Below are 60,706 nucleotides of genomic sequence, written 5' to 3'. Positions count from 1 at the left end.
GAAAGTTTTATTGATCATTTACTTTTAGGAAGGTAAAAAGGTGTAGTCTAACACATTTTTTAAAAAACAAATCACAATTTTTTTAATTGTTTGAAAAGTTAGACGTTGTAGTTGATTTTTATCTCATGATAACTTTAACATTATTTCATTGTTCTAAATTCTGTTTTCTATGAATTTCTCTAATATTTTTTAATTGTTGCAAACTTCAAATGTATTATTTTCTATTTTTTTATGTCATTATGCTATTTTATTCATTTATATAAATATAAAGATTTATGGGGCTTATCCCCATGTGTCAGGACTTATGTACATCATGTCTTGCTCTACTTTTTTAAAGGGAAAATTTCGCAAATAAACAAATATATATTAATTAATCAGTTAATTTAATTATAGTTTAATTAATTTATAATTCGTCATTAATATTTTACGTTAATTACGGTTCGAGTTTGTATAATTTTTAATTTTTTATAATTCAAAATTTGTATAATATAATTAGTATTATTTTTGTATAATGTAATTTTGTTAATATAATTTGTATAATTGTTTAAAGTTTAGATATTTGTGTTTGTATAAATTCGTTATTTCGAGTTTATACAAAAATAGCAATTATACAAACGTACCCGTGAATATACAAACGAGGCAGTTTAAATTATAGCTACAACTCATAAATATGCAAACTATAGCTAAATAGCATAATTAAATTTAGGAAAAATTACCAAATTACACACCATATATTCCTATATTTTTAATTATTCTCTACCATTTGTAAAAAATTCAAAAATCCCTCTTTTGATACATAAGAATGATGCTGATACATCGCGATTTGATACATAAGTCCTTTTCATGATATATCGCTAATTGATACAAACCAAACACAAAATGTATCAGTAAAACTTTATGTTTTACTGCTATTTTTGTTGTGTTCATGATATATTAGGTATTATAAGTTGGTTCATAAGTTTTATTGATATTACAATGTTTGGTTTGTATCAACTATCGATGTATCATAAAAATGGCTTATGTATCAAATCGCGATGTATCAGCGTCATTCGTATGTATCGGAAATCTGGAAAAAAAAAGAAGAGAAAATTTGGGTAATTACTAAAAAAGTCGGGATAAATTATAATTGGACATTTTCACTATGGGATTTAAGTAAAATACCCTTAAATTTATTATAATTTCTCCTTTTTTAAAACACTACACTACATCACAAACAATTGGATATCAAGGATTATTAGTCGAAGTCACTAAAAATGTTGGGCCTTCACGAGATAAGAAGGCCCAATAAGAACAATGAGTATTGTTTGTTAAGCCCATGAACCAGACTGAGGTATTGCTAAGCTAAGATAATTCACTACACTAACCAAATCCAAACAAGGAGGAGGAGGAGAACACGTGCAAAAAAAAAAATCCTAAAATTTGAATCAAAAAAATCTAATATGAACACTTTGTCATGTGTTCAGGTTCAATCGAAACAGATCTTAGTTCAAATGCCTAAATGAACTTGTTGACAAATTTGAGAGGTTGTCAATATATTAACCTTTTATTTTCTTAAAAAACAACATTTCTCATGCTTTCAAAGTACCAATGGAAAATTTTTTACTACAATCTTACTCCCAAAAAAAAATAAAAAGTCCTTGGCACTATTTAGCCCAACAACTAATTAATTGATGCATTTTCTAACTTGTTGCTTAAGACTTAAGTCATGATGGACCTAATATACCTAGCCTGTTTAATGTACCCATTTATTGAAAAAAGGACCATTGGGACTTGCTTTTCGAGCCGTGAAACTAACAAATCTATTAGAAAATTGAATCAGTAACTTTTAAGCAAATCTTTATATCATATCATCATAGATATTTTTTACATCCACAAGCCATTCAAATGATAGGTATACATATAAACATTCTTAAAATGAGAAATTTGAAATCTTCAATAATAAGAAATGTCATCGCTTCAATAAATAATGATAACTTGATAACGTAAAATTTATTTATAGAGACAATATATGTTATGCTGTGATGGATTCTGCCATGTAAAAGCGATGAACTGCTTTTCAGGGTAGGCTAAACTTTAATCTCTTTCAAATAATTTAAAATATTTGACTTTTTGTTTTCCTTGACCATAAAAGAATTTTACCTACTCATCGAGAAAATTATCTCTAAGACACTTACCAACTTTGGTAGAACCAAAAGTCCATGAAGAGTTTTTGCTATTCCTACTTTTTCTCTTTTTTAGATTTGGATGTCCAAAAGAATATTCTTTGTTTGAATAGATTCCCCAATAGATAAAGGAAAAATTTGTGGTCCAATTTAGAAAAATAAAAAGATTTGGTTAATTAGGTCTAATTTAGCTTGTCAAATGAGACAGGTTTGGTGAAATACCAACAATTTATACGAATATCAAGTACTTTTTGAAAATAATAATAATAATTAAACCATTAATATAGGTATAAATTCAATTAATTCTCACTGTCTTTCTTTTCTTTACCAAATTGTCGGTATCTGGCATTCCTGATAAGAATTGCTTATTTTTTTTAAAAGTGCTTTTAAAAAACAATAATTTGTGTTTGACTAATTCATTTGAAAAGTACTTTTGATAAACAGATTGTGTTTGACTAATTTATTTTAAAAAGTACTTCTGAGAGTCAAAATACAAAAAAGGGCAAGTATCAATTCATTTTTAATATTAAGATTATTTTTATAGAAAGAAATTATTTTAAATATCTATTATAAAAATATTATTTAATTCTTATTTTTACATACAATCTTTAGATAATCTTTTGTATGTTATAATCCTTAAAGTTTTAAAAAATTCAAATCAGAATAAAATAATAGTAAACTAGGAACAAGAAAATTTGTTATTTGTTACCTTTTTGGGGGGAGTGGGCGGGGGGCGTAGTTTCTAATCATGCAAAAGTATTGTTGAAAAATATTCAAAAGTAGAATCTTCTTGTTATTTGTTACCTTTTTTTTTTAATACAATCTTTAGCTATTATTTTTTGTTTGTTATAATCCTCTAAAGTTTGGGGAAAAAAACAGAAGGAAATAATACGTAAATTAAGAAAAATACCTAAAATAATATATAGAATATAAAATATAAAGTAAAATAAAATTAAAAATTTATTATATAAAAATACAAACACATTTATTTTTGATATAAAAGCCAAATAATATGAAACTAAGGGGTAATTGAATGAACTACAGATTAAATTGATAGAAGAAGAAACTGAAATTTCTTTAATTAGTTTCTTATCCTATTTTTGTTTTTTTTAAAAAAAATATTAGTAGTAGTAGCAGCAAATTAACAAATATTCTCATAGTAATTTGACAAACTTGAGAGACATTTCCGGCACAAAATGCTTCACATGATTGAACTGCATAAAGTGATTTCACCAACACACATGTTAAACAATTATATGCATATATATACACAGCAGCGGAATCAGAATTTCGAATAAAGATATTCAAAATTTGAAAAGTAGACACAAACTAGTCGAAAGGAGTTCGACATCAACTATTTATACATAAAAAAATTATTTTAACCATATATAAATAGTATAATTTTTTAATCAAAGGAATTCGAATAACAATGCGGCTCCGCCTGTATATATATATATATAATATTCTACTATCTTATAAATGGGAATAACCACCCAGCTGGTCAACATGTCAGCTTAGGGTCTTTAAAAATAATTTTGAGGGCAATATGGTCATTTTTGTTACTTCTTTTTGTCCATTGCCTTGTATGAGCAGGGTGCTTCTTTGCTTTTGGGGGGGTTCAAATGACAAAACTACCCTGAACTTTCACTCAATGCCATGCAAGTCCCACCTTTTTCAATATCAGCCGTATAAGAGATTTTAGTAAATTTGCTAATAATCATAAAATATTATTAGGCAAAACTGAATCTCAGTGTACCTTCCATATAGGTTTCTGCACACTTTGCCCATATCATCATTTATCACTATATTTTTTTAACCATCTGCCAACCAAAAAAAATAAAAAAATTCCAAATGCTAGAATCGTTAGCTTTCCATTCTTGTGTTTTAATTTATATGACACACTTTTCTTTTTAATTAGTCTTTAAAATAATATTATATTTTTATATTCTATAACAATTTAGTTTTAAAATGTTCATTTTATTCATAATTAAATGATTTAAAGTCATACAAATATTTATGACTTATTTTATTCACAAATTTCAGAAATCTTTATTTTTATTTAAATTTTATGTCAAATCAAAATACATCTAATAAATTGAGGTTAGAAGCAAGCACCTATTCGTCGACATATCTGCTTCTAGCCTAGGGTTTTTATGAAATTTTTGTACTTTCTTCATTTAAGTTTGTTTGTCTTAGTTTTCTTTTTAGTTTGTTACATATTTGAAAATTATATTAAAAAAATACTATAAATCACAATAATTAACAATTTAAAATATTTTTAAGCTATATAAAAAATGTTTGACTCTCAAAATTCTATCTGTGCCACTTAAATTGAGACAGAGGGAATATAAGCATATTATTTTTAAAAAAAATTAAATCACAATAGTTAACAACTTAAATAAAAATTTGGATAACTCCAAATTTCATTTCTATCACATAAATTAAAATATCAGAAATAATATATATCTAGTAAAAGATAATTTGGTGCACTAAAGCTTCCGCTATATCTAGTATTACCTTTAAATGGCAGTTGATCATTATGTGAATACCAAACAGGAGAAAGGAATAATAAAAACCAAGAAATCAGAGATCGCCAACTTATTACTGTAAGTATTTTTCAACACAATCACAAAAAAAGAGGACATAACTAACGTAGATTAACAGTTAAAATACCATAGGCCAAATTTATGTAATTAATTAGTACATATAAGTAATCATTTTACATGGATTTACCAAAGTTGAAATTAGGTTTCAATTCGAAGCTTTACATCTTTAATTTCCTTCTAACTACCGACATTATTACTGTGAATTATCATTAAACTTTTGTTGACTTATTACAAAAGATATCAGAAGGAATTGAAGATAGACTATTTATAAGGGATTTGTTTTACCAAACTTTTCTTAATAATGATTATTTTTATTAAATATAGTTATTTAATAATAAAAATAATATTAAAAGAAAATAATAGTCCTATCTTAAATTAGAAAAGATCAATTTTTTTAATACAAGGTGCTAAAATCAAAGAGAACGAACCACGAAGGGAACAAGAATATTTGAGAGAATTTCATGTAGCTTTCTCAATAGCACCATTTATTTATACACCATAAATAAATCTATTACTATTAGGCCTATAATTTCCTTATTTATCATAATCTAAAATTACCAAATATACATATCATGATTTCATATTAAATAAATTATGGATCTAACTTAACACAAAAACTAGCTTAAAAGGTAAAAATTGCTTAAGCCACATAAAGAATTCAAGACAAATCATTCAACGTTGGATATGAGATTTCATTTATCATTTCCTCCCTTCCCCCCCCCCCACATACTTAGACATTATCCGATAGTACTGAATACAAAAATAATTTATTTGGGAGCTCAATATTATCACCCCCACACACTCATCACTATTTGATATTGAATACGTAAATAGTTTATATCTATATTTGATATAAGTTACAAACAATTTAAACAGAGGAATATTTTCTAACGTAGATATATTAATCTTATTTTTTTGTTGAAAAATAAGTTGTTATATGACTTTGAGCACTCATAAAGTGAAAAGACTATTATTATAAGGAATAGAAACATTTTGCATGAATATTTTGTCCACATCTAGATATCATTAATACAGATTTTCACAAAAATAAATAAATAAATAAAAGTTATAAAAAAAAGTGAGATTGTTCTACGTGTCAATTTGGCAGTTGGGGGAAATTGGGATACTATTAAGAAAGCCAAGATATTGACCTACATGTTCACTTCTTAAAGTTAAGCCTCATTTTATCATGCGTTTTATGAGATCTTTTCCTTTTTTCTTTCGAGTTTAGAAAATAAGGAAAGGTGTCTTGTCGATCATTGCTTGCTGATGATAAAACTCGTCGTCAATTAAAAGATTTTCGCATTAAATTTAGTTGAAAATGTAGGTGTTCGATACGTTCCTTGCTTGCGAACTTCTTTAGTAGAATGTATAGATGTGTCGTTCCTCATATTTGTCGTTGTCTCCAGAATTCAAGTAGCTCGTATACTTTCAAAGAGTCAGACATATATACCCTTGTTTCTGTCTCCAATTATGTGATTCATCAACTCACTGAGTGATTTTTTCCCACCATTCGTTGGAGTCCCTATCTCTTAAAGTACGATTAAATTTTTTCCTCATTTGCCAATTAAAAAAAGCGTTATATTAATTATTACAAAATAACTTTATTCTTTGAAAGAACTATTTCATATCAAATCCAACTCCACTTCATTTCTCTCTATTTTTTCCAAGTTCTAGCTTGAATTAAGGATGCATGTCATAGGTTATAATTAATGGCTAAGATTTCATTGACTAAAATAAGGTCCTAACATGATTTAGCTAATTAATATTTCATATATTTGCTTCTAACAATTTTAGTAATCCCAAAATCACAGCGCATGCTCTCGCTCTCTCTATATTACAAACTATTCATCTAATATATTTTATAATATTTTTTTCTTCACATCTAACATATAATAAATATATATAGTCATGGTCCCCTTTCTTTAATTATATGTACCAACATTAATAAGGACTATTAAAAGCTCGAGAGATGTGAAATATAACAACAATAACCATTATCATGCATGACACCACACATTAAGAAAAATTAATAAACAACGGCATGTTACTCGTAGGACCATTCAAAATTTATTAATTTAAGATGATCCTCTAATTAATTAGTTACACTCAAGTGAGGCAATGCGTTTTACTTAATATAGGATGAGGCGCGAGACGTGGGGCATACTTTAAATTTTTAATTTACAATATGATATAATAATATAATAACAAAAAATTATAAAAATACATCAATAGTTTAAAATAATAACAAATATGATTAAGGAAACTCATAGAAAATAAAACTTCTAACATGACTATACAAGTATAAATAATCTAATATCTTAACTTTCTAATAATAAAAGAATCATTATTTTTCAAGATAATATTTTAATCATACTATACAATTTACCCCTTTAAAAGAAAATAATCAATAAAACTTACTAGTATTATAATAAAAATATCACTCCATCATGAATAAAAATAAAATTGCTTTCAAATAGCTAAATAAAATATGATAATTTTGAGACATATGACAAAATCATGAAGACCAATGATAAGTGTAAAAGTAAAATTTTGTTACGTATTTTAAAAAAAAAGTTACTTAATATATAATCACATTCATATTGTTACCAAATAGTAAAGATGTGATACTTCAATTTGTTATTTGAGTTATTCTCAATCTTCTTATCTCTATAGATTAAAAATTATTAAGTACCATTCATTTATTTAAGAATTATGAGGGTCAACAATGTAAACTAAAGATTTTAACACATAGAATAATTTGTGTAAGATCTATTAGGCGAGCCCCGAGCGTTGAGCGTTGGATATGCTTAAGGCGTACAGTCGAACTCTTAGAATGTAAATCTTACAAAACTAAGTCTCACACTTGAATCTTAAAGCGTTTTGTTAGAGCCCCGCCCCATAGTTCGCCTCGCGAATCCATCTTTTAAAACACTGATTACACTTACTATTAAATCAAAATATTATTATACGAAGATAAAGGACCCATTTGACCATCATAATTTTTCACTTCTTCTCGATTTCCCCCCACTTTATTTAAATATCAGTATTTTGCCATAAAAATTCAAAATACAACTTAATTAAGAGGTATATTCCACATGAAAATCCAAAACTACATACCTAAATCACCTTAGGCTTTTCCTCTTTTTCTTTTTCTCATAATTAATTCTGAAAAGGAGCTAATAATTTTTTAAAATAGATTTTCTATCTTCACGAGATAAGAATATAATCTGCATACACTAAGTATCTGTTTGCTTGACTTATTTTAAGCAGCTGATAAATTGTTTTAAGTTTATAAACCGCTTTTGATAATCTAAGTCAAACAAACTCAATTATTTTTTTGGGCTTATTTTAAATACAAAATGACTTTAAATTGGCCAGTTAAATACTTAAAAAAAATTGAAAACAACTTCTAAGCAGCTTATAAGTCAATCCAAATGAACTCTAAATTCTTCTTAAATCTCATCTTACACTGAGTCGATATGTTGTTTTTTAATTAAGAATTTAATAATTTTTATTTACTCAAATTCTTATTATGTTGGGACTTTAGAATTCAACCTTGACCACCATTCAACCTTCAAAGAAAGAATGAAATCAAAGTTTTTTTTTTTGAAAAAATAAAATCTAAATAAGCTGAAATTAAAAGATTATTGAAATAGATTTTTTTTTTTAAAAAACAATATCATAAAATACTCTTCGTTTAGTGGACCACACGTGTCAGGCAGGAATTCAAATTACTAGAGAATTTATATATTTCCAATTTTACTTTAATTATATTTTCTGTCATATATACACTAAAGCCACAGGCAAATTATACACGTGGAAAATCATTTGTAATCCCACTCTCTTATAAGATGCGCGTGTTCATCACGTATCTCCGTTAGTGTCTATTTCATTGTCCCTCTTTCTCTTCTTCTCTTTCGCCGTTTCACTTCAAAGTTCAAAGAACAACTTTTTCTCTCTGGTGAGTGGTGACCAATCACAGCCGTTGATCATATCACCGGTGTAGATGTGTGTGTATATATGGATTTTTTTTATGTATATATATATATATATATATGCACACACATTTAAACATGGATTACTCAAAACCTCTTTGAAAGTTTGCCTCTTTTGTTGGTATGTTTCCAACTTTCATCTTTTTGGATTTTTTTTTTGTTAATGATTTGTTTTTGGGTAACATAGATTTCTGAGGGTTACATTCTTTTTCTGGGGGAAAGATTAAGGTTAGTGATGTGATTGAGCTAGAGAAACGATGGAAAGTTTTGAAATTTATGGCCCCCTTTTTGGATTTGAGATCAAAATTGAAGCTTTCACATGTTAAATTTTTGATCTTTGCTTTTGGTATTAAGAATTTAAGTAAAGATTTTCTTGAAAGTTCACTTGGGAGTGGTTTGGTGGAATGATTTGGGTAGGTAGTGGTGGTGGGTTTAGGGATAAATTGATAATTTGTAAACAGCCTCTCTACCCCATGTAGGGGTTGTGAGCTAAATACGGAGTTTACGAAACTAAAAAGAGTTTTGAATCTCGTGGGGTTAGACTAAAGATACCTAAAATGTATCGAAATGTCCTTTAGTAGTGTTGTTTTACACAGGTCACGTGGAAAGTTAGAATTGTTGTTGTTTTACAGTAAAGTTAGAATTAAAGAGTTCTTAAAAAAAAACGAAAACGAGACATTCTATTTGAAAGGAACTAGAAAGAAATATTAAGACAAACAGATTGTAACTGAGGGAGTAATTGTTTTGTATTTTTGTGAGATTATACGGGCTATGTTGCTGTTATTTTAACTTTTTAATGCTTAAATCCACTGCTTGATTCTTGTCACTAGGAACAGAATTTAATTTGTTAGTAATTATTCTTAATCTCCACTTGTTTCTTTCATTATCTCTCCTTTCGGATTTTGTTTGCCATGTTCTTGAGTGGGTGGTGAATTTTCAGTAGTTACTGATTTTGCTGCTTAAAAAAACAATTTATTGCTAAAACTCGGATCTTTATGAGGTATGCGGAAGAGAGAAAAATATGAGCTTGTATAGCATACAACAATTGTCACAGTTCAGTTACTTCTAATGTAAGAAATTTATGGAATTGATTTCTATTGATTCCTTTTCTATCTTTTGTTGTGGAGAGATAGGTCATATACTCATATTGGATTTACCTGAGTTAGTGTACTAATTGGTTTGTGAATTTAGTTAGTGCAATTTGCAAGGTTAAGATGGTTTTGATGATCTATTGTAGTGAAGCTGGTTTCTAGGCGACTTGTCTAGTCGTGCTTCTTCGACAGTTACCATTGTCCAGTAAATGGGCTGCTTTAATTCTAAGGTGAAAAAGCAGTTTCGTGGACACGAAGATCCTATAGCCCTTGCGTCCCAAACAGCGTGTAAGTTACTAATTGATGCTTTAAGTGTGTACATATTATGTGATACATTTTGAACTTGTCTGTTTTTTTTTTGAAACTGGTAACATCACATTTTGAACTTGTCTCGTGGATAAAGTGTTGTAATGAACAAGCAGAGCATTTCTGAAGAGAAGTCCAAGTAATGATCTTTAATTTCCTCTCTATTTTTAAGGTGCTAAAACCATTTACATTGTTCATGTGATGTTTTGGAGCATCTGTAGTTCCTCCTCGTATTGGAGAGGGGGGGCGGTGGTTATTATAGCTTTCTCCTTTCTTAAAGAGCTGGGGAAATAGCTTGAGGTGTTTATTCCTGTGTAAGGTGTGATTAGTTTGTGAGGTTGATGAGGAGGAACTATATGAAAAGGGGGTAACAGAACCCACCTAGAAAGGTGAAAATTTTGAATTAGATTTTATGCTAAAACATAATGAAACATGTACTTCTTGTGATCTGTGCGGAAGATTTTCAATGTTGTACTGAGAAGAACCAAAAGGTAGTAGGCTTAATTTATCTTCCAGTGGGGGCTCTACCCTCCCTAGACCACACTTTGTGGGACCACACTGGTATGTTGTTGTTGCTGTTGTTGCAGGCTCTATTCTTGGGTTTATTGGTTTTGCCCTTACCATATGCTTTAGATTTTTTTCCCTTGTTGGTTTTGACTACCTACTGTCTGAGAGTTAAAACATTAGACAGTTTTAGTGCTTACGCTTATTTAAAGAAAAGGTTTTAATGCTTATATTTTCTCACACTCTCCAAATTGGGATTCCTTTCTAGTATCCAATCGTCCTTCATTCCTTTATTTTAATTGTTCGCATTTCTCTTGTTTTCTGACTTTGCAGTTAGTGTTAGTGAAGTTGAAGCATTGTTTGAGCTGTTCAAGAGTATTAGTAGTTCGGTAATTGACGATGGGCTAATAAGCAAGGTAAGTCTGCTAGAATGGTGAATCTAGTCTTATTGGTTTTTAGTGTGAGGTTGTGTGCATCCTTCCAGATGAATTTCACAAGTTATTACTTGCATAACTAGGCATGTGATGTCTGTGTCTCTAATAATCAGCTGCTTACTGTTACACTGTTCTCTTTTTTCTTTTCCATCTTTTTAAATTGTACTATTGTAGTTGATCACTTGAAGGGGGTAGGTTGTGGAGAATATTTTGGCTTGGTGAAAAGAAATTTAAAATGCATTTGTTATTTATGGGTATTTTTGAGAAGGCAAACATTGAGAAAGTTTCCTTGGCAATGCCCTAATGGTAGTCCTGTTGCCTCTTATTGTTATTGTTCTTGAGGTGAAAGTTATTACCTCCCTAGATATTTAGTTCATTGTTTCTGTCACATTCCATACTTGAGGTACTTGAAAAGGTATTTGCTAAATAGGGCAGTAGACAGCTGAAGGATCATACTCGGGCTTTGTTGGTCTGTCTTTCCGCTTACTACAAATTCAGCATTACATAATCTCTCACAGTTCTCTTTGGAGGCAATTTAATTGTATAAATAGTGACCATGTTGTAGTATATTGCTTAATTTTTCTTTTTCTTTTTTAATCAAAAAACTAGATATTGAGTTTTGTGTGGTCTGTCATATTATGCACTTAAGGTCCTAGGAAATTGTACCTATTTTGGTGGGAGGTAGCAGGTATCCGATGGATTAGTCGAGTTATGCAAAAGTTGGCTTGAACTCCATTGTAGTTAAAAAAAAAAGAAGGATCCTTGGAAGTTATAAAATACTTGCTTAATCTGCATGGTTATAGTTGACTGAAGCGGCATTTACATTGGCGGTGTTTGGGATATTTTCGCATACCTCGACTAATTAATTGGACATCCTGTCTTGCGCACAAGCACATGTTACTAACATAATTCTGCCCACCAAAGGTTGGAGCAGGTGGGCTGACACATAGTATAGTAGGTGGGATTTGAACCTGGGACCTCCCAAGTTTTTATGCCCATGCCTCAACCACTAGGCTATGCCTTCAGGGTTGGGGACATGGCTGAAGCATCATATTATAGCTTTGTTTGCAAATCTTTTGGCTTACTCAAATTTAGCATTATGTGATCTAGTGCAATTCTCCTTGAAACAATGTAACTGTCGTATTACTGAACATGTGTTGTATATTTACTTTTGATGATTAATTATCAAAATATGAATATACTTTTTCTTAAACATTGAAAAATCACGGTGGATGTGCAGGAAGAATTTCAGTTGGCTTTATTCAAGAACAGAAAGAAAGAAAACCTTTTTGCAAATCGGGTACGATGCTTCATTGATTCTTTGTTTCAGTTCTGTTTGATATAATACTGATTGATTAGATCTCTATGAGACTTTGAGCATCATGAATAACAGTTGCTCAGGTAGACATATATTACGTTTCTAACAACAGCTGTGGTGGTATCAAAGTTCTGGTGATTATAGGACGTGCAGAGTTGTCAGCATATTGAGCTAATGTATATTTTTGCATGAACAACAACTAAATTTTATTAAATTATGGGATTTTGATTTCCCTTTGGAACTCTCTGCTCGTAGATTTTTTATCTCTTTGATGTGAAGCAAAAAGGGCTCATTGATTTTGGTGATTTCGTGAGGGGACTTCATGTCTTCCACCCCAATGCCCCACAAGAAGAGAAAGTCAATTGTAAGTTAAAGAAAAGATTACTATATATTTGCCGGTTTGACTTGTTCAATTTACTGCATTATTAGCATAAAAGTAGTCTTATTGAAACTCAAATTATCTCTGCCATGCAGTTTCATTTAAGCTTTATGATCTAGATGGCACAGGGTTCATTGAAAGGCAAGAGGTATTCTTTCCTTACATACTTCCTCTTAGGTCGTCGATTCAATCTTTCTTGATGGGATTTTTCTAGTAGGTAGCAAGAAGACTTTTCTATGTGGAAAATCAACTAATCTATAAGCATCTCATTGTTGTTTGAATTGTTGAAGAGTTGGAGTTATATCTGTCATGTTGCCTTATTTCTTTGTGAGACTGAATGTAGTGCTGTCCGCTGACACGAATAAGATCTCTTTCATCTTACTCTGTCTAGAGAGCATAATCAATGCTCCCCAAATTTTCCGCAGTCGATAATTAAAAAGCCAAAAATTGGGGAATCTTAGTAGTTCAGTTGGTTGGTTTGTTACCTGAACTTTCACCTTATTGGTGAGGGTTCGATTCCCCGCCTTGTAATCCCCTCCCCCATTTCCCCTTCTCCTACCCCTCAATTTTTTTTAAAGCGAAAATGCTTCTTTTCCTTTTGCATTTTTAATCATGGATAATCACTTTAAGATATTTTATGACCACACATGGGGTTGAATACAAGGAAAAAGGCATAAATTTTCCCCCGAAGTTGTACCGAAAAGTCAGTTACACACTTAAATTATCATGGTGATCTATTACACACCTAAATTACTCAAAAGTGAAATTATTACCCCCCGAGACGTATAACACCACTCTCACAGTATGTGGTGTATTACACTCGGCGCCACGTCAGAAGTTATATTTTTTTCTTTTCTTTTCTTTATTAATTAACTTTTCTTTTATTAACTATATTTTATACTAATTAACTCATAATTAATTATCAAAACTCTCATAACACCACCCATCTGCCCCTCCCCCACCCCGAACCTGAATCGTCTTCTCCACCAAAATCAAATTTACCCTCCTTCCATATCTAAAGTGGAATAAAAAAGAAGTTTGACTTATAAGTTTTTAGCTAAAATTTTTCTTCTTCTTAATGAGTTTTGAAAATAATAATAATCAAGATTCAAAATGTTGATTAAATGGAGGAAAGCAAAGGTGGGGTGTGAAGAAGAGGATAATGGGTGGGGTGTGAAGAAGAAGAGGGTGAGTGGGTGTGATGAAAAATAAAGAATTGTGTTGAAAAATAAAGAATGAAGAAGAAGAGGATAATGGGTGGGTGTGAAGAAGAAGAGGGTAGGTGGGTGTGAAGAAGAAAAGACGGAGGGGGTGGGGTAATTTTGTCTTTTTAATTTTTTTTTACTTTAATTTTGGTCTGACGCTCTATTTTTTTGTTTTTTTTTAATTTTTTTGCCACGTCAGTTTTAGGGGGGTAATAAATTCACTTTTAGATAGTTTAAGTGTGTAATAGGTCATCATGATAGTTTAAGTGTGTAACTGACTTTTTGGTACAACTTTAGGGGATAATTTATGTCTTTTCCCAATACAACTCACTTGACCTTTTCCACCAGAAAATGAGTACGAATTGGTTAAGAGAAATAGACCTTGAGGCTTACTCAATCCAAAGACCTATCTCAAGTGAGGTTGCCCAAGACTATATAAAAGATACGGCAACTTGTGTCCTCAACTAATATGCGAGTCTAATATTCCTACGCTAGCACATAGTTGAACATGGGAGAGCATGGATAACCTAACATAAGTCAAATAATGACTAACCCAACATCATGGATGGCTGTGGCTCTGATACATATTCAACTATGTGTGACCACCTAATCTGAAAGCTCCAGGTATTAGAAAGTCTACGTCTATTTATGTTATTATGTCTTCAAACAACCTCTCATGTACATACTTGATTCTTTTCAAAGGGAAAGCACGTGGAAATTCTTTTTTTTTTTTTTTATAATGGGTGAAAGTGAGACATCTTAGGACCTTTGCCTGTTCTAATTCGGGCCTTAGGGCTAACTGCAGCCACAAACTAGCCCAAGACCTTATAAAGAAACTACAATTGACACCGTTGACTAATATGAGACTTAACTGAAACAGAAGTATCAGAGGGCAACTTGAATTTTTCTTTCTAGGCATAGAATACCATTCAATATTTACTCTCTCCTTCCTGTTCTATTTTTCAGTTGTTTTCTGCCTATATTAAGTTGTAATATCACTCATACGAGATGTACTTATCAAAAAAGGAATTGAAAAACTTTTGTACTATTGGCCTTACCTTGTAATTTTTTTTTATTAAAGACTTTACTGAGGCATTTCCATTCATTTAACACTTGTATTTACTGAGTGGCTTGTTCGCCTAAATACGATCAGTAGCTTTCCCACCCTTCTCTCGAAGTTCTTTGCAGCTATCTAGGGACTCCGGAGCAGTAGGTTTTTGGTCTATTTACATTTGACTTCTAAGGTTGATGAAGGGTTATGCCAAGATCACACGATGCTATAATTAAATTTTTGTTTCTAGTTTGATATGTGTACAGGTTTTTAATTACCTGCAAAAATTTTGGCAGGTTAAACAAATGTTGATCGCACTTTTATGCGAGTCTGAGATGAAGTTGGCTGATGAGACCATAGAGAGTATACTAGATAAGGTAATTTACAAAATGACTCTTTAAACTTCTACTGTCCTAGACACAGCGATAGAAACCTCTATCGTTCTGTCTAAGAAGAGGCTCCGAGGTTAAGAGACCAATTCATGGGGCAGTTTTCATTCACAGAACTGTTTTCTTGCTTTTATCATTCTCATGGAATTTTCAATAACCATAGATTGTTACCTCTATATGTAGACTTTTGTGGAGGCAGACTCAAATCAGGATGGAAAGATTGACAAATCCGAATGGCAGATTTTTGTGAGCCAAAATCCTTCACTACTAAAGATAATGACACTTCCCTATCTAAGGTATCCACAGTTTCTCGACTAATACATCAGGAATACATTGGCTGATGATGTTGTCGTCTGATGAGATTTATGTTTTCCGCAGGGATATTACAACTACTTTTCCTAGTTTTGTGTTCCATTCTGAAGTTGATGAAGTTGCTACATAAAACTAAGAAATGTAGTTCATTTTTTCTTTTTCTTTAGCTAATTAGATGTGTGAAATGTTGTTCGAGTTTTGATCTTATTTTAGAGTACAGGAAAATTTGAGCTGATGATAATGCTAAGTATATCACGTAGCGTAAAGAGGATGCCAGCCTCCTACTGCAAAGTGATTTTATCATTGCCAAGCCTGCGTTTTTACATGATAATTGTAATGCATATGCTGTTAAAGGTCGTCTATTTGGTCACATCTGATAAATTGGAACGATACAAAGAAGATTACGTACAATTCTTGTGCAAGGTTGACACGAACAATCAAACAAATGTCCAAGTTTTGTTGAAATAGTAATGCATGTGTTAGAGGGATTTAGAAGCTAATTGCACATTCAAGTTACTTTAGTCGAAGTATATTTTATCACATGAACGAAAAAAAATTAAAGGATAAATTCTTGAAGCTTGCATAAATATACATATGGAATTACGTGCTTGTGCCTTCTGGGATGACTTATCGTTTTATTCATCATAATCAAGATTCAATGCATGTAAGAGAGGAGAGATATAATTACGTACGTTAATGCAATATAATGTCGGGTTAACATTTTTAAGAAATCACAAACTAAATTTCATAATTAAAAATCATTATTCAAAATATTTGTGGAATTAGCCCTTCTTAGAACCTTAAAGTTGTGTACCAAAACTCTACATAGTTTAAAATACGGCGATGCAATCCCAAAACAAAAGAGCAAGGAGTCTAAGTCCGAACAAATGAACTAAGAATAAAAGATAAATCCACAACAATTCGAAAGAAGTAACTCACCCTTAGATTCAGAAATCACGTAGATCACAACTAACGTCTCGCACTAGACGCCTGAATATGTGTTGTACTCAACAAAGAAAGAGCAAGTGTAGTATCAATACACAAAATCACAGTGTACTGATAGGATGATCGGCCAGCTTCAAATACGAATGTAAACACATAACTAGAACATAGCAAATACAGTGCAATACATGCATAAACCAAGTCATCAATGCAACAAGATTCTCAATCACCAATCTTGACTTAACAATTACATGAAGCAATTCCAACATGATCACAAACAAGCTCGGTTCATTCATGAAATCAACACACATGAGAAAAATCAAACATGTAAACAATCACCCATGTACCAGGCGTGGTACTTGAGCCAATCATATAGTAACATATACCAGCGTGATACCCGAGTCAATCGATAATTGAACATGTACCCAGCGTGGTACCCGAGCCAACCATAGATATTCTATAACAAGCATGGTATCCGAGTCAACTGATGATCATATACATAACACAATTACAATCACAATCACATTGAATACAACTACACTTGCAAAAGCCACAAGCAATTAAGATAAGTTCATTACATGAGATTGACACTAAGATATCATTTCATATTCATCCTTATATATTCCCTAAGTACACATTGTACAAGTAATACTATAGAAACAATTAATATGCACACATTACATAACTTGAAAAATAAATCAATCATAACCTACCTAGAGCCAAGCCTGAATGCTTTATCGAACCTGATGTGATGACCCGCTATGTCATCATACCACATAAGCGTCACGTAGTGCCACATGGCACAAAGTTATTCATATGGAAAGGCTTACATAGGAAGAAGGCTAGTCCTTAGTGGAAGGTTCTAGAGAAATGTGAGAATTTTTCATAGTAGAACTTAGAATATCATATATTTGCATGGAAGGTCCCTAGAATAGTCTAGGCATGTAAAGAGTTTTAGAGAAAAGATCTAAATGTAAATATGTAAGGACTTGTGTGATAATTATTATTTATATTTTATCCCCTTAGTGAGTAGTATAAATAGAGGGACATCCATATGTAAATTCATCAAGCAAAAATCAAAGTTCTCTACAATATAATCTTTCCTAGCAATCCTCTTGTGTTCTCTTTTCCATTCTCTTAGCGATTTCCAAGAGTCTTAGACAGTATTGACATAGCAAGATCGTGAGCAAGTAGTGCAAGAACGTGAGTAAGTTGTCAAGTGTCGCATGTGTGCTTAGTAAAAGACTAAGGACGTGACAATGTGGTATCAGAGCAAGATTACAACTAAGGGAAGGGAAAATGATGGAGAAATCAACGCTGCTAATACCCAAGCCAATGTTATTTAGGAAGCTGCCGACAAGAATGACTGTAAGAAAAAGAGGAATGCCTTCAACAAGAATCAGGAGGTGCCGCTTGAGGTAGAACCAAATAAAGGGCTTACATCCCAAGAACCTTTTACCACTGAGGTGAGCGAGGATGATGTGAAGTTCTACTCGAGGACATCTGGTCGGTAGAGAGTGGGTCACGAAGGTTAATGTGGGGATGGATGTCGTTGAGATATTTAGCCAACACTAGGGGAAAGTAGAGGGCACTCTAAGTGTTTTTCAGGGACATACTCTTGAGGAGATCGAGAGAATCCGAAATGACTTGGATAGGTATATGTAGACTGAGATAGAAATGAGGCAAACCATCGATACCTTAGAGTTCAGACTCATGGAGGCGTTGAGCACTATCGATACTATGAAGGTAAAAATAGAGGCACTCAAAAGGCAAATTGGTGATGGCGTGACTCAGACAACTAGAAACGTTGTCATGATGAGGCAGGCTAAGATCGAGGCTCCCAAGCCACTAGTGTTCAAAGGGGTTCATGATGCACATGAAGTAGAGAACTTTCTTTCGCACCTGAAGAACTATTTCTGATATGGAAATATAAGGGAAGACGATGCCAAGATCAACACCAGAGTGTTGTATTTATTAGAGACTGCCATGCTATGGTGGAAACAAAAATCGACTGATGCTGAGAGAAAGGTTTGTGCACAATTAGCACATGGAATGAGTTCAAGGTCGAGTTTAAGCGACGGTTCTTTCCAAATAATGTCTTGTACGAGGCAAGATACAAACTTCGGGAGTTGAAGCATATAGAGAGCATACACGACAATATCAAGATGTCACCATCCTTAAGCTTTATATCCCCAACCTCAGCCGCGATGACTTATTGTTCTACTTTATGGATGAGTTATAGAATTGGGCTAAGTAGGAATTGGAACACTGACAAGTCACTAATATAGATCAAGCAATAGTGGAAGCCAAGTATTTGATGGATTTCAAGAATGATAAGTATGAGAAAAACAGGCAAAAAGTCAAAGAATGACAGTGCTAAGGGTGACAGAGACTTTAGTAAAAGCAAGAAAGTACATCAACAATACCATAAGCCTCAAGATACCTACAAGTTTGATATTAAGAAGTCAATTGGTCGTCATAGCTACATGAAAAATAAAGAACAGATTGAGAGGAAGGGATGTTACTTATGTAGAAGGCCACATAGCTTCAAGGATTGTCTCGACTTAAAGAGTCTTAGCTCTATAGTGCGTGAACAGAAGGAGCAGGCGCAAGGAAAGAGTTCGGTCACATCTCAATTAGATGTGATTCGACTAGTCATCACAAAGTCAGCTAACTAAGTTAACGAGAATAGAAAATAGTATGTGGACCTTATCATCAGGAACAAGCCTACTCGTGCACTAATGGATACTAGAGAAACTCAAAATATTGTGACCGAGGTTGAAACAAAGAGACTCGAGTTGAAGCTCGCTCCAACTAACTCTCGCGTCAAGACCATGAATGTCGATCCTCAAAATGCTCATGTTGTTTCCAGAACTAGTTGTGTGAAATTGGGAAATGGGAAAGGTACGACAAACTTTACCATTACAAAGATGGATATCTTTGATATTATTCTACGGCAAGAGTTCTTCACACAATGTCATACCTTGATCGACCCCTACCTCCACTATTTCTGGGGCATGGAACAAGAAGGGGCTTGCATGATGCCTATAGTAACTATACCACACAAACAAAATCAAGCACAACTATTGGCTATACAGCTCGTGAAGGGGCTTAAGAAGGAGGGGACGATGTGCTTGAAAACCACTACAAGTTTTGAGGGAGACAAAAATAAAAAGTCATTGTCGTGTTCCATGTTCATTGAAAGGGGAAATCATCGGAGAAAGCTACACGGGAATGATATGAGGACTTGTGTCTATTCAAAGATAAGATTAGAGAGTTTATTTAGCAGCAATGCATCGTGGTCGTCGCAACATGGGGTAGGAGAGAATGTGATGACCTCCCACATAATCACGGCACATAAGTGCCATGTAAGTCACACATGGCACAAAGTTGTTCTTGTGGAAGGTTTACATAGAAAGAAGGCTAGTCCTTGGTGAAAGGCTCTAGAAAAATGTTGGAATTTCTCATGGTAGAACCTAGAATATCATAAATTTGCATGGAAGGTCCCTAGAATATTCTAGGCATGTAGAGGGTTCTAGAGAAGAGATCTAAATGTAAATATGTAAGGACTTGTGTAATAATTATTGTTTATATTTTAGCCCATTGTAAGTAGTATAAATAGAAGGGCATCCATTTTTAAATTTATTAGGCAAAAATCAAAGTTTCTCTACAATGCAATCTTTCCTATCAATCCTCTTGTATTCTCTCTTCCATTTTCTTAGCGATTCCTAAGGTCTTAGGATGACTTGGCATAGTAAGATTGTGAACAAGTGTTACAAGAACGTGGTCAAGTTGTCAAGTGCCACACGTGCGCTTAGTAAAAGATTAAGGACGTGACACTGAGCCTTCCCTTTTCGTGATGCCTTGACTTGATCTTGGTCTAAAATAAAATGCAAATATCAAAATCAATCCCAAATATCCTAAATAAACCCGGATTATATCTTAATCCTAAATCTAGGACAATTTTATGATCTTTTCACTCAATCCAAGGCTTTTTCACTAATAATTCACCCGGAATTACTAATTTTACGGTTACACAAGTGAATTACATTAATAAAATAAAAAACAACTAATTTTTATAATTAATCCAAGGTTTTACAACCCAAAATCCTCATTAGCTCAATTTTTTTCCCACCTTAGGATAAATCTAAACTCTCCCCTAGGCCACAATTATCATCTCTAAGGCCTAGGAATCAAAGTACGTACCAAGTTGAGGAACAAATTACATACCTTTGCAAAGGTTCCTGATGAAAAATTGTTGAAATTTATTCTAGGTTGCTCTTGTTTTTCCACAAAATGTACTTGCAGAATAATGAGCAATTTTGGATTTTCTTCATTAATTGCAACTAACTCCACTATAGTGGCCCAATTCTACTAGAGCGGCGCCACTATAGCGGAACAACCCGCTATAGCAGGAATTTCATCGACCGTTGTAGCGGCGTGTCACCCGCTATAGCGGCTGACACAGGACAAAACCTCAAAATCTTTCCAAAAGTGTCCATTTTGCAACACACTATCAAACCTTGACGTTTCGGATCAACCCCTTCACGTCAAGTTCGAAATCTAGAGTTCAACTCACTCGAATTCAATTTTGAAATGTCCTACGGACTCCTTAACGTCATAGCTAATGGAAAAATCAACTCAAACTTAGACATTTTACCCAATCTTTTTCCGTATTGCCCTAGGCTTCACCTTACTCAGAATTCTTCCAAACCTAGCCTAGCCTGAAATTTCCAACTCCCCAACCCGAAAATTTTCCTACTTAAAATTATTTCACCATTAGTTCACCTATAACAACAGGAAGGATCGTTAGTTCCTCACGGTGGGATTTTAATCTCAAGATATATACATACCATTCAATTTGGACTGAATATTTGAATGTTATATAAATATTGTAAAGGAGTCCATCCAAATTAAGTGGCCATGAAATTTTAGATCTCATGGAAGTTAAAGACCGCCTGACTTTTTAGAAGATAGATTGGCAAAGAGAATTCATTCTGGTCGGATAATTGGATTAAGCTGGGTTGGGCCTTTGCTTCTAGTCAAGATGTTACATATCAATTGTGTGTTTATATATATACACAGAGGAATCAAAACCTATTCGTTTGTAAAATGCAAATCCCAGAATATATTTTCCTCTAGCCAGCTAATTATTTTCTTCGATAGTGCTTAAATTCTTTGCTGAGGATCTATCAAAAACAATCTGCCTCACTACAGAAAAAAATATTTATAGGGGTATGTAAAATCTATTTACATTCTACCCCGCTCGAATTTCACTTGTTGTTGTAGTGCTTTACTAGACTGGCAACTAATCATCATGAGAATCTACGACCTGAGGTACATTATATTGATACTAATTAACATCTTCAAATCCACTTCTTCTGATTGGGATCCTTTCCACATATTATATTATGATCCTCATCAAATATTTAGTTTCATCGTGATCATTAATAAGATCTTTTTACTTATATTATTTTCACCTCTATAAGAATAATCCACATGACTAATTATTCTAATCCTCCTATCAGTATAGAAATACAATTTGGAACTTTCTCCAAGTCCTATAATATCTTATGTGTAGCCTCACTTCTACTCCCACAAGTGTTATTTTGGTATATTTTCGTCATTATTATTTTATTTTTTTCATCTTCGTTCGTTCGTTTGCTCAACTCAAGTTGCTTACGTACCTAGACTAATTCTATGGGGCACTACCTACATATACAACTTTCACTGGCACAAGTATTAACTTTTGTTACATTTTACAAGGGCTCAAGACAGAGGCGGATTCAGGATTTAGAGTCTGTGGGTGCCAAGCAGTGTTTTAAAAAACGTTTTCAAGGCGAGTTTCGGGGCGGACGCGTATCAAAAACACTCCGCGGCGCAAATTGAAGGCGTAGATCCATAGGGCGTAAGCCTCAAGCATAAAAATGTAAGTCTGGGGTAAAAATGTACGCCCTGGAAGTTAATTTTTAATCCATTTTTGCTTTAAATCATATTTTTTAAAATTATTAATGTAATGATATTTATATTTTATGGTATCATGTTTTTTCAGGTTGTAGTGATTTATTCTAAAATGTATAAATAAACTCGTACAGATCAAATGACATTATTATAAATAATTGTTTAGATAATCGTGTCTAAAATTGATAGGATAGATCTTTCATAACATTATGTTTTTGAGACAACTTTATTCATTTTTTGTTATTATTCTTAGACTTTTTATCTTTCTTCCATTAAAATATATAAACAATAATTAGCGCAAATATTAATTGAAGGTGAGAAGAACTAGTAAATGTAAAGATGAATGATAATTTTATCTTAAAGATTATTTTGGCCATTATCATTTTTTTGTGTTGTTAGTTGTTACCTTGCTCAAATAGTAATTATAATTTTTTTTCTATATTATTAATTATGAATAACTTTCTCAAATAATAATTATGATATTTTTTTTATATTATTGGTTATTTATTATGTGGATTTTACTGGGTATGTTGTTGTTGTTTATTTGTAAAATCATTGAAAGTTTTACTTTTACTTATTTTCTAAGTAATAAAATTATAAAACTGAAAATACATGAGAAGTATGCCCGTAAATCCATAGAAGGTTGTGGATGGAAATCAACACTAAGCGGTGTGAGGCTGAGCCGCTGCCGGATTGCTTGAGGGGTGAAGGGCGACGGGGACGGATTGAGGTGCTGAGTAGTGGGCAGTGAAAATTTTTTCTTGGAGAAAAATTTGAAGGAGGAGTTAGGGTTTGAAGAGAAAGAGAAAGAGAAAGAGAAAGAAGACAAAACTCTTTTTATGTTTAGTCAAATAAAAGAAAAGTGAAAGAGTTACTTAGTTGTTCACTTAGTCCTCTATTTTCTTTTAGTGGGCAACTAATATTTTTCCTCCACTTATATATGGCTATAAATAGCCTTTTTCTTCAATGTAAAGAAGATGAAGAGATACTACAATACACAACAAACTTTTAGCTGGTGATTTATTAATAAGTACTGAAATGGTAATTACTGATTCTAAGATCAGGGAAACTAAAGTAAGTGGGAGAATATTCTTTTATAGAGGACCTTTCAACATATATGATTCAATGTCTTTTTGAAATGAAGCTTAATACTAATAAATTTTCCTTTTGAAAGCTTAATCATTCTTTCATACCTGCGTGCAAGAGATAAAGAATTGGTCTCGTGTTTTGAATATTTTACAATTTCTTTTTAGTTATCCACATTATCCCCAAAAGTCAAAGCTTAATTCACTACTTTGGTGGCATATTTAGAATCTAGAGGGATTGGGCTTTAACATTATATAACATCCATCTTTAAAAGACGACTATATATATACTAATAAATTGATATCTTTAAGAAGAAACTGAAAAGCTTAAAAAGAATTAATGGAGTTTGATCTAAGGTACTCGATCTTGTTTATAATTAATATCCTCAAATCCATATTCATTTCTGATAATTGGGATCCTTTCCATATATTTGACAATCCCAGATACCCAACTTTCATGGAATTTATGATCAAGCTCTTCTTCCTTTTATTATTTTCATTCATTTTCTCCGTCATTCGTATAACAATTCACCATCCAATTATGACAATACGCATAAATTCAGGATATTTCAACAAATCCTTTTATATATTGTGCCTAGCCTTACTTCTACTCCCACAAATGTTATTTTGGTACATTTTCTTCATTATTATTACACTTTCTTCATGCTCTTCTTGGATTTTCAATACATGCACTAGCTTTCACGAATGGACTATGCATATCTTCTCTACAATTCCAGGATTTAGCATTTTCATCAATGGAGAGTTTGACAACAACAATAGTGTGAACGAACAAGATCAAAACCCCGAAATTCGAACAACTCCCCTACTTCCGTCTCCAGTGTAATTGTATTAGGCAAGCAGCCTTACTTTTCATATATGTGTTTGCTTCTGTAAAATAAGGTATGTTACCTACTATACAACATGTAAAAAATAATCTGATGATCTAAACCTCTTTCTGTAGATTTCGTATCGTGGTATACTCATATAGCTTCTCAACAATGTATGTATACATAAATAGATATTTGAGCTAGCAGATTTGCCATGTAGATTCATCGTTATAGTCACTTGTAATTTTGTTGTTGTTATTTTAAGCTTGTACTAATAATATGCACTATCTAGTAGGCAGTAGCTACTATAATACTTTACTAATTTCATTTCTCTCCTATTCTTTCTTGTTTATTTATTTTCTTGAAAAAACTCTGCGAAATTCAGAACTCCAAGTGCTTATAAAAAAGAATACATCTCTATTTATCGTTTGACTTCTAAGGTTCGTGGACAAAGTTACTCAGTACATAAAGTAAGAAGTAAAAATAAAATAATCAAAATACACAAGCAAAATCAGAATTGTCTTAGTGCCCAAAATGGCCCATCATATAATTGGCTAATTGGGCCTTAGAAAAACAATTGGACTTGAGAGACACCTTCAGGTTTTTCAAAGCCCATGGATCATAGTTTTCAATATTTGCACTACACCCCTGTACATTCCATAAATTCCAAAAATTCCCGGAAACTTCTCAATTTTGTTACGCTAACACTAGCGAGGATCGAAATCGGAAAACAACCACCCACCCACCAACTCCACCGTTATACCACCAATCAACCGCCTCTACAATGGAGGCGCAGAAGGCAAACCGGTTGAAACGTTTATTTGGAGAAGAAGAAGAAGATGAAGACGAACAACAAGAAGAAGAGAACTATTCAAACCACCACGAAGAAGAAGAACAAAGGCAACGGCAAGAGAGTAATCAATCATCACCATCATCAGCATCACAATCATCATCATCTACTTCTTCAGGCGCTGCCGGCGCCGCCGCATCGTCATCATCTTCATCGGGTTCTTCTTCGCGTTCTTCATCGTCTAATAGGAGTAGAAGTAGTAGTGGTGGTAGTGGAAGTGGAAGTGAAAGAGAAGCAGATGAGGATGATACGGGCGAAGTGATTTCTCATAGTAATAATGATTATAATAATATTAATAGTAGTGGGTATTATCAGAATGAAGAGGATGATGATGATTATAAGGACCTTTTTGGGTCTGATAATGAAGATTATGTTAAAACTCTTTCCAAGAGCCGTTTCCCAGTTCCTGGTAATTTGTTAATTTTGTCCTTTTTATGAACATTTTGCTGCAATGTTAAATTGGTTTGATAGATGAGTTTTTCTTTTGAAGTGTTTTTAAGGGTCAAAGTTTGGAACTTTTCAGTTATTTGAACACTTCATTTCTAGGTTTTGATCGCAACAGTTACAACATATCCCGTGTATCCCGTGTAATTTCATAAGTGATGGTTCGGAGAGGGTAGAGTGTAAGCGGCACTTACCTACTTTCTGGGGTAGGTTTTGAGCTTGTTTGGGATATTTTGGATTGGGTTTTTAGTTGGACTTAGAGATGAGTGTAATTTTGAAATGTTTTTGAGGGTTAAATTTTGGAACTTTGCAGGTTTTGACTGTTTGATTGATTTGAACACTTTGCTTCTAGGATTCCAGCTGATTTTTGGGCATTTAAACTTTCTTTTTGTTTGCTCTGATTGATGGGGTGTATATTTTAGATGAGTTTATCTTTTGAAGTGTTTTGAAGGGTTGAAGTTTGGGACTTTTCGGGTTTTTGATTCAATTGGTCTTATTTGAACACTTTTATTCTAGGTTTTGAGCTCAACAACAACAACATATCCAGTGTAATCGCACAAGTGTGGTTTGGGCAGTGTAGAGTGTACGCTGACCTTACATCTACCTTTGGGGCAGAGGGTAGGTTTTGAGTTTGTTTTGGGATATTTTGGATTGGGTTTTGGTTGGTCTGAGAGATGAGTGTAATTTTAAAATGTTTTTGAGGGTTAAATTTTGGAACTTTGCAGTTTTTGGCTCTGTTTGATTGATTTTTAATTTTCCCCCATATTTCCGTTATTGTTTCTAGTGTGGTTTGGAGTGTATTTGTTTCGTTTTAATTTTGCATTTCTGTCTGGGTTGGTTGTGGATGCTGAAAAACACCTGAATTCTTCTCCTTGTTTTTTGAACCTTTTTTCACAAAGAAACAGACTGGGGCAAGGAATTCTTTTTTAGAATCTTTAAGCCTCCAGTTTTTAATTGAGGAGCAGAAAAGTGAACACGGGGTTTTGTCAGCCCATGTTTTTCAATCCATGCATATCTTCTGTAGAAGAGACGAGCCCTAAGCTGATTCATTTGCATTTGGAATAATTTAGTTTTTGTTGATGAAACTGATTGTTTTTATTGCATAATTCTAATTGCAAAACAGAATACATTCCGACGGAATGGTAGTCCATTGTTGCTGCCAAGCATCGTTTGTTGTCGTGCTTCTGATTGATATGTGGTACTGAAGTAGCTTGCTAATGCTATTGCTATTGCTATAGTGATAGGTATCATCTAGTGAGTTTTTTTGGATTTGGTGATGTGCAGTTCATTGTCTTTAAATTCTTCAGTTTGGAGTCTCACAGAGAACTCAATCTGCTGTTTAAGAGAATTGGCATAGTGAAAAGCTATCAATGAGTTCTAGATATTCATGATTCTAAGCAGAAAGTGTCTTTGCTGTTCAAAACCATAAATTACTCAAATTGCCAACACGAGTCATGCTTGCTGTTTTATGAGAGATCTAAAGTAGAAGTATACAGGAATTTAACTAGCGTCTAGAAGGCCTTGACTTTGCTGCTTTGTGAAAATCTGCTTAATGTCCATATATAATCCACTTTAGTTAATATTCATGGAGATGTGCCTATATTGGCACTCTGTTGTATAAGTTAAAAACAATTGAATAATTAGTGATTGGTTTGGAACTGTGAAAGAAGGATGCCGATCTTAATTGTGTTATTAGAAACAGTGATTTAGCTCTTTGAGAAGCTACAACGGAAAGCCTATGGTTCCATATTCCTAGGAACTTTTTTCTAAAGAAAAGAAATTGTTCATACATAATCAACATTAGCATTAGTTTCAATTTCCACCATTTAGTTTAATATTTCATTAATCCGGTTTCTTGTTGTTGAAGCTCTTCTTTCTCATTTTCTTTTGCAGTTTTACCCCCTATACGTAACACTAACCACCAAACAAGGGGAGGATTTGGCCGGGGTCGCTGGCAAAATGATAGAGGAGCTGGCATCCTTCCGCGACCAGGACCTTATCCTCCAAGGCAGAACTATGGTTATGGTTCCAAGTTTTTCAATGGCCATCGTGATGAACGCTTTGTGTCTGAATTGAAGTTTGCAAAGAGCGAAGAAACATTGGCAAGAAAATGTATAGCTTTTCAAGAGGTAGATTCTTTCCCTGGTTTTCTCCTTTATGTTGCCAAACTACCCTAGCTAAGCACTTGGACTTCTGCTACCTGGGCTGATCGAATGCACAACTTTAACTTTAAATACGCTTTTGTTGGTGTACTGGGGTTTAACTATCGTGTCAAGTGGGTTTATCTGTTCTGTTTAAACAACAACAATTTCACCCGAATCTCAAATTAGTTGGGTCGGCTATGTGAGTCTTCCATATCCAGTCCTGCTCCATTTGGACTCCATTCTGATACTAAGTAGTTTCTCATTTAAACAAATTAAGCTTCTCTAGTACTAGAGGTCATTCATTCTCTATGTACTATATCCTTTTCTCCCCTTTTTTTAAATATAATTTTAATAATTCTCCTCTGAAGGGGCTCAACTCGTCCCTTGCTATAGCCTATAAAACACTACATTCTCCCGCAAAAACTTTGCTTCTTCGTCATGACATGTATGAACTGGAGTGGACTGCTCCTGATTGTAGAAGAATGGATTGTGGTGCTGTATGATCCCCCTCCCTTTTACATATCCTTTAAAAATTCAGACCTTCTTGGTCCCTCGACATTTTAATAACACCCACTCTATGTAAGACTGGTTTTTCTTCTAATTTGTTGTAACTAATTTATGGGATAAATAGCCATGTGAACTCGCGTGCTTCAGTCGAGTTGAAGGTGGAGATGTCTACTTTGATGACCGCAGCTTGGTAAGCATTATGTCTTTTTCTTTAATGACATCTCAATATTACAAACCCCAGAATGACCAATCATAATAGCACATTCCCTTTGTATTATCAGAGGCTATTCAAGCGTCTTATTACTGAAGATGTTGGGGCAGACCTGAATCAAGGTTTTGATACTTTTACTGAGAAGAAAGGTATATGCTAGAGGGATGAAGTATGAGAATATGAAACTTTTAGATGCTTGATGGTTAGGCTCAGAGTTCTTCTGTTTTCTATCTGCACCTGTGTGTATAATCTGACAGATATGTCTCTTTGGAAGATTTGGGTTCTCAAGGTTTTGGCGACTTATTGGCCAGTATCAGGAATAAAAATATACCACTTGATAGAATGCATTTCGTGGTAAGAAATTTTTGTTTTTTTAATTCGTTATCAGAACTCCATGTGTTTGGCAATTGATTTAACGGTGGTTTGCTTTTTCCTTTTCCTTGTGTCAGACTTATCGCAACAACCTCAATAAGGTAACTTTGAATCTCCTTTGACTGATACTTCCATAATGCAGCATGACCAATTTCGGAGTATCAAATATTGATTATGGAGAAGATCATTAAGCTGAAATATATTAATAGTTCATTTTTTCAGCAATAGCTGTTTTTTTTAACTGGCACAAATCAATGTTCATTTATATACCTCGTCATCTGGTGTCCTTGATGGCAAGATCCAGATATAATTGTCAGTTGACATGATACTTTAATCTGTTAACACTCATCTTGAGTGTACTTCTTGTCTGCAGATAATGGCTACTGCTTATCTCAGGAATGAACCTTGGGAAATGGGAGTGCACAAAAGAAAGGGGGTTGTGTATCTTGACGTACATAAACTGCCAGAACGGCCACAGAGTGTGCTGGACCGGAGAAGGTTCTTGAATGTTTCCTGAATTCTTGCTTTTAAGAAAAATTGTGCATACTTTTTGTGGATTATGTGAACCGTCTCAGAAGGTTTATAACTTTTATTTGGCTGAGTTTAGATTCTATAATAACTCTCCAGCCAAAAGAACTTTAAGGCTCTCTATAGTAAAGAGCTACTGATTTCTATATTCCTGATTAATGATGGAGATGGGATGCAATTTCTCTCCTTTTCTCCACCTTCCCATTTTGTTTTCCGTTTTGGTGGCTTAACTATGGAGTTGGGATCCCATGTGCATAAACTGTACACTCTATCACTTGCCTCTGTTGTTATTAATATTTGGGCGACATAGATTGCTAATTACAAAGTTCTTCAGTGTATTTCAGCACTATGGGTAACTTATAAACCATTTTATACTGTTTACGACAAAGATTCTATTAGAATAAATTGTTCTCTTTTTATTTAATTAAAAGAAATTAGTATAAAGGGGGGAAAGGAAAAGATATCAAATAATTCTAGTTGGTCACAAACTATTTATGATCAAAATAGCCACACAACTTAAACTTCGACAACATGAAAACATAATCTGCTTTTTTAGAAAAATTCTTTTTTATAAGAAAGTTTGTTTAAAAAGTATCTGTCAATATGTATTAGAAGTACTAATTTTTGCAGTATTAACAAAGTTGATTAGTCTAAATTTTATGCCCCTTTAATCTAGGTGTTACTGGGGATATTGTTTCGAGAGCCTTGCAACAGAAGATCCTAGGCGATCCGATGGAGAAGGGATACATCACGTTGATGCCAATGTTGAATATTGTGCTGTAGTTAAGACAAAATTAGGAGCCCATCGTGTTTTAATGGGGGCTGAAATGGACTGCTGTGATTCAACTGATGATGGGAGGAGGTTTTATGTAGAATTGAAGACTAGTCGCGAGGTATGCCTTCCTGCTGGATCTCTTCCCTCTTCATTCTTTTCTGATTTTTGACTTTTACACCTTATTTCTGTTATTTACAGCTGGAATATCATACTGAGGAAAAATACGAGAGGGAGAAATTGCTCAAGTTTTGGGTATTGACGATGGAAACACATCTTTCATGCTCTTTAGCAGATTCTTTCATGCATCTTATGCATATTTATGTGTGCTTTAAATGCCAAATCAATAGCACATTAACACAAGGATTAGTTTTTCTATGTTGCAAGCTATTCCAAGTGAAAACTAAATTATGCTTAAGAGATGTATGAGATAGGAGACAAATATCACACTCAAAAAAGAGAGAGATAGGAGACAAATAAATATTGAAAAGGGAAAAAAGAGGGGGAAGTGTGTATAGGATTGAAAGTATTATAGAGATTATTATACAAATTCTTTTCTTGAGTAGGCTTGTTCTTTTTGGATGAGCTGCGGAGTCAAGGTTTTTGTCCCTGTGAAAAAGCACTGTCAGCACTATGAGTTCTTTTTTTAAGTGAAAAAAGAAGAAAAAGAAACATAGGTTTGTGCTAGAAACTGAAACTATTGATAAATATGATAAATGAAGGCCTCCTTAGAGTTGTTGGAATCTCCAAATTCAAGTTTATATGTATGAATTTAGAGAAGTTCTGTCTAGACAAGGAAATTTAGTGAAGCTTTGCTTTCTGCTATCATGTAGTGGATTCCCAGTTTATCCTGTTTCATTGTGGATTTTATGAATATGACTTTGTGGGTTATACATACCTATTTGCATAAGAAATACTCCTTCCCATTTTAACTATCGACTTTGTTCTTTTCATGCCCATCAAGAAAAATAACAAATACAAGGTATAATTTACTAAGTTACCCCTATTTATTAGATTCCTTGAGTATTGAGCAGTATTAAAAAAGAACTACTCCTTCTGTCCCAATTTATGTGGCACACTTTCCCTTTTAGTCTGTCCCAAAAGGTATCACCTTCCTATAAGTAGGTACAAGTTAACTTTAAAATTTTTCTTTTACCCTAATGGAATGATTTATACACACAAGCGTCTAAGGTTTGATTTAGACCACAAAGTCTTTCTTTCTTGAACTTCATGTCTAGCCAATGGTGTCACATAAATTGGGACAGAGGGAGGTAGAGTTGGAAACAATTTTCTACTTTAGTCTTGAATACTGGGATGATCTTTTTAGCCAAAACGATAGTTAAAATGGGACTGAGAGAGTACTAATTTTTCTCTTGAGTCCAGAACAGTCTGAAACTTAATTAATTGTTTTTATCTTTGATCAATGCGAACTTGATTATTGATTTAACCTGATTCATACAATCACTAATCCTGAATCTAGTAAATTTACAGAACAGGGTTAGATATGGTGAGGATTGGAATCAATGTAATAATTTTAAAGTTGCACTTCATTTAGCAAAAGACAATATGAGACCCTTCATGGAAAAAAACACCATATGTGGCCACTTTCATTTTTGTGAAGCTGAAACTCATTGAATGTTCGGCATCTCAACGATAATGCTTCAGCATCTGCAGCATGATTGTTAGTTGATGTTTTGTACATGTTGGGGGTATGATCTGTAGCTGGCAGAGACAAAAAATCTGGGCACTGGTGACTAGTTGAAGGTGTGCTCATTCCCCGTGGGTTTTTGCAGATCCATGCTAATAAATGACACATTTGACTGGGAACTCAATTTAAAAAAACAAAAAAAAAACAGCTTTGGACCAAGCTTTCTGCTAGATTTATTGGGCAATTGCAACTTGGACGTTATTGACATGCTAACTACTTGTCGTGCATTGTTTCTGTAGTTGAAATTTGGGAAGATTATAAATTATTTATTTTCCTAATGGCTAATGTCCTTACCTAGGGAAAGGAGGATTTCGTATAATGGCTTATATTTTTTTTGCACCTCATATATTCCAAGTATTTCAACCCTCAGGGCTTAGTACAAGTGGCAAAAGTTGAGGGACTTGTGACTTAGGTCACAGGTTCGAGCCCTGCACCATGCTAACTGAACCTAGTATTTCTTAAGTTTTTATTTTCCCTTTCTACTTTGGTTATCAACTGTTTGTAGATTGTCGTTTGTTTGAAGCTTTTAGCTGTCTATTTACTTTGCTTATGTATATTCTCTTTGTTGCAGATCCAGTCATTTCTTGCTGGTGTACCTTATATTGTTGTTGGTTTTAGGTAAATTTTTATGCTGTAATCTTCCATCATTGCTTTTTCTTTTCCTTTTTAAAGGCTTGAGGGACAGATCTTTTTCTTTAATCTGTTATGCAACTTAGGGGCAAGGTCTACGTACATCCTATCCTCCCCAGACCTCACTTGTGGGATTACACTAATAGGCGGTTGTTGTTGTTGTTGTTATTCAATTTCACACAGTTTAAGGACATTACACTGGGTAGGTGTTCAACAATAATGAGAATGTTGCTTTTGTCAACAAAAAAAATGGGATTGTTGAAAACATTAAAAGATCTTTCTTTGTATTTTTTGTATAAAAAGAGAACTGTGGAAAATTTGATATATGCCAGGGGATGACTAGTTTGAGTCATATAGACATCTTCTACTTAACTTTGGCTCCATCTTTGTATTTAGCAATGACATTTTTTACTTATCAAATAAAAGAGATGTTCAGTAATCTTCTTCATGATCTTTTATTGCTAGTGTGTTCTTACAGTACTGACTGGTTACAACCCAAGTTACATTTGTACAATTATTTTTTGAAAAGTGCAGCAAGGTTAACTGTATGAATCTGTAATTGTGTTATACTGTAGGGATGATACTGGTCGTCTTGTCCGAACAGAAAGATTGAGAACTAAAGATATTACACACCGAGTAAAAATGAAAAATTACTGGCAGGTAATTGATCTCTTTGTTTTGAGATGCATAAATGCCTATACTTCTGTCTGATTTATTTGGTCTCTCATAGGAGGGTGCTTCGTGGAGCAGCCTAGATCTTTATAAACTTCTTTGAGAGCTCTTACATAATCAATGTGAGAAGATGGTATAACCCAATAGTGAAAGTTAAGAATGGTTTTGTGCATAACATTAAAGCTTCAGTTAGTTGACAGGAGCCTAATTGTTGATATTGCATACTATTGATTGAGGAAAAAAAAAGAGATGTTAATAGCAAATACTTCTATCGGGGAGTGTAGGGGGTCATCCCCTTACCTCTACAGAGCACTATCTGCTTCGTAATGGAAATCAAGCAGTTTCTTATCATTGAGTGGAAAAGTGTTTCTTCTCACGTATGAGGCTTGCACATGATAGGCATTTGTGGGAATTCGTCTTTTCTTAATTTATCTGCCTCGTAGAAAAGTTGGTAATTAAGCTCCAGTTCTCATGTCTCCTGGATGTTGGTGTGGTAGGGTGGAGTGTGCTTAGCATTTGCAGATGAAGTCTTGTGCTGGCTCTACGGGACAGTGAAAGAAAGTAAGGACACTAGTGAAACTTTTTTTGTGTCTCGTCATTTTCTCCTTCTCATGTTAGGAGGAAAGAAATAGAAATTTGACACGCTTTCAGATCTCTGATGCTTAGTATGAACGATATTGTGATTTCAGATGAAGACTACGTATTGCAGTTTACGCCACATTCTGCACGTCTGGAGCTTCTTCAAGCTCAATCCTGCCCTGATGCAATAACAGACCATGTTCAACAGTTATAAATTATAATACCTATTTTGGATGATCAAATTCTTCATAAAGAGTTTTCAGGTGGGTAACACCATAGCATAACGCTGTTCGATGAAGAGTAAATTTTTTTTGATGCTGCAAGAAACTACACCCCCGTTATGTTGTTTACATCGAGTCTTATGGAAGTTAAGTTGTAAGGGGCAGTGTAAAAGTTATAACTGAAATGTTTACAAAAATTGGAATTCTCAATTTTGTTCTTTGAACTGTGTATTCCTGAAGGAAGTCATCATCCTTTCTGGTTGCCTCTTGCAGTAGTTACATTCAATATATACTGAAAGTATAGATTTTTTTTCCAACGGAAAAGGATCAAAGATGTCTTTAAACCATGTGGCATTGAATAAAAATGTGTTTAATTAATAGTTTGGTCTAAAATTACTGTTACTGTCAATAGTTTTTGTTTAATTTCACACAGTTTACAGATAATTTTAACCTTTTCCCCTTTTTTCAAGATCAAAGTAAAGTTGATATAAAGAGCGAAGAAATCTTCATAGTTGGTCTAATGTGGTAATATGAAAAAAAAATCATTTATACTTTTGTTAGTAGACTACAAGAAAGAGAAGTACCCTCTTTTGAGCAGAGGGTTCATAGGAAATAATCTCCTACTCCACATGGATAACCTCTACTTATATTTTATTTCAGACTTTATTTGTGAAATTACATTAGATATGTCTTTGTTGAGAAAGGAAAGTATTGATTCTTTTATTTTTAAAAAAGATTGTATCATTGATTTTATAATCCTTTATTAATAATAGTCATGTAATTAGTCCATAATAAGTACTACGAGACGAGCCTTACCCACTTAATTGAGTATACCACTCGTTAAAATTAGTCTAAAATATAGTTTTAGCCACTTAATTATCTTTTTAATTTATTTGTTCATTCCAAATTCACCTACTCTCTCTCCTCCCATGTTTGTCGCTCAATTCTCTTCTCTTTCTCCTTTCACATATCTTCTTTAATCAAAGTTCATTGATGGCTAAAGAATCATTTCTTTCCAATTTTGTGATGAAAAAACTTCAAATTTTTCTATGGTTGTTAATTACTGTCTATATCTCGAGTCAAAGTAGGAACACAACACGTTGTAGTTTTGGGGGAAATTTAGTGAAAATTGACTCAAGTCATTCAAATATCAGTGGTAGTAAAGTTGTATGACTTAATAAAGTAGGAAATTGACTTGGGTCAACAACAACAATGCATTATTCATCACACTTTATTATGTATATAAATATGGAGTACAAGTTCCTTGCTATATATCCAATGGAGTACCAACAATTGCTAATAGTTTTCTGCTTCTATTCACTTTTTATAATTTTTGTTGAGCAATCTCAGCTTACTTATGCTGGGAAACATCTCTGTACCCGCGATGAAGCTTTTTATTTGCTTCAATTTAAGCAAGGACTCTCAATTGTTGATCCAAATCTTTATATTGACTGTGATGCCCGAGCAAGGACTTTGTCCTGGAATGTTACAGGAGATTGTTGTGAATGGGATGGTGTTACTTGCAATGGATTTACGGGTCATGTCATCGGACTCGATCTTTCTTGCAGCTTACTTAGCGGAACCATCCATGCTAACAATAGCCTCAAAAAACTTGGTCATCTCCAAAGACTCAACCTTGCCTTCAACGAGTTGAAAGACTTTCCACTTGGAAATAGTATTAGTGAACTCAGTAGTTTGACGCATCTCAATCTTTCGGGTAACGGATTTGATGAAGGGGAGATGATCCCACCAGGATTATCCAACTTGTCTAAGTTGATTTCACTTGACCTCTCCTTGAATTACTTCCAACCAAGTAAGTTACCTAAGAATTTTCCTTCTTCCCTTAGGATTTTAAGTCTTGAAGACACCAACATGTTTGGGAACATAAGTGAGTCTCAGCTTTTTCATCTACCAAACTTGCAAGTGCTGAGATTGAGAGGGAGTTCTTTATTAACAGGCACTTTGCCTAATTTCAATTGGAGTTTCAGTCAAAGTATTTTAGAGTTGGACTTCTACAAAACTGGTATTTTTGGGAAGTTACCTCATTCAATTGGCAACCTCCATTGTCTTTGGTATTTAGATCTCTCTGACAACCAGTTATCCGGCTCGATTCCAGAATCCATTGGCAACCTCACAGCAATCAAAGAGTTGAGACTTTCACATAACTTCTTCACTGGTAATGTTCTCTCAACTATCTCAAAATTAAACAAACTTGTTGATTTACAACTCTCTGACAACCAGTTATCCGGTTCGATTCCAGAATCCTTTGGCAATCTCACTAGAATTACAAGTTTGGATCTTTCAGTTAACAGCTTCACCGGGAATGTTCCCTCAACTATCGGAAAGCTAAAAAAACTTCACTCCTTATCTCTCTCTTCCAATAATTTTGAAGGCACGATTCCAGACATCTTTGCCAACTTTTCAGAGCTCTCTCTTTTAGATTTTGACACTAACAATTTCACTGGCCCATTCCTCTATTCAATTGCAACCTTGACACGCCTTGAGAGTTTAGATTTGCAAAACAATTCACTAACTGGTCCACTTCCCTCTAATATAAGCGGACTTCAAGAGCTAATATATCTTGATTTGTCCTCCAATTATTTCACTGGCCCATTCCCCTATTCAATTGCAACCTTGACACGCCTTGAGAGCTTATATTTGCAAAACAATTTACTAACTGGTCCATTTCCCTCTAATATAAGCGGACTTCAAGAGCTACAAGATCTTGATTTGTCCTCCAACAATTTCGCTGGCCCATTCCCCTATTTAATTGCAACCTTGACACGCCTTAAGAGCTTAGAGTTGCAAAACAATTTACTAACTGGTCCACTTCCCTCTAATATAAGCGAACTTCAAGAGCTAAGATATCTTGATTTGTCCTCCAACAATTTCACTGGCCCATTCCCCTATTCAATTGAAACCTTGACACACCTTGAGAGCTTAGATTTGCAAAACAATTCACTAACTGGTCCACTTCCCTCTAATATAAGCGGACTTCAAGCGCTACAACAACTTCATTTGTCCTCCAATTATTTCTCTGGCGCAACACCCTCTTGGTTATTCTGTCTTCCATCCTTGTTTTTTTTTTCTGTCCAAGCAAATCAATTAACGAAATTGCCAAATGAGCTCAAGAGCAATTCCACTGTAGTCATGGTCATTGATCTTTCAAACAACGAGTTGCATGGCGAAATTCCTGATTGGATTTTATCCATGAACATGACTAGCCTGAATCTCTCTCATAACTCCCTCACAGGCTTTGAAAAACAAATATGGCGCACAAAGCACCTGTCCTACCTTAATTTGGAGAATAATTTTCTTCAAGGGCCTTTGCATCTATCCATTTGTGACGTGATCACCCTTCAAGTCCTCATTTTGGCTCAGAACAATTTCAGTGGTTCAATCCCAGGATGTTTGGGTAATTCCAGTAGCCCCATTTCTATTTTAGACTTGCGAATGAACAATTTTCATGGAGAGATACCAAGATTCTTAACTACAGGGTTACGATATCTTGGTTTATATGACAATCAATTGGGGGGACAAGTCCCGCGATCCTTGGTTAACTGTACAGGCTTGGTAGGTCTTGATTTGGGGAATAACAACATAAATGACACGTTCCCCATATGGCTGGAGAAACTTCCAAACCTACAAGTTCTGATTCTGAAATCAAATCTCTTTCACGGCCCAATTGGTAATTTGGAGTCCAAGTTTCCATTTCCTGTGTTACGGATCTTTGACCTTTCCTTCAATGGGTTCACTGGAACTTTGCCATCTAATCTTTTCAAAAGTTTTAGAGGTATGATGAATGTGGAAGAAAGAAAGAGAGAAAGTCGTCGAGATAGTAGTAACACTGACATAGGTTACCTTTACCACGTTAGTTTGGTGATAAAAGGTAATGCGTTTGATATGAAAATCACATCAATTATGACGAGTGTTGATTTATCAAGCAACAGGTTTGAAGGAGATATTCCTAATTCCATTGGAAGTCTGAGATCACTTGTGTTACTCAACCTGTCTCACAACAACTTCCGTGGTCATATTCCTGCAGAAATTGCAAAGTTGCAGCAGCTCGAAGCATTAGATCTCTCATGGAACAGACTCAATGGAGATATTCCAGGTCTATTGTCGAGTTTGACATTTCTTGAGGTCTTAAACCTTTCCTACAATCATCTGGCTGGGCGCATTCCTCTTGGGAAACAGTTCAATACATTTCCAAATGATTCGTATTGTGGAAATCCTGATTTATGTGGATTTCCACTATCAAAGGAATGTGGAAACAATAATGTGTCACCACTTGAACAAGATGATGATGATGATGATGATGATTCATTTTTTGCGAGCGGGTTCACATGGGAAGCTGTGGTTATAGGTTATGGTTGTGGTATGACCTTTGGATTGTTCATGGGAGGCCTCATGTTCCTATTGGATAAACCAAAATGGTTTGTGAATTTTGCTGAAGATATTGCTCAACAAATTGCTGCTAAGAAGCGAACAAGGCAAAAGAAGAGACGTCAAAGACGTGGTTTAAGAATGAATTAGCAATATACCAGGTATGCATCAAAACTTTTTTGTTTTGAATCAGGAACAAAACTACTGTTGTTGGATAAGTATATAATGTCAATGGTTTACTTTTTCCTAAATATTCAAAAACTCAATTTGTGTGTGCAGAGGTTGCTGGAGAGTTGGACAAGTTTATTAGCAATGGATGCATCTGTTACAGTTGATTTCTATAGTTTTTGTGACAAATAATAAATAAGCAACCTCTATACTCTGATTGGAAGGTTGTCTCATAATGGATCGTATTATATTGTATTGTGTTGTATCGTTAGTTCGGCAATATGAATCCTCTATTAACTATATCTATCTCGCTCTATTTGGGACCATTTTATTCTTCATATTAAGCTAATGTACGTAAGAGTGGCAATTTCAGCCCATTTAAGTATAAGGAAAAACTACACAAAATGGACCAAATTATGAAACTACTTACCACCCATACCCCACCCCTAAATAATTTCTTTCGGTACTCATTTGGTCAAACTAATTACCCCTTGTACTCCCTTTAGTCTAGGCCCAATTCGCGTTTATGATATCATCACAGTATATATATATATATATATACACAATATCAATAGCCATTTTTTCCTTCTTCATTTGACACTATATATATATATATATATATATATATATATATATATATATATATATATATATATATATATATATATACACACATAAGAATCTCATTTGTTTGTTACTTGTAAGTCCAATTGAAGATGTCACAAAGCCAGGCCCAATTGAAGATGACACAAACATCAGAACCTCATGAGCCCAACCACCACATACAAGAAATTCATGGTCTACTATTAAATGAATTTAAATTTTATATGTAATATCTATGCTACCTCCCACTAGCATAGATATCGAATAGTTCTGTCAACAAAACCCGAATAGATGAAAAAGATATATATTACCTAATATGCCACTAGAATTTGAACGTGAATCTTTTCAGTATCAAGTGACCCTTTCTAAAAGACTAAATTATTATATCGAGTGAATTTTAACAAGATATATTCATAAATATGACCTGTAACTTGGCATTAACTGACAACTATGACTTCTAACTTTACTAGTGCATAAGTAGGCACTTTAACTATCCAAAACTTGAACAAATACACGCATTCATCCTACATGACAAACTGTGTCCTACATGGCGTCCTACGTTTATTATGCCACATATGACACGTGTATCTACTTGTTCAATTTTATACAAGTTTAAGTGTCTACTTGTGCATAGACAAAGTTGGAGGGCATAGATATCAGTTGAAGCCGAGTTAAAGGACATATCTATGTATTATGTCAATAGAAAGGTGTCATTTTCGTTTAAGACAGAGCATTGTAAGATACAATGGATACAAGTATTATTTGAATGGTTGAACCCATCGGTGGCCCCCTAAAGTTGGCATCAATTTTCACTTTCACACCTCAACTATGTTTTGTTCATTTTAGACACCTCATGTCATTTCCCATTTTGTCATTTTGACACATTTTTGCAAATCAGCTAAAATTACAAAATATGTGTAATTCACTCGCGGGTGACGTGGTATAGTGATTAATAAAAGGAGGAGGTTGAACCCATCGGTGGTCCCCTAAAATTGGCATCAACTTTCACTTAGACACCTCAACTAGGTTTTGTTGACACATTTTTGCAAATCAGCTAAAATTATAAAATATGTATAATCCACTTGCGGGTGACGTGGTATGCTCATTAATAAAAAGAGGACACGCCAGTTTGGTTCACAAAAAAAATTATAAGAAGAAGAAAGAAAAACTATTTAAACTTATTTTTAAAAAATATTTCAGTAATAAAAAAAATATTTTCTAGAAAATTCATCTGAACTCCTCCTTACCGGAAAAAATGGAGTTTCACCGGATAAAATTATGAGATTAGATCTGATTTTTCTCCAATGACTTTTTATATTTATTTTTAGAGTTAATAATTTTAATTTTAGATAAAATGTGTTTTGGTGGAAGAGAGGAAGGAAGAGATAAAGAGAGAGACAACAATGGTGGATCTCCATCTTTTCTGTCGGGCAGAGAAGCTTACTTTGTTCACTAATTATGACGGTTCACCAGGGCTTGGCGAGTTGTAGATTTGATTTGGAGTAGTACTTATCGATAGTAATTTTTCGGTGAAGTTTGTTCGTGTTTTATTCTTTTACATTCTTATAAGAAATTTTAAAATCAGTGCAGTGATTTTTTTTTATTCAAAATCAGAGCATTGCTATGTTTTTACAAGATTTTTCCAAATTAATGTGGTGGTCATTTGATGAATGGTGGTGAAAGAAGAAAGATGGAAGAAGGAGAAAGGAAAAAAAATATTTTCACAAAAAAATGTTTTTTCACGCGCTCAAAATGAGTGCAATACAAGCACTCTGCCAATTCAACAAAAAGTATCAAAATGACACAGCGGAGCATGATATGAGGTGTCTAAAATGAACAAAGTCTAATTAAGATATCTAAGTAGAAGTTGGTGCCAATTTTAGGAGGCAACGGATGAATTTAGCCTATTTGAATTTATATACTTACTAATAGCTAAAAGAATATATCATTTCCGCCAATTCCATGCTCTTATCTAATCTTCAGCCTTGTCATTTTTATTTTTATATTATAAATGAAGACAATAGAGAGTCACATCAACAGAAAGAAATATATATACTTCACCAATTGGTTTCTTTTTCAACCAAAAAAAGCAAACAATGAATTGTTTTTTTCTTGTATAGAAGTGATAAACATAGTAGTATTAGCCTTATTCACGTAGTTTCAACTTATTTTCTTTATATCTATTACCATATGATGTTATTATTACTATTCATTCTCTATATGCTTTGTACTGTTTTTCGTTTTCCTTTATTGTTGTATTTCCTCGTTCATTAATCATTATAACTATTTTAATTTGATGCACTTGACTCGAGAATTTTTTTAAAATAATTTATCTATTTTCATAAGATAAAAATAAGATCTACATATACTCTACTCGTCGCCGATCCTACTTGTAAATTATAGTAGAAGAATAGAAGTGATAGAACATGAATCTTGGAACACATATCCCCTTAGAGGCCATTAGGAGACAATAGAATGAGAAAGGGGTGGTAAGGACAGTGATAATATGTGTCATGGCCCATGTAAGAAAGTGAGCTGATCTTGAAAAGGAAATGTAGAGTTGATGAATGATCAACAATTTTAATCAAAGTCTATCCCATTTGCACAATCATACAAGATGTGGAAACTTCATCTTTGGATAATTTTCTGTGTCATTATATATCTACATGTGTGTGTGAGGATTTTAATTTTTTATATTTATTCATTTTTTGGGTTCAAAAATTTATTCTCCAGTAAAGTAGACAAAAAAAAAATAGAGTGGCATAAGTATTTTTTTTCGTTTCAATTCATGTCATGATGTTTAATTCAACACAAATTTTTTGATAAAATAATTTTTTAAAAAATTTATGATTTAAAATAAGTCATAGATATTTATGTGGTTATATTTCATCTCAAAGGTAAGATGAACGTTGTAAAGTTAAATTGTTATCAAATAGAAAATTTAATATGTCTTTTTTAGGGGACTGACTAAAAAAAAGGGTGTACCATAGATTAAGACACGGAAGGAGTACCAATAAGTAGAAGTGTTCATGGTTCGGTTTAGATCGGTTATTGATTAAAATCAAAACCAAACAAATTTAGTTTGTTTTTAAATTTCTAAAACCAAATCAAATCAAACCAAATCAAAAAAATAACCGTCGGCTTAGTTCGATTTTTTTGATTTTTTCGGTTTGAAAGTAGTAAGTTTGTTGAGGGCATACACATCTTGACACCTAGTACATGAACAATCCACCTAAAAGCTAATCTGAATTCAATTAAGCAATACTAGAGTTATTATTACACGAACAAAGTGATTTAGTTAAGCAATACTAAAGTCATTATACACCAAAGATCAAAATATCAAATCTTTATAGCAAAAAAAAAATTATAAACTATATATATAATTTCTCGGTTCGATTTGATTATTTTTTTGGTTTTTTTAGTAAAATCAAAACTAAACCAAATAGTATCGATTTTCAAATTTAAAAACATAACCAAATATGAATTTTTTTATCGGTTTGCTTCAGATTAGGGCTCAGATTGCTTTTTTAACCATAATCATGAACAACAATTAGGTTATTTCATAAATCAATTCCACCAGTTTCTTATTACTAAGGAATCGTTTGATAGAGTGTATTAGCAAAAATAATGCATGTATTAGATTCTATGTATTAGTAATACCTTATTTAGTACACTTTTTTTATGTTATGTATAATTAATGCTTGCATTGGTTATACACTCTATCATTTGTTAAGAAATGTATTATTAATATCATGTATTTTTAAGTATTAGTAATGCAAGGGAAGCGTGGTATACGAACACACCACCACCATGCATGTATATAATAATTGACATATATGTATGATTTGAGTCAAATATAGGCAGCTAATTGAACTAACATTCTTTTGATAAGTATGGATCATAACCTTTGGAATATGTCTTTTCAAGCTTTGAATAAATGAATTTGCCCTTTAATTGAATCCCCTCCATTGATAGGGACGTACTTGTCCTATTTTCTTTGACAACTAAGTTTATAATGATTATATTACAATTCGAGCCGTGTAGGGCCTCATTCAGAAAAAATGTGAATTTTTATATATTCAGGATTTGAATTCGAGATCTTTGATTAAGGAACGAATAGTTATATTCACTGCACCACATTCTTTGATGGTATTATGTCTCATTATCAAGCAAATATCAGACATTTGCGTTCATTTTGTGTTGGTCTATAATTTTTCTCCCTCTTTATGAATTACAAGTTTATTCACAAGATTTGTTTCGCAACTTTAAAGAACTTATGCCCTATTAACATAAATTCAGTTGCTAAAAATAAAATTTTTAAACAAATCAATACATTTGGAGGATAAAATTAAAACCAAATCGTTTAAAGGACAAAAGTGTAATTTTACTCTATTGCCTCCAATCATTTTTTGACTTTTCCTTCTCTAACTAAAATTATGGTGGCCATCAGTGAAATTAGCCCATATGAAATACAACCTTCAGCTGGGAATCAATTTGTGAACAATCAAATTTAATTCATTTAAAAGTTAAATCGATTATGTATTTTAGATTGATTCGTAAGGAAATTTGTTAAAATATTTATATAAATAAATTGTTTTTTTTTATATGCTAAATATAATCTTAATAATAAAAAAATATTTAGTAATAAATTTTAAGAAAATAGATATAAAAATTAAACTTTTTAATTTTAATTAACTAAACATGTTAATGACCCGCATATTTTTATTTAATCAATCATTTTAAGCGATCAAAATTCAGCCAACTCATCTTTTCGTTTTCGACACTCCTTAATCTCAAGTATAACCATTAAAATATCGAAGATGTCATATTATATACGAAAAAGGGTTAAAAAGGTTCTTCGTTCAGAGTTTGGAACAAAAATATTCTTTTCGTCAATATAGTTCAAACATGTTTTTAAAATTTTAATCCAGAAATACCTTTATTATTACTATGATCTTATATATATGACATATTTAAAGTATCTTATTCTTGTTTTTTAAACAACTTTAACTATTAAAAATGTAAGAAGTAATTTTTTTTGTTCTTAATCTCATCTCATCAATTAAAAAATAATAATGTAGCCTTTTAACAGATAATATATGTCATATATATAAGATCATAGTAAACTCATCATTAATTTTTATTAGATAACGATAAAGAACAATTATAATAAAATAAAAAATATTTTTATTTTTTTTCGAATTGAAGTACGATAAATATTTGCTAATAAAAAAATATTATTAGAAAAATAATGTATTTAAAAAGAAAATAAATAATATATTTATTTTTAAAAAAAAGTATTTTTAATCTAAGGATAAGGACATTTTTGAACCAAATTATAAATGAATATAATTTTAAAATATTTTTTTACCATTTCATGTATTATATATATTGATGGATTTTATATTAGTGGTAGGGGGTGATCATAGCTTCCTAGGTATCATCAATAGATTGGCTACATTAATTCAAAATTCAAATCAAAATATAATCTAGGAATGAAGACAAACTTATACAACTATTTATATGTTGGTTGCAATGGAAGTAAAGTAGCTAGCACCCTTCAAATTTATGACCCTTCAATTATCTATCTTTCAAATATATTGAATACATTGTAACATGTTAGTTGTCAGCACCGGAGGAGTCGTTTGATGTGAGTGATAAAAATAAATAATTTTAAGATAAAAAATAGTTTAGGAATAAAATTTTGGTGTCTTATTTGATTGTGACATAAGTTATTCCACCATTTATATCATAGTGATGGAATAAATTATCTCATATATATGGTGGGATAAGTTATCCTAGGATAGCAAAATCTCAGAATAATTAATGTGGGATAACTTGTTTCAAAGAAAATAGAAAGAAAGAAAAAGGTGTCCAAGTTGTGTTTCGTGTCAATTTATGTAATGGTATTTAATTAAATATAAAATCTAATAGAAAATAAAAACAAAATTATGATATAAAATAGGCTATAAATATTTATGTGACTCTGAATTATTCTATTAAAAGCAAAATAAAACATTTTAAAATTAATTATTACTAAATAAGAAATATATCATTTTTTAAAAAAAAACTAAACTAAAAAGGAAATAATATCACACAAAATTATGATCTAAAATAGGCTATAAATATTTATGTGATTCTAAATTATTTTATTAAAAGAAAAATAAAATATTTTAAAATTAAACTACAACTAAGTAAAAATATCTCATTTAAAAAAAAAAACTGAAAAGGAAATAATATCACGTAACATATGGAATACTTCTCTTTCTTTCCTATCCTAAACTAACAATAATTTATTTTTCTTTTAAATTTAGTTGTTCTTTTGAAGATCTCCTGAATCTAGTGTGCTTTGGTAATACAATAGGAAAATTTTGCACTCCATTTTGATTTATTTGTTTGAATTTGATTTGATATGAAATTAAAAAAAATAAAGAAAAAAGATTGAATTACATGGTCTTCACTAAAATATGTAAAATATAATAAAATATTTTTTAATTTTGTGATCTTAACATTTCAAATGAAAAGTAATAGTAATTAAAAAATGGTCAAAAAAAGGACGTAAGCATTGAGAGTCCCTTCTACTTATCTCGAATGACCATGATTCTCAATTCAAATTCACAAGATAGAAGATGAAAAGTTTTTTAAAAAATAAATATTTTTGAAACGGCTAAAAAAAGTAAGACAAATAAATTGAAAGAAATGAATTTTGTGTTTATTATTGATTAAAACTAATAATAAATTATTAATCATCCTTGCTTGTTAATTCTATTTCTTCCTCTTTCTAATATTGAATTTAAAAAGAGATTGTTAAGTATGTGTATTACCTTTATTTTACCTACGTAGAAATCACCTAATCGAGGAAGTTAACATAGAAACTAGTACATACAATATAGAAATTCATTATTTATTATTTTTTTTAGCAATATATATGTAATTAAGTAATTTTGACTTACATACACCGTAAAAAATTATAATTAGAATTATTCAACTGATCGCCTTATACTTTATGTGTGATTCTGCTATCGTTTAAATTCGATTTTTGAATATGAAATTGATTTTGGTAATGAGTGTTTTACCTTAAAAGTAAATTTTTTTTTGAAAAACCAAATGAGTCGAGTTTCAGATACCGAATCATAATAAAAGAAAAAAAAAAGGAGAAAGAATGTCTTATATTGTGAACATGTATGATGTAACAATAATGATGAAGGAAACATGCTTAAAAAGCAAGAAAATAATCATAAATTGTATAAATCAACTTTCTTGTCCATTGCATTATCCTAATATTTAAATTGTGGCCCTAATTATCCTTTCATATTAAGAAATTGCACTTTGCACAATAATTTATTGGAAAGCACGTGAGTGGTTAGTATTAATTAGTGACAACTTCTAATATTAATTAGTGTTAATTTAGATATTAGCATCTTTGCTTTAGGATAAAGAAATCCGACTGACCACGTGACCTGGATGTAATCTTGAAAAATTAAAAGAAAAAAAGTTAATTATCTCATACAAGAATTTCTAAATTACATTATATTCCACCCGTTACAAAATACTTATCCCGTTTTAGCTTTGAATTAACCTAATTGATTTAGCTTTAAAAATTAATCAAATTAACTCTCACTGAAAGTAATTTTGGGACAGAGAGAATAGTATTCAAAATTTATTCTATTTTAAAGAGAGATGATCAATGGTCGTGATTGATTGATAAGTATTTATTCTTAATCAAATGTCTCAAACTCAAACTCTAAAAATAAAAGTTGCCTTTAATAGAGAGAGGTTTTACTCTTCCAAAGTGATTGAGACTTTTCCGACACTAAATCAAAATTAGTCGAACCTCTAAACTGATATCAAAACCCCAAATGAAAAACAAGCAAAAAATTAAAGAGGGTTGTATTTTTATTTGTGAAACCAAAACTTATGACTTGATTATGCATTATAGGTTTTCTTAATTAATTGTAGTTGGACATTTATTTGGTAATTTTTCATTGTTATGAATATCTGAATTATGAATAAGTCAGTTCATGAATCATCAAATATTCCTATCACTAATTGTGTACTAGTAAAAGACAAAATCTTCCTGAAAAATAGAAATATAAAATGAAAATTCAAAGGAATCTATTTGGTTTGGCTTATTTTACTTAAGCTTGTACATTTGATCAAATCACTTTAAGATAGTAATACATATCTTTAGTTATTAATTATTATCATGAAAGTCTTACTTCATGGAAAAATTGACCACTCGTATTGTGCATTCCTATCAAAATTACATTAAAAAAAATTATTGAAACCAGATAAAACAAGGACAATATGTGTGATTCTGTAAAAGAAAATTTTTTGGACGAGGCTGAAGATGATGAAATGTACGCAAATTTTATTTTTATTTTGAGTAAAATAAAGAGGTTCTTTCTGATAGAACCCTTGACTAGAGAGAAGCATTCTCAAAATTATAGCAATGTTTTTATGAAATATTTTTAAATTTAAACATTCTCTTTTCTATCAGTCTTGATCCATTACAATATATAGTCGTAATCTTGATAAGAAGGTTTTTGATGAGATGGTTTTCAATCGAAAAAATTTACAAATATTTGACCACATATTTATTTTTCTTCAATAATAAATGAATTAAAATTAAAAATTATTTTTAATGAGATCTGATTTTATTTTTTAAATTCAATTTGTCATAACGTATCATTTCCGCGATAAATACCTATGAATTTTGAACGCAAATGAAAAAAGAGCAATTTTTGAGAATAAAAAAATAAAAAATAAAAAGGTAGGAAAGCTCTTTAATTAGAAAAAGTATTGGCCATGGTAAAGCGTTAGTGGGCCCAGATTTGTTTTTGGCGGCATATCTTTTGGATCAGTTAGAACCGTTAATGTGGGCTGGGCCTTTACACTAATTAAATGGGCCTTGTCGTTATCCGCAAGTGATGTAGAGAAGAGACTACGCGAAGCAAAGCATAATATTTCACCCTCGATATGTGTGCCCAATTTCAAAATTGCCACACATTGTTTCTTTGTTATTTATATTTAAAATTTATGATTATAGTGGAATTGTTCTTGAGAAGAGGAGCAATAATGATTAAGTTGTTTCTGTGTGATTTATAGATTATATAATCAAGTCGTAAAAATACTTAATAATGCTTGTATTAACATTATAATAGGTTGTCTAACTCACCTTTTTAAAGATGCAATTAGAGATATTTTGTGCACCAAATAACTTTTTAACAGAATTGATCTTAACGGAAATTCATTCCATCAACACTAGTATCATCTCGAAGCATGGGTTTTAGGTTTTTTTAGCTAACAAGTAATAATAAAAAGAATTCTCTCGCATTATAATTCTTTTTAAAAATTACTTTAACAAGTACTTTCTTCGTTCCAAATTTATATGACACTCTTTTTTTTTAGTCCGTTTCAAATAGAATGTTGCCTTCCTTATTTGATAATTATTTAATGGCATTATCTCCAATCATCCTTTTGAATCCCGCTTAACACTTTATTACGAAGAAAAATCAACTAAAAGTAAGTACTAATATGGCTCTATTTAGGATAATTTGGTAAACGTGACAAAGTCTTACCTTATCTTTCAAGCTCGGTGTATGATCAAATGATAGACGGAGGAAATATGTTTTATCATTAGCTTGACATAGTTGACAAAGTATTTTTTACATAAAAAATTAAGGTAAAAAAAAAGGGAAGAAATTAATCGTAGTGTCATTAAATTGGCATTTCCTTTCTTGATAGGTATTATTAGCTTTGATTTTTATAACATTGCATAGTGCATATATAGAAAAAAAAATTCCAGAAATATTCCGTCCAACACAATATATTTCACCTAACACAATAGACGTATTAGGATTTTGGATTAGCTGAATTCAAAGTTCGATTTTGTCAAACCTTAATTATTGAGTTAAAAATATTATAATATCAAAATCCTAATTGATTGTGTATCTAACAACCCTTATAATTATTATTTTTTAATTATACTGTATAATGATATGTGTTGACCTGCTTCCGTTATTGATGATGATAATAGGCTAATAGCTTTAATTAATAGCTATTTATTTTTTTAACTTCACCAATTTATAAGAAAATTATTGTTGAGAAAAAAGAAACATTTTGGTGATAGTTGCAGTTGGATTATAAATTAATCTTGTTATATTTTAGTATATCACATTAAGTACTATTGTTTTCTCCATGGATGATGTACTCATATGTGTTATTAAAACTATAAATTATAAAAGTATAGACGTTAAATTTGATATTCATATACATCTTTTATTTTTTATTCAGTATTTGATATTCGCATGAAGTCCGACTATATTTAAATTTATGTATTGTAAGACCTATTTTTGAGATCTGCATTCCCAACATTTTTGTTTTGTCATTTTAAGGACTCAAACCCACCCAAAAATCTTTAATTAAGATAAAAGAATCATAATTATCCCTATAATTCATGTTCGATAAAAAAAATGCATCAACCAAATGATTTTATTATTTCCTTTCATTTTTTTTTGTTTTATTAGGTAAATTATTTGTGACCATAAAGAAATAGATGTTGACTTAGTGCAATTGATGAAAGGAATCTGTTTCATGATTAACGTTTTCATTCCTCATACGTCTTTTACATATCCTCTCAAATATTAACGTGTCTATATCTTGATTATTATCTGTGGTTTTTCAAACAAAAACTCCTTAATTATAAGAATATGATGTTTTGAACTTTTGATATTTACTACATATTCTATATATAAGAATAAATTAAAATTAGATATCATTATTGGTGGAGTTATGATTTTCACTTAAAAAATCAAAATATAACAAATTAAATACAAAAGAAAGTCAAAGAGATTCAATATCTAATATATATATATATATAAAAAAATGTTATATATCGTGTAATTTTTTAATAAAAAGGGTTCGTGTGAATAGCGCCCTTGCGGTATCCTAATTCTACCCATGGATACCACCAAAGATAAGCCGTTAAGTAACCTTCAATAAGAAGTTTTGAATTCTAAAAATGAGGTTTGTATTTGATAGAAAACACACTTTATTTCAAAAAATATATTTTTCTTGCACACACTTTACTTTTAGAGTTGAATTTTTCAACACAAATTCAAATTAATTGAGTCTTTAAATAAATAAAAACACCAAGTAAAAAGAAAGATGAAAATAAAAATATTAGAATCTTTAATCGCATAGTAGTTATATAGAAAAAATCGGATAACTTTAAAATTAAAAGATAGTACAATTTTATTATCAAAAATGCCAATTGATCGTATCACTAACATCTTTCAAGAAATCATAAAGTTAATATCTTTCTATTGATACCTCTCTTATAAGAAAGGAAAATTCTTGACCTAAGATAAGATAATAATAACATAGTTGTAGAGTAGAACAATTAAGGAGCACAAGGAATTAGCCAACATCAATATAGGAGTTCAACCATAATTTTTAAATGATAATATTCGAGTCAAACTTGCGCGCACCTCAATTATTTCATTATTTATATATTACTTCATACCATTATAAATATCGAATGACTATATCCATTTATCCACTAAAATTTATACAAATCAAAAGAATTGCTTAACGTCTTTCATATCTACTGCAATTTGAACCTTAATCTCTAAAGTTTACACTCAATTTATTTTAATCATTAGCTTAAGATTTTGTTGACATTAGGTAGTATAACATTAGGGACTAGTTTACATTTCTTGAATCATTTAGGTGCCTATGTTAACATTTGCTCAAACATCTTGGTGCAAAAAGAAGAAATATTTGAGTTGGGGTAATGACCAAAGCCATCAATGGCCAAGTAGTAAATGTAACCAATATTATGGGTGTATAAATAAACCAATAAATAAAATAAAAAATCCTATTATCCAACCTTTAAATTTTTGCTTCTGCTTTAACCCCACTTTGGTCTTGTCTTCTGAAAAAAAATATTAAAAAAAATCAGATACCAAATACAATAATCTTAGACCGCCATTATCAAAACCAGAAAACTTGCAGAAGCACAAATATCTACAGAAGGAACAGATCAAGAAACTTTATAGGATTGAAAAAAAAATGAACTTTTGAATTGAAAAAAAAAAAAGTTTCCATTTTTATCTTATGTTAAATGCATCAGAAGAATCTTGAAGTTCAGATAGGTCAAGAACACAGTGACCTTTCTTCCAATTTCATCTCTTCCCATCAAAAACAATACCAAAATCCAATCTTTATCCCAAATCAGCCAACCCCATCTGAAAATTTTTCCAATATTAATCTCCAAATCAAGATCCCATCACCAGATTCTTCAACCAATCAGATTCATTTTAGGGATGAACCTATTTGCCAGAATCAATCACCAGGAAAAACCCTTTTGTCAACACCTCATAAAAGGCCAATAATGTCTCAAAGTTCCAATCTTTATCACTCCCCAACACCCTCTTCCTCTGTTAACCAACAAGTACAACACAATCATTTCAAAGCTACTGTGCTGAAGTCAAGCTCTTCATCAAATCAGTCTTTTCTATGTCCTTGTTCTATACCTGTGTTGTTAGCTACAAAAAGAATCACTCTAAGACTCCTTCATCACTCTTGTCATGCTTCTTGGATTAGAGTCCATTTGAAGCTTTTTATATTGCTTTCTTTGCCTTCTCTTTACTTGTTGACTTCAACTCATTACTGGGGTTCTTTTCTTTACTTTCTGTTTATTATTGCTCTAATTGCTTTTCTTGTGATTTCACTTTGTGTGGCTCTCCCTTGTGTTCCTTCTATCCGCATATTTTTTGCTAGAACTTTGTCTATCAATCTTCATTCATCACCTACTGCCTCAAAGTCTCGACCTTCTGTTGTTTGGTCAATTGGTTCAAAGCCTAAACAAGAAAGGAAACCAGTTTCAGGGTGTTGGGTGCAAGTTTACAGCAATGGTGATGTGTATGAGGGTGAATTTCATAAAGGGAAATGCTCAGGAAGTGGGGTTTATTACTATCGTTTGAATGGGAGGTATGAAGGTGATTGGATAGATGGAAAATACGATGGATATGGGGTGGAAACGTGGTCGAAAGGGAGCAGGTATAGGGGGCAATACAGGCAGGGATTGAGACATGGAGTTGGGATGTATAGGTCTTATACTGGGGATCTATATGCTGGGGAATGGTGTAATGGGCAGTGTCATGGATGTGGGGTTCATACTTGTGAAGATGGAAGCAGTTATACAGGGGAGTTTAAGTGGGGTGTCAAACATGGATTGGGTCATTATCATTTCAGGTAACCATTTAGGGGCATTTGCAATTGTTTCTTTTTGGATTTCTAGTTATTACCTTGACGTTATTCTTCAAGTATGTGTGTGTACTGCTCTTCATTTCACATTCTTTCATTGTTGCTGCTGCTCTCGTTTCTGCATTTCCTTTGTCAACTGCCTGGATATGCTTTATTTTAAGCTGAGGGTCTATCGAAAACAGCGTCACTATCTCTACGAGGTAGCAATAAGGTTTGCATACGCTCTATTTTCCTCAAACCCCACTTGTGGGATTACACTGGGTTGTTTGTTGTTGTTGTTGTTATTCTTCAAATTGAGCTTTTGTGTTCATGTGAATTCTCAATGGCTAAGGCTTAGCATATTCACTTTGTTTTTCTCAAAATTTGGGTTGTATGTGCTTGGACTTCAATTGCCTTGTCCTTATCATGTCAGATTAGAGATATTTTTGGTTTTTTTCTCGTGGCATCTAGAATTCATGCACATTCCAAGAGCTATATAGTTGGATAGTTCCATATTTTCTACATGCAGAATAGGAACCATAATTTTGCATCAATTATGTCTGTCTTAGCTTCGGCCTACTTGCTTACCGGTGCTATAGGGTATATACCAGCGATACTGTGTACGATGAGCATTCAAGTTCCCACATGCATTATGGACCATGAAACATTTAATCATCATACGTGTGAGAGAGCAGGCAACGTGTAAATTTTGAGATATTGAGTTTTTAACTTACACTTTTATGCTCAATAAAAGACATTCTCTGAGGACTGAGAACAGACAATAACTGCAGTACCCTGAGCTGGCTTTTATGAAATCACCAGCTGCCTCTTCATGTTGAGGTTTTCTCAACTTGGAGGTATTCTGTTGCTTATACTTGATGAGGGTGTCTTTCCTTCTTAGAAAGTGATAAAAGGTGAAGTCTAAGATTTTATCCAGCCACTACAGTTGCAGGCTTGTTCTAAGCAAAATTCATCTTTTTTTTCGCTTTTCCTGGATTTCGTCAGAGAAAGGTAACTTGGGGAATGTTGGTAAATTCTATCGAAGTTGCGTTTTTGGAGTATTCTTAGGAATATAGTTCAGATCATTGCTATTGTTGTCTGTCATTCATGGATGAAATCAGCTTTGAAAATTTGAATGTATTCTCTAGGATTGCCCTTATGGGTTTTGAAATGGTTTGTCACTGCATTCTTCCTTAATTTCAAGGTAAATGGAGGAAAGATAAGACTCTATTTAGATGTCCTTGAATGTCGTCAGTGTTACTAAAATCTCCAACTCTGAGATAAGAGTATGTTCTCCGTGGGATTAGCTATACTTTATAACTCTCTTTAAAGCCTACAGTCAGGTAACTGGTGTTACATCTTGGACTACCGATATGATCTGCATAATTTAAGCTGGTGTTACTCCTTTTCTTCTTTTTTCTTTTTTTTTGGGTTGGGGGTTCCATGGCTTCTTCTGTTCTCATCTCACACCCTCTTTTCTCATGTATTATTCAAGGAGTGGGTGAGGAAACTGGCTAAGCCATGTTAGGATAAACAAAGATGACTAAATGGTATCAGTGGCAGACGTTGGAATTACATACATGGATGGTCATTTTAATGTGGGAAAGCTAAATTGTTTCTCCCATGTTCATGTTTAAGGCTGACTTGGATACTTGAATTAGGACAGAGACACAAGGATATTATATTGCTTTATGTTTTTTTTTTTTTAGATTCTAGATCCTACATTCAGAATACAATGCCCAAAATCTGATTTAGTTATTCTGACATGTTATACACTCTGCCCTCATATCTTTTATTTCAAACATGGAGTAAGACAGCTATTGTTATTCTTGACTATACAGCTTTTTTGTCAGCTATATGAAAGACTGATGATTGAGTGTTAAAAACTGACATATTTTTATACTGGAAGGGGAGAGATCGTTTTTTTTATGCTGACCTACTGAATGCCACTATATCATTATCTGTAATTTCCTCATTCTGCTCCAGCCTAGTTTCATGTTTCTTTCTGCAGTAGCGATTCTTACCGTGAGTGATAATTATTATCTTGAGTAATGCAGAGAACGATACCATAACTATGAGCTATCAACTTTCATGCGATCTGTCTTACTCTTCTATTGCTTTTCCTTTCTCTGTTCTCTTTCTTGGGAGAATATCCATGCATGTGTATTTACTCACGGGTCTGTTGATTTGCATGACTATGCAGAAATGGGGATACATATGCTGGAGAATATTTTGCAGATAAGATGCATGGTTTTGGGGTATACCACTTTGGAAATGGACATCGCTATGAAGGAGCCTGGCATGAGGGAAAGAGGCAAGGGTTTGGCATTTACACTTTCAGAAATGGGGAAACTCAGTCTGGTCACTGGCAAAATGGGATTCTTAATGTTTCAAGTAGTCTTGGCACCCATCCGGGATCTCCTTCTGCAATTGACCATTCTAAAGTGCTTCATGCAGTCCAGGTAATAATCTTGTTTCCTGGTCATAGTAGGATGTTGTAGGGACATCGAAGAAAATGTATAAGTGGTTGGAAAAAATACTCTGTCATTTGGCTGTTCAAAATTGGAATTTAGTTTTAACTTGTGCTGAAAGGAGTTGCTTCAAACCTTCTCTAAACATAACTGACAGTTTTTGCGAGATGGTCCTTCCTCCCTGCTTGGTTTTCAAGAAACCAGGCTGCAAACATATTTCCAAAATCTGGCTTCTCCCCTATCTCTCTCGTTTCAACAATTCCTTATTTCCTTTTTTTCGCTGTGTTTCTGGAGAGGGGCTTCTGACAGAAGCTTTCAATCCTCTCTCTGAAGCTCAGCAATGCATTTTCAACAGTTAAAATGGAAAATATAAAGAAATACCTAGTGTTAATTATCTCTAACTCAATGTGCTCATAAGTTTTCTTCCTTGGTTCTTAGGAAGCAAGACAAGCTTCTGAGAAAGCTGTGAATGTGACAAAGGTGGATGAAAGAGCAAAACGAGCTGTCACTTCTGCCAACAAGTCCGCCACTGCAGCAAGAGTAGCAGCTGTGAAAGCTGTCCAAAACCAGATTCATCAGAATGGAGACAGTTGCCATTCACCATTAGCAATTGTGTAAACCCCTCGGTTGGCAGAGGCTATGGTTTTGCACCCTCTCATCGGTCTTGTTTTTAGATACAGAGACCGAGACTACCAGGGACCAACTTGGAACCACAACAGGCAATGAGCTGATTGAGGAGCAAGTTTATCACGTCCCTTTCATTAGGCCTTTACTAATATGCTTATATAGTGCGCCCTCTTATATGGAGCTAAGAGCGCAACCAAAAAAAAAAAAAACTGCAGATGTAATTAGGTGGTTTTATCTTTTCTTTCTGTTGTTGCTGTCCAGTAAGTGTAGATAGTTTCCTGTGTTCTGTGTTTTGCCATAAGAGAATGGCCAAGTTCCTAAACTTGTATCTCAGAGGGAGATCACCTGTGCTGTGCTATGTTGTAAAAAGTAATAGTATCTAAACATGTGCTGTATTAACAAATGACTTCATAAATTTTGTCTCATCAGCATATCCAGAATTTTAAATCCTTAGGTGGAAAGTATCATTCTACCATGGGCGGAGCTAGGTAGGCTTGAGAGGTTCATTCAAATTTTCTTTGGTGGAAAATTACACTGTTTATATATAGTTAAAATTATTTTTTATGTATATATAATAGATGTTGAACTTCTTTCGATTTTTTCGTGTGTTTACTTATTAATAGTTTGAACCTCTTAATAAATATTCTTTGTCGCCCGAGCCCGTTTTCTGCTTTGGTGACAACTTCTTTTGCGTCTGGAAGTCGCTTGTAGTGGTTAATTAGAAAACAAAAAAAAATGAATTCAAAAGCGGCCCATATCCTTTTTTGTCTTTATTTGACCCCAAGAATGGATTGGATCGAAACGATTTTCTTGTTGAAGCGGGTTCATCCGAATCTCCTTCGGTGAAAAATTATATTATTTATGCATGTTTAAAATATTTTTTTATTTATATATTAAATATTGAATCCTCTTTAATTAATTTATATATCTACTTTTTCAAATTTTGAATTTTCTTACTAAAAATTCTGGCTCTCTCAATTCCCACCAATTACACCTGCTCCTTTAGTAGGAACTAGGTCAACTTGAGGTCATAATCAAGTGGCCAAAGTAGTGTTCAGTAGCTGGGAACATTCCCAACTATAACTAAGGCTTTGTGGTTTTCAATAATTGGTGGGGTAACGGGAAAAAAGCTTTAAGCCACTTGACCAAAATATAGTACTTCCCCATCTGAATTTATGTGACTATTTTCTAGTCAGTTCTAAAAAGAAATATATATATATTCATATTAATAGTAAACTCTCCCCCGTCTTAGTTGCTTATCAACAGAAATGGGTAGAAATCTGAATAAATACCTTGAAATAAACTAAATTAACAACTTCGAAAAATAATAACTCCATAATCAAGGACTTGGGAGTATTCAACAAAAGCTATATTAAGGGTAAAATGAAAAAAAAGCATTAATTGATCTTCCCCTTTTAAAGGACAAATAATTTTAAGTGCTTTTACCATAAACTTCTAAAACAACAAATAACGGAGTGAGTGTCACGTAAATTGAAACAAAAAAAGCATTATATTAAAAAAATTTAAGATAAAAACTTTCAGTAATTTGCGAAATATCAGTTTAGTACTATCGATTACGTCAAATTTCAACCTGAATCTACACCTTTCAGTGAGCATCACAAAAGTATAGTCGAGAGCATAAAGAAGTGATGGCAACAACATGCATCACTAAATAATTGTCTGAAAAACACAGTTTTATACTAATGGCTAATTGAGATAGTTCAGAACATCATAAAGTACTCAAAATTGAAAAGCATGTCTGATCTCACAACATAAGTATCATAAAGTACTCAAAATTGAAAAACATGTCGAAACAAGTAGACAAATCGTAAGCTACAACCGCCAGAAGGGGACGATCGCTCTAACTCTCAGTCTGCTCCCTCAGTCTTCGGATTGTACTCCTCACTGTAACAGCACTTGCAGTGCTATGAAAAGGAAATAGAGATTAGTTATTGTCACACTAAAAGGGAAAACAAAAGAAGATGAGAGAGTAATTACTTCAATGTGTAAGCACCACCGGCTTTGACTTTGCCGCAATCTTTGCAACCCCAAATTCCCACTGCTTTCCTCTTTACTGCATACTGCAGAACAAGTGTATATATATAGTGAGAATCCTAAACTTAAGAAATCTTTATAGTATAACAGTAATCCAAGTGCAGCCAAGAAACCTATCATATTGCACATAGCTTCTGGTCTATGAAATGTACCAGACCCATACCTTTCCACAAAACTCACAAAAGTACTTGCTGTGCTGGCTAACCTCCATCTTCTTAATTTGCTTACGCAGACTGGCACCATAACGGGTACCTAAGCATAGAAGTAAAGCAAATCACAAATATAAATGTCAAGACAAGAAAATAGAAGCTTTTCAAAAGTTTTATGCAACTGTGACATATTAAAAGTGCCATTTAAATTAGCAAACACAAAAATCAAGGATACAGTTGCCTTGGATAAAAGCTATGGTATATATTAACCAAAAGAGACACTAGAGTGATGACCCAGGGAGAGAATACTACAAGCTGAAATAACCTTAACAAAAAGAACTGACTCCATCCCATGGGCATAGTGTTATCAACAAAATTTTTTTTTTTTTTTTTGAATCCATAAAGGTGTCAGGTTGCAAAACCATGAAAATCTCAATGAGCCTGACCCACAAAATCCCACATAACCATTCACTTCAGACACACGACAATTCCAGGCATAAATTAGAATATGATTGATAATAGTAACAATCAGCAGCTCCAACTTAGGGAAATAAACATCTGTTGACAATAATTACCATCTATTTTAGTGTTAATGACATAGCCTGAATAGAAACAACTCAACGAGACTTCAAAGGGATAAGCAAAGCCAGGAGATTCAGCTTTTAAGTTAAGATTTGATGCCCATATGCAACACTCATGTCATCATATTTCTCTATATACAATTACAAGCCTCAAAACTGCAGAATTCACGAGTCCATTTACTCCATTATCTCCTATTATTATTATCAATTTTTCTTCAGCCTAGTAATAGGAACCTACAGTGTGCAGACAACTTCAACTAATAAGATATAATAAGTATCATGGATTCAAAGGAATCCGGACTGACTTGCCAATGTAGCCAAAAATATTAAAAATTTAAGGAACTATAGATAATGAATCAAACTCCTAACCAAATGCACCTTGTGGCAAACAAAAGTACCAAATCATATCCTTATTACTGCAAAATGTGAGTTTCTAAAAGGAGCTATAATACTTACCATACTTTCCAACGATTCCAGCCTTCTTGGTCCTCTTAGTCTGCGGCAAAAATAGCATATTTCACATTAAAACTCGCCGCAACTTTTACTCAACTTCTACACCATCTTATCTCATTAGGAACAGATTTCCCTATTTTAAACAAGACTAGACAACTCTACCTTTTCACAACCTCCATACAAATTGTGTTTGCAATTGTCATTATCTCAATATATATATTCTCCTACAAATTCAATTAAATGAACAATTGAAACATATAATAGCATTTGCTTTTCCAGGTCATCAAATATTAAAGGGCAGCCCGGAGCCCGGTGCTGACATGTGACCAAGAGGCAACAGATTTAAGCCTTGAAAATAGGCTCCGGCAGAGATGCAACTGCATACAATAAATCATTTATAATACCCCTTTCACTTTAAAAAATGAAATCTTGGCATTCTCCAATAACATTCAATAAACCTAATGAATAGTGGTAACAGACTACAACCCAAAACCAGTTTCACATAATAATATCGACCCTTTTCATCATCAACCCAATAAAAACATAAAATCGCAAAAACAAAAAGGAAACAGCTTCAATGAACAAATAAAAAACAGCTCTTTTGACACTTTGAACAAATTAATACTCAGATTTAACAAGTTAAGCATAATGCAAAGGGAAAAAAAGGTGTACCATTATGACTGTTGATGGAGGATTTGGAGCGGCTGCTTCTGAAGGGTTATTAGAGCAAAGCAAAACTAGGGTTTTTGTAGCGTCAAAAAGAAGTATAATTAGTTGCCTTTTGGAAAAGATTCGGCCCATTGTTTGTTATGTTCGGGTTGACCCGAATCTGTAAACTAACTTGGCCCTGTTGATCATTACCTTCAAAACTTGTATGGAAAGCCCTAATTTTGACCAAGGGTGGGCAATTCTGTAAATTGCATCACTTCCGCTTAAACTAAAAATAACCCGCAGATATATAATATATGTTTAATTCATGTATAATATACATATAATTGTGTGTAATTAGTGTATAATTTATATATATAATTAAAACAGAAGTAAACAGTGAATTCCACCGGATGTTGGTGAAAAAATTGAAATTTTACGAAGAGAATAATTTGATGGGCGTTTTGCCATAGATTTCAAATATTTTTCACTTTCTATCAAATTTATGGAGTTGAGATTGAAGATGAAGTTGTGTGATTATAATTTTTGTAAAAAATATTTGGAATATGTTCAAATATTTGTAAAAAATATATGATTTCTCTAAAACATCAAATCCTATAATTTCTAATAGTTAGCAAAATCATCTAATTTGACTAATTTGGCTGAAACATACCGATCAAATCTGTTCTAAAAAAGTAATCTCACATGATGTCAAAAATTGAATCTCATATATGAGCTACTATATGCTATACACTTCCTCAAATTTTAAATACTATTACAAAGATCTATTAATACAAAAAATCAACCACTCTCGTAACTAGTTGTTCTTTTATGATTTTTCTCCCACATTATGTGCACAATCTCTTCAATGTCATTCGAGTCTTTGCTAATAAGTTTCTGAAAGTAGCTACTCAAACTGTTGAATACAATCTGTTTTAGGAAATAAAACGGTTTTATATCAAAATATTTTACAAACTTCATTCCCAGTCAATTTATTTATATCAGTCTTCATATGATATATATTTGTGCTCCACTTGTGTATTTCTTGGACGGAAGAGACAACAATTATGAAAAGACTCACTTGATTACACTCTTTATGTGCATTT

At 32.7% G+C, this 60,706-nt stretch overlaps 5 protein-coding genes and 1 non-coding gene across 11 annotated transcripts; 5 read left to right on the top strand and 1 right to left on the bottom strand.

The window, feature by feature from the left end:
• Positions 1–8,654: 8,654 nt before the first annotated feature.
• On the top strand, positions 8,655–16,065 carry LOC129889772 (calcineurin B-like protein 1). Of its 4 annotated transcripts, none has more exons than XM_055965216.1 (9): positions 8,655–8,732; positions 10,004–10,145; positions 11,001–11,083; positions 12,342–12,401; positions 12,675–12,783; positions 12,894–12,946; positions 15,351–15,431; positions 15,627–15,739; positions 15,822–16,065. In XM_055965216.1, exons 2-9 carry the CDS (start codon positions 10,067–10,069, stop codon positions 15,883–15,885), a joined length of 642 nt encoding a protein of 213 aa, XP_055821191.1. In that variant the 5' UTR covers positions 8,655–8,732; positions 10,004–10,066; the 3' UTR covers positions 15,886–16,065. The 4 variants fall into 4 exon arrangements, with proteins under 4 accessions (XP_055821191.1, XP_055821192.1, XP_055821194.1 ...); XM_055965217.1 differs by having other exon boundaries at positions 8,665–8,887; XM_055965219.1 differs by having other exon boundaries at positions 8,716–8,732; positions 10,009–10,145.
• A 44-nt stretch (positions 16,066–16,109) lies between these two features.
• Positions 16,110–16,215, top strand: LOC129890889 (U6 spliceosomal RNA). The gene has a single exon (XR_008767077.1). It is a non-coding gene; the product is annotated as a U6 spliceosomal RNA (small nuclear RNA).
• Positions 16,216–25,220: 9,005 nt separating this feature from the next.
• On the top strand, positions 25,221–34,473 carry LOC129889771 (NAD-capped RNA hydrolase DXO1). Of its 2 annotated transcripts, XM_055965214.1 has the most exons (13): positions 25,222–25,829; positions 27,758–27,993; positions 28,640–28,705; positions 28,797–28,875; positions 29,001–29,080; positions 29,176–29,199; positions 29,472–29,596; positions 30,303–30,519; positions 30,600–30,653; positions 32,678–32,724; positions 33,312–33,396; positions 33,906–33,969; positions 34,098–34,473. In XM_055965214.1, the coding sequence occupies exons 1-13, from the start codon at positions 25,355–25,357 to the stop codon at positions 34,199–34,201; spliced, it is 1,656 nt and encodes a 551-aa protein (XP_055821189.1). In that variant the 5' UTR covers positions 25,222–25,354; the 3' UTR covers positions 34,202–34,473. The 2 variants fall into 2 exon arrangements, with proteins under 2 accessions (XP_055821190.1, XP_055821189.1); XM_055965215.1 differs by lacking the exons at positions 33,906–33,969; positions 34,098–34,473 and adding an exon at positions 33,467–33,885 and having other exon boundaries at positions 25,221–25,829.
• A 753-nt stretch (positions 34,474–35,226) lies between these two features.
• On the top strand, positions 35,227–39,062 carry LOC129889770 (receptor-like protein 9DC3). 2 transcript variants are annotated; one of them, XM_055965213.1, is made up of 3 exons: positions 35,227–36,384; positions 36,469–38,755; positions 38,874–39,062. In XM_055965213.1, exons 1-2 carry the CDS (start codon positions 35,421–35,423, stop codon positions 38,742–38,744), a joined length of 3,240 nt encoding a protein of 1,079 aa, XP_055821188.1. In that variant the 5' UTR covers positions 35,227–35,420; the 3' UTR covers positions 38,745–38,755; positions 38,874–39,062. The 2 variants fall into 2 exon arrangements, with proteins under 2 accessions (XP_055821188.1, XP_055821187.1); XM_055965212.1 differs by having other exon boundaries at positions 35,227–38,755.
• Positions 39,063–51,270: 12,208 nt separating this feature from the next.
• Positions 51,271–56,145, top strand: LOC129889769 (uncharacterized). Its single transcript, XM_055965211.1, has 3 exons — positions 51,271–52,625; positions 54,820–55,078; positions 55,526–56,145. The coding sequence occupies exons 1-3, from the start codon at positions 51,493–51,495 to the stop codon at positions 55,703–55,705; spliced, it is 1,572 nt and encodes a 523-aa protein (XP_055821186.1). The 5' UTR covers positions 51,271–51,492; the 3' UTR covers positions 55,706–56,145.
• Positions 56,146–57,353: 1,208 nt separating this feature from the next.
• Positions 57,354–59,768, bottom strand: LOC129889768 (60S ribosomal protein L37a-like). The gene is made up of 5 exons (XM_055965210.1): positions 59,625–59,768; positions 58,956–58,995; positions 57,933–58,021; positions 57,713–57,795; positions 57,354–57,639 (listed from the first exon to the last, which is right to left on the bottom strand). Exons 1-5 carry the CDS (start codon positions 59,751–59,753, stop codon positions 57,576–57,578), a joined length of 405 nt encoding a protein of 134 aa, XP_055821185.1. The 5' UTR covers positions 59,754–59,768; the 3' UTR covers positions 57,354–57,575.
• Between the last annotated feature and the right edge of the window lie 938 nt (positions 59,769–60,706).

The sequence above is a fragment of the Solanum dulcamara genome, chromosome 5 (genome assembly GCF_947179165.1).
Source record: "Solanum dulcamara chromosome 5, daSolDulc1.2, whole genome shotgun sequence".
In the NCBI taxonomy this organism is placed as follows: Eukaryota; Viridiplantae; Streptophyta; class Magnoliopsida; order Solanales; family Solanaceae; genus Solanum; species Solanum dulcamara.
The sequence above is the reverse complement of the archived record's forward strand: the minus strand, read 5'-3'. Positions and strand labels throughout refer to the sequence as shown.

Excerpts from the sequence above, each read along its gene's own strand:
- LOC129889772 (XM_055965216.1), top strand. The coding sequence starts at position 10,067 with ATGGGCTGCTTTAATTCTAAGGTGAAAAAGCAGTTTCGTGGACACGAA. Across the intron at positions 12,402-12,674 it reads AAAACCTTTTTGCAAATCGG|ATTTTTTATCTCTTTGATGT; the intron begins GTACGATGCTTC and ends CTCTGCTCGTAG. Across the intron at positions 12,947-15,350 it reads GGTTCATTGAAAGGCAAGAG|GTTAAACAAATGTTGATCGC; the intron begins GTATTCTTTCCT and ends AAATTTTGGCAG.
- LOC129889771 (XM_055965214.1), top strand. The coding sequence starts at position 25,355 with ATGGAGGCGCAGAAGGCAAACCGGTTGAAACGTTTATTTGGAGAAGAA. Across the intron at positions 29,200-29,471 it reads ATCGCAACAACCTCAATAAG|ATAATGGCTACTGCTTATCT; the intron begins GTAACTTTGAAT and ends TCTTGTCTGCAG. Across the intron at positions 30,654-32,677 it reads AGAAATTGCTCAAGTTTTGG|ATCCAGTCATTTCTTGCTGG; the intron begins GTATTGACGATG and ends TCTTTGTTGCAG.
- LOC129889770 (XM_055965212.1), top strand. The coding sequence starts at position 35,421 with ATGCATTATTCATCACACTTTATTATGTATATAAATATGGAGTACAAG.
- LOC129889769 (XM_055965211.1), top strand. The coding sequence starts at position 51,493 with ATGCATCAGAAGAATCTTGAAGTTCAGATAGGTCAAGAACACAGTGAC. Across the intron at positions 52,626-54,819 it reads TTGGGTCATTATCATTTCAG|AAATGGGGATACATATGCTG; the intron begins GTAACCATTTAG and ends ATGACTATGCAG. Across the intron at positions 55,079-55,525 it reads AAGTGCTTCATGCAGTCCAG|GAAGCAAGACAAGCTTCTGA; the intron begins GTAATAATCTTG and ends CTTGGTTCTTAG.
- LOC129889768 (XM_055965210.1), bottom strand. The coding sequence starts at position 59,753 with ATGGGCCGAATCTTTTCCAAAAGGCAACTAATTATACTTCTTTTTGAC. Across the intron at positions 58,996-59,624 it reads CTCCATCAACAGTCATAATG|ACTAAGAGGACCAAGAAGGC; the intron begins GTACACCTTTTT and ends TTTTTGCCGCAG. Across the intron at positions 57,796-57,932 it reads TTTGTGAGTTTTGTGGAAAG|TATGCAGTAAAGAGGAAAGC; the intron begins GTATGGGTCTGG and ends CTTGTTCTGCAG.